Source organism: Triticum aestivum, chromosome 3A, assembly GCF_018294505.1.
Source record: "Triticum aestivum cultivar Chinese Spring chromosome 3A, IWGSC CS RefSeq v2.1, whole genome shotgun sequence".
Lineage (NCBI taxonomy): Eukaryota > Viridiplantae > Streptophyta > Magnoliopsida > Poales > Poaceae > Triticum > Triticum aestivum.
Window position 1 is genome coordinate 636,395,241 of NC_057800.1, and position 72,089 is coordinate 636,467,329.

The 72,089-nt window shown below is 47.4% G+C and overlaps 2 protein-coding genes, 2 non-coding genes and 1 pseudogene across 11 annotated transcripts in view; 3 read left to right on the top strand and 2 right to left on the bottom strand.

Moving 5' to 3' along the window:
- The window catches only part of LOC123062779 (uncharacterized), a 3,784-nt gene extending 1,832 nt beyond the window's left edge, over positions 1-1,952 (top strand). For 2 of the 3 annotated variants that reach the window (XR_006429870.1, XR_006429871.1), the window contains exons 3-4: positions 1-140; positions 1,553-1,952. The exon at positions 1-140 is cut by the window's left edge and continues 65 nt beyond it. Coding sequence is in view for 1 of the 3 variants with exons in the window: in XM_044486440.1 (XP_044342375.1) it covers positions 50-140; positions 1,553-1,592 (131 nt within the window). In the remaining 2 variants the exon portion in view is untranslated. The remainder of the gene's footprint in view (positions 141-1,552) is intronic. The other variant, XM_044486440.1, reaches the window with a different exon arrangement.
- A 2,846-nt stretch (positions 1,953-4,798) lies between these two features.
- On the bottom strand, positions 4,799-7,477 carry LOC123062780 (F-box protein At5g03100). 6 transcript variants are annotated; one of them, XM_044486443.1, is made up of 5 exons: positions 7,148-7,477; positions 6,917-7,037; positions 5,859-6,755; positions 5,648-5,770; positions 4,799-5,369 (listed from the first exon to the last, which is right to left on the bottom strand). In XM_044486443.1, exons 2-5 carry the CDS (start codon positions 6,986-6,988, stop codon positions 5,052-5,054), a joined length of 1,410 nt encoding a protein of 469 aa, XP_044342378.1. In that variant the 5' UTR covers positions 6,989-7,037; positions 7,148-7,477; the 3' UTR covers positions 4,799-5,051. The 6 variants fall into 6 exon arrangements, with proteins under 6 accessions (XP_044342378.1, XP_044342377.1, XP_044342381.1 ...); XM_044486442.1 differs by having other exon boundaries at positions 6,917-7,047; XM_044486446.1 differs by having other exon boundaries at positions 5,711-5,770; positions 6,917-7,052.
- Positions 7,478-33,749: 26,272 nt separating this feature from the next.
- Positions 33,750-33,831, bottom strand: TRNAS-GCU (transfer RNA serine (anticodon GCU)). Its single transcript has one exon. It is a non-coding gene; the product is annotated as a tRNA-Ser (tRNA).
- Positions 33,832-33,922: 91 nt separating this feature from the next.
- Positions 33,923-37,567, top strand: LOC123062781 (transcription initiation factor TFIID subunit 9-like; annotated as a pseudogene).
- A 269-nt stretch (positions 37,568-37,836) lies between these two features.
- On the top strand, positions 37,837-37,909 carry TRNAK-CUU (transfer RNA lysine (anticodon CUU)). The gene has a single exon. It is a non-coding gene; the product is annotated as a tRNA-Lys (tRNA).
- The last annotated feature ends 34,180 nt before the right edge of the window (positions 37,910-72,089 follow it).

The following is a 72,089-nucleotide window of genomic DNA, read 5'->3' on the forward strand; positions in this document are numbered from 1 at the left end:
GTTATACTTGAAGGCTACAAACCTTGCGTTTATCATTTCTTTGGTTCAGTGTTTCGCAGCAGATATCGTAAAGAAGAGGGATTACCTCCTGGGCTGACTCAGAGTGCGAACACTGATAGGCGCCGCACCTCTAAACTAAGGTAAATTGTACTAATTTCATGACCTTCACAGCTTTCAGCTCTCTGAGTCGTTCAACTTATCCCACTGATACCTTTGTGCAAAAATAAACAAACAGAATCAGTTACATATCAAGGAAGAAACAAATTAGTGCAAAAAGTACACTAGTACTCTGTCCGTTTGTTTAAGACATCATTAACACTTGTGTCATTGCAAGAGATGTGCAGCTGCTCTGTAGTATTTTCATTATTTCCTTAATAATTTGCATTTAAATTTAGCAGTTGCACTACCGTATTCACCCAAGCAAATGTAGTACTCCCTCCATTCCGTAACAGTGTGTGTGTGAGTTTTTTTTTCTTCCAGAATTTCATATTAGAATGTGTACTCCCTATTACATTTTCCCAATGCTAACACTTCACAGATGAGAACAGTTTCCTCCTCCTTTAATTACTGCTACCCTTTTTACCATATTAAATACTGCTACCCTTTTTACCATAGTAATTACTGCTCATCATACCAGTGCATGTGCACGCTTGCACGGATTACCCTTGTCTAGCGTGTAGCACATGCATGTTGGAGAGAAAACGGGATTTACTGGTCGCGGTTGTTTCAAGGAGCCTGGGTGTGGCGTGCAAGTGAATTACAAAGTTGATTGTGTAAGCAATTAGGGACTAAACTGGAAGGAATCCCCTGCGCTACCCCTCCTCAGCAAGTTTCTAAAATGCACTCTATTATATTATGAAAAGGAGGGAGCAACTCCAAACAGGTCTAGTAGGATCATGGGTTTGCAAACTGCTTCGTTCGACACACACTAGTACCCCTCCTTGGTATTATCAAGGACTAACCTTGGGACATACACTAGTACTCTGTACGTTTGTTCAATACATCATCAATCCAAGTGTCGCTGCAAGATATGTGCAACTGCTTTGGCAGGATCATGAGTTTGTAGCTGAAGCTCCTCATTCATGAGTTCCACTACTTCCAGTTGCCATAATGCATTAACTGCCCTAAGGATTGAAGTATAGTATACAGATTTAGCTTTGAGGCAATTGGATCGAGCATAGCTTCACTAGTTCACTAGATACTATATCTATTTCACAACAGTAAACCAAAATTAGAACATACTCCCAAAGTAGGAAGTGAGAGGTACCTGCCTTGCTGGAGCTTTGTCGCCTCACCGGAATGTTGCCCCTGTCCTGGCTTGCGTGAGAGGGAAAGGGGGTGGTGGCTGTATAGGGGAGGGAGGAGGCTGTTTGAAATTTGATTGAAATCTGTAAGATGGCTATTGATATGTCTTATACATCTTTTGCAGTTATCTGATGGAAGTCCAAGTTCAATTCATTTTACCATATTTGAGAATGAACTCAGATAGCCTTCCTCAGTTGCAGTTGCCACCTGTTACTGTTGTATTCTGATACTGTGTTTTGTGTTGTAGACTCACGTCGCGCAGGCACTTTCTATCAGAAGGATACTAGGAGAGCGAAGAAGTAAACCTCTGCAAATTACTGTTTACTGGAAAAGTCAGGAAGAAATGATTGGTCAACAAACTTGTATATAAGCTCTGAGGTTGCTGCATGTGCAGCCGGAGTCTCTTTTTTACTTGTTATCATTGCTTCATTTCGTTCATAGGGATCACAACTGAGAAGTTTGCACGATCTGCCCTTGTTCCTTCGGGGTGAGGGGTGAGGGGTGGCCATACACGGTCAAACTGCGGTGCGGCATGTTAAAACACGTGTGCCATGCTTGGAGTAGTCGCGGTTGCGCTTAGACTTGTTGAAACGAAGGGGTATTACTTGAACGGCCTGCAGGATTTATCCCTGGGTTTTTTTCTGAAACTATGACCCAATGGTGCCCTATTTTTGTCTTTGCTGCTTTTACTTCCTACTTACTAGCTTCCACAGCTTTTTCTTGCAACGTCACTCTTTATTTTAGCATTTATCACTGTCGCACATTAACTTAGCTTCGTGCGTGCAGTATGAAGTTCTTGACAGTTGATACTATTACAACGACAACAATAAAGCCTTCTTTAGTCCCAAACAAATTGTGGTAGGCTGAGTTTTGATTTGTGGATAGCTAATTTTCATGCACTCATGTCCATGATTAGTTATTTTGTGATATTCCAATCCTCCAGATTTCTTTTAACACACTCTAGTCTATCAGCATGTTATGTTTTAACCGCTCGCTTTGCGCTGGCGCTTTTGGAGATCTGTGTCGTATATGCCTAAACCTAGAGGTAGAGCTTAGTTAGGACCGAGAGGGGCCACGACCCTCCAATTATTTTCAGCTTCTTCGTATAATACTTGATATACTCATCATTGTATAGGCTAAATTTGACATGATAGGCTAAATTAGCCTCCTCAACTCTCTCTCAAAGACTCATTTAACCCCTGTTTAATTCTTACTGGAGCTCTGTCACAGCCCAAACCATTTCGGTCGATATTGAAAATCTTCTCTTCAATTGGTGCTACCCTAACTCTAGCATGTACATCTTTATTATAGACACGATCCTTTCTTGTGTGGTCACATATTCATCTCACCATGCACATCTCTGCTATAACTAACTGGTGGATATGTCGGTGTTTAGTTGGCCACAATCCAGCACCATACAACATCGCAAGTCGAATCATCATTCTATAAAACTTGTCTTTTACCTTTTGTGGCACTCTTGTCATAAAGAACGTCATAAGCTTGGCACCATTTCATCCATCCACATTTGATTCGATGGCTCACGTCTTCATCGATATCATCATCCTTCTGCAATATTGATCCCAAATATTGGAAGGTGTTCTTCTGAGGTACCACCTGCCGACCAAGACTAACCCCTCGTGCCTAGTAGTACCGACCACACCTCTATGTACTAAGTTTTGATTCTACTAAACCTAAAACCTTTTGATTGCAAAATATGTCTTCGCAAACTTTAAATTTTTTATTAACCCTTGTCCGAGTAATGTCAACTTGCACCACATCATCCACAAAGAGCATATACAATGAAATACCTCCTTGTATATTCTCTTCCAAGCAGTGCAACCCATTCTATTTGACTAAGCCCCGGGCTCGTCCAAGGAGGGAGTTTGCTTTACCCAACTCCCTTTTTTGATAACAAGGCAAAAACCTCCAACCCAACATTCATGAGTTTCGAATGAAGAATGAATAGTGCCTCCCCCTCCCTAGATCTTGGATTTGTGACCCTATCCATCACCAACGCAAAAAAGATAAGGGCTCAAAGTTGACCCTTAATGTAGTCCTATTTTAATGAGGAAGTTACTAGTGTCACCATCATTTGTTCAAGCACTTGCCTCGACATTATCGCTCATGTCCTTGATGAAGGTAACATTTCGTGATATCTTATCGTAGGCCTTCTTCAAGTCAATATCGCATGTCATTTTATTCCATGTATCTCTCCATAGGTTGTCATACCAAGAAAATGGTTTCCCTGGTCGGCCTCCCAAGCATGAAATCAAACAGATCTTTTTGTCATACTTGTAAATCTTCTTAAGCGGTGCTCAATCTCTTCCATAGCTTCATTGTATAGTTCATCAGCTTAATTACTCCCTCCGCCACATAATATAAGACAGTTTTTGACACTACACTAGTGTTAAAAAACGCCTTACATTATGGGACGGATGGAGTACATGTTAACTAGTGCAACATTGAACTCCCCCTTGTTCTTGAAGACCGGTACTAATATACTCCGACTCCATTCTTCGGGCATCTTATTTGTTTGAAAAATAAGGTTGAAAAGCTTAGTTACCATACTATCTCTATCTCTTCGAGGTCTCTCCATACATCAATGGAGATACAATTAGGGCCCATCGTCTTGCCTCATTTCATCATTTTTACAACCTCTCTGACCTTAGACTCTTGCATTCGTTACACAAAACATCTATTGGTATTATCATATGAGTCATTCAGCTCAATGGTTGACTTCTCATACATATCAAAAAAATGATAGACTTCTCATTCTCTTCATTGAACCGTTTGTCAAATTACTCTCGACATCTATGCTTAATCTCATCATCCTTTACTAGAAGTCAATCTGCTTCGTCCTTGATGCATTTGACTTGGTTGGCAAGTTTCAACAGTTGAGCGAACTGAGCGTAGCTCAGATGGTTAGGTTCTTTGTGGTGAAACCAGCCCATCAAGGTTCAAGTTCTACACTTGGCACCGGTCCTCACATTTTTCTGGATTTATTTCAGGCTTCACGGCGATGTTTGTTTAGTGAGAGAAGACGTTCCCATCGACTACAAAGACACACGAGGTCGCTTCGTGAAACACAAGATGTCCGCCTGCTCAGTATTTCGGATATGCTCATAGGGATAGGGTGTGCGTACGTACGTTTATAGGAGAGTGTGTGTGTGCCGTGTGCGTGTGTGAGCATCTGCGTTGCATTGTGTTTAAAAAAAAATCTTGACAGTTGATACGAAGTTAACAAAATAAATAAGTTGACACACTGTCCCATCGCAGGATTATATTTTTATTGCTGTGCAACGCAAGATACAGTACCTTTTAACTAAAAAGATGGTTTGGATGAACGTAGTTCGCTTGACAGTACCTTTTAACTAAAAAGATGGCTTGGATGAACGTAGTTTGGATGAAAGTATTTGTCAGCCAAAGGCTTCTCCTAATAAGTAGTAATAAGCAGAGTAAAGAAACGGAGGGAGTGTCTTGAACTAGCAGGCCCTTGCAGTAAACCAGTTTCATTCTCCCTAGTAGACAAGATTACACATGGCTGGCACAAATGCGACCAAGCTTTCCTCAACATAAGTAAATAAATATGATGTTTTTTCTTACACATTATTAGATCAACAAGCCTCCAGAGTATGTACATAAACAAACAAAGATGCCAGAAAGGCTGTGCTGGAACTCGCACTTGCCTATTTGTTGCGCTTCACTCCTTCAGGCCTTCAGCACCTGAAGCCAAACCCAAAGGTCCTTCAGAAAATCTCAATCTGCACGCCGGGGTAGTCTTTGGGCGAAAAGAAGTCCAAGGCACATTCCCTGCCTCTTCTTATATCAAGCTCAAACTCCGCCAAGTGTCCAAAGACACGATCATGTGCCGTCACCCTCGGTTCTACGGACATCCGCCTCAGAGCCACTGCGTTGTCAAGGATGCACAATACCACCTCAAGCTGACTTCTTAGACCGATAAACCCTGAAACCTCGAACTGCTCAAGATGACTATGGGCGCATGGCCGAAAATGCCAGTAGGCTTCAGGCTCATTGGAAAACCCTACCGAGACATGTGGAAGCATCTGAAAATGTAAGGGTTGCCAGAAGTTAGATAACAACACAAGCAGCATTGGAGACTGCAACTTAGAGTTATCCTCCATTTGAATCAAATTTAAAAATCCGAATTACAGTTCCATGTAGTCGAATCTAGTATAAGCTTACAGTGCAGTGTAAACTACGGCGGATCAAATGCAACAAGCACTAAGCAAACATCGTTTGTCTCAAAAGATAAACAGGAGACATGCATCAGAGCAAGAGGGGCGCTTGCATTTAACTCGAGCCTTTGCAGAAGAGGGGCCACCTCTAGAAGACTCACTAAACGAAGAATCCCATTTCTGATTCTCGAGTCCCCGAGAATACTTACAGTCACCTCCAGTTTTATCAGATGAGTGAACTTCATCAGGCAATTTGAAAATCCAACCACCTACAAGGTCAATAAAACGATATTTACATGGCATACTCTTTTTACATAGATAGAAATGAAACATGCATCATGCTGGTCGGCACAGTACCTCGGTGTTTATGCAAGTGTTCACAGATAGTGTCTCCACGTGAGACAGGGTTTTTGGAAGTTCAGTGAAGACATGTTCAAGAGTGTCATCATATCCCAAGAGCGTCACAGTAGCCTCTGTTGGCTTCATGGATTCACCGAGTGTAATGGGTATGGCCTGACCCGAATACTCAAATTTTGCTAGATTCGGAGCACTGAATTCCATAACCTGCAGCTGACATCCCCGGACAGATAAATTACGCAGCCGACATAGTGGTTTCTGCACTTTCAGATTAAGCACTGGGTAACAACGACCCAGGCGCAAACACTCCAATGAACTGCACTTGGACAACAGCAGCTCGAGATCTCCTTCCGACACGTGAACAGATTGGAGATCCAACACTCTAAGCTTCAAAGGGCCATAGAAATCACGGGGTAGCTTCAACGATGCAAAGACGAGCTCAAGTGACTCGATGTAAGATGCCCCTTGACTGCTAAACATATGAGACGGCAAGGTGTATGCATCCTCCCATTCATATGACCTCACGAAACCCTTGTAGAACACAGGGAACAAATTAACAGCAATCTCAGATGCCCTGGAATCGAGTGCGAACTTGAGCCATCGATCCAGATGTTCCGTGTGCCTCGCGTCAAGAGCGAACGTGATACCAAATCTTCTTAGCCCTGTACCGCTGTGGGATTCCAGGATGGCATCGACACGCCTGATGAACCTGCGTCTTCTTCTGCCCCTCCTGCTGCTGCTCCTGCTAATGGTGCCATACTCGCGGTTCAGGATCGTGGGACTGTCAAAGCATAGATTAGAATGGCATGTCCATAGTCGTCTCCAGTTTGTCGACACCAAACTGGCCCTCACAGCATCCTTCAGTGTCAGCCTTGATATTATGTCATGCATAATACCCTGGATCAGGACAGATAGAAAATTCAGTACCAGTTAGAAGAATCATAATACTACCCTGAACACACTGAATGTTTGAAAAGAAAAAACCTAGATGAGGACACTAAAAGATATTTTCAGATTAATTCAGAACTGAATGAACTTAATAATGTCCTTGGACCTACCTCCGGGAGACTATGGATCACAGGCTCGGATTTGCTTCTTTTAGCGGTACATTTGACCGGTGACAACATCATAGTCGATCTTGTTTTTGCAGGGCGTCTGCTAGACAATTTTCCGCATGACCTGCCGCAGACTAAACTGATAAACCATGTTCAGTAATAACCTAGTCATGCTGAGATTGACATTCACTACTGTAGTTGCATCCCAAAATTCCCAGTCGCCTGTAATCTTACCTGCTGCTGAGTGGTGCCGGCCGGGTGGCGGCGGAGCCCGGCGCGAGGCTGCGGAAGGAGTCGTAGCTTGGCGATTTGGTGAACCAAATCGACGCCTTCCCTGTATTCGGAGAGAGGGAGATTATATGCCCCCCACCCCCCGACCAGTTTGCATACGGACACGGCTCCGCTTCGTCTCCAGTGAGGCTACGAAGCGAACTAGCCGTCTCGCCGGCGGACTCGGTTTGGAAAAAATCGCAGCGCCGCCGCGCTCGGCAGAGGCTCCCCTTGCCGATTTTGCGCCGGGTGGGGATGGACCGCAAGCCAGCCCTGGTTTATGGCAGCAGAAGCCCTAGGCTATTGGAGGGTTGCCGAAAAAGGCTTTCATCCCGCTTTATAAATAAAAGCATCCACCAAGCACAAAGTATCAAGGTAACAACAGAACACAGCGCACACACAAACGCAACGTCACCGCAAGTCAGGAACCACACCAACAAGCACAGACACACACACAATACCCAAGTTCCGCTGTGGGCACAGCACATCACGCCTAACACAGAAGGACGAAGACACAATCCCAGAAGGTGGCGGCGGAGTCGACGACATGACGATCTAATCTGGTTCCGGAGGAGGTGGGGGAAGCGGCGGCGTCAATCGAAGGGCCATCGCACGGAGCTGGGTGATGATGGAGGTGATGGCGTCTCTCTCCCTGGGCCGGCTAAGCGGCCGCCAAAGCTGCAAGTAACCAGACCATTTGAACAAAGCATCAGTCGCACGACGAAGAGGAATACGCTGAATCAGAAGTTTATTCCTAACAGTCCACAGCGTCCAGGCCAGGACCCCAATGGTCAGCCACCTAATGTGGCGCAACGCGGGAGGGATCGCCTGGAGTTCGGCAAAGAGAGCGGGGAAATTGTTATGGTCCCAGTTTCCACCAACAATCTCGCGGAAACAGCTCCAGAGAAACTGCGCGGACATGCAGGTGAAGAAGATATGGTTCGAATCTTCTTCAGGTCCACAGAGCGGGCAGCGCCCGTCTCCAAGGCCATTGCGTTTCAGAACCTCAACACCAGAAGGGAGGCGGCCACGAATCCATTGCCACAAGAAGATCCTAATCTTCAGGGGGAGGCGAATCTCCCAAATGGAGGAAAGCGCCTCGTGACCAAGCGAAGGGACGATGGCGAGGTAGAGAGATTTGGTGGAGAATTGCCCAGATGGCTCTAACCGCCATCTGGCACGGTCGTCGTCCGTCGAGAGTTCAGGTTCGTGAAGAGCTATGCAGTCGAGCAGCTCTTGCCAGTCCTCGATCTCAGCCGGACTGAAAGGTCTCCGAAACGCAAGTTGCCCTAGGTCAGTAAGGGCGGTTGCCACGGAGATCTGTGGCGCGACCGCGATGGAGAAGAGGTTCGGGAAGCGGGCCGCAAGGGGCGAGTCGCCCGCCCATCTGTCAAACCAGAACAAGGTGGCAGTGCCGGAGCCAATCTCGATCGAGGTTCTGATCTGAAGGACAGGGAGGAGCTGGATGATGGACTGCCAGAACTGTGATCCCCCAGAACGCTGGCAGAAGGCGAGGGGCTGACCGTGGAGGTATTTTTGCTGAATAATGCGGAGCTACAATCCACCTTCTCCATTAGCGATCCGCCATAGCCACTTAGTCAGTAGGGCAATGTTCATGCGTTTGGAGGACATGATACCCAAATCGCCCTGGTCGCGGGGTTTGCAGATCTCCGACCACTTGACCATGTGGTACTTCTGCTTATCACCCTCGCCGGCCCAGTAGAAACGCCCCTGAACGGTGGCAATCTCGTGATGGAGGGTCTCGGGGAGGCTGTAGAAGCTCATGATGAATAACAGTAGGCTGGAGAGGGAGGAGTTAATGAGCACAGTTCGGGCTGCTTTCGAGAGCCATCTACCCTGCCAGGGTTCGATCCGGTGCTGAAGCTTCCCCACCGTGGCGCGCAGCTCGGCCACCGTAAGCCTGGAGTCGCTAATGGGGATCCCCAGGTAAGTCGTGGGGAAGCACCCGAGGTGGCAGTTAAGCCGATCCGCAATGCTCTGGCGCTCTTCCTGGGTGTAGCCCAAGACCATCACCTCACTCTTGTCGAAGTTGATCTTCAGGCCGTCCATTTGCTGGAAGCACAGCAGGAGGAACTTGAGGTTGGCGATATCACTCTCCGAGCCCTCCACCATGATAATGGTGTCATCCGCATATTGGAGGAGGGATACACCGTTCCCCCCAACCAGATGTGGAACTATTCCCTTAATGTGGCCAGCCGCCTTGGCCCTTTCAAGGATGGCCGCCAGGGCATCTACCACCATGTTAAATAGGAACGGAGAGAAGGGGTCACCCTGACGAACCCCACAAAATGTGGGGAAAAAAGGGCCGATCTCCCCATTAATGTTAACCGCGGTGCGCCCCGAGGACACCATCTGCATCACCCTAGTCACCCATGTTGGGGAACGTAGTAATTTCAAAAATTTCCTACGCACACGCAAGATCATGGTGATGCATAGCAACGAGAGGGGAGAGTGTTGTCCACGTACCCTTGTAGACCGAAAGCAGAAGCATTATGACAACGCGGTTGATGTAGTCGTACGTCTCCGCGACCCGACCGATCAAGCACCGAAACTACGGCACCTCCGAGTTCTAGCACACGTTCAGCTCGATGACGATCCCCGGACTCCGATCCAGCAAAGTGTCGGGGAAGAGTTCCGTCAGCACGACGGCGTGGTGACGATCTTGATGTTCTACCGTCGCAGGGCTTCGCCTAAGCACCGCTACAATATTATCGAGGATTATGGTGGAGGGAGGCACCGCACACGGCTAAGAGAACGATCACGAAGATCAACTTGTGTGTCTAGGGGTGTCCCCTGCCCTCGTATATAAAGGAGCCAAGGGGGGGGGTGCGGCCGGCCCTAGGAGGAGGCGCACAGGAGGAGTCCTACTCCTACCGGGAGTAGGACTCCCCTCCCTTTTCCCTAGTTGGATTAGGACTTGGGGAAGGAGGAGAGGGAAGAAAGGAAAGGGGGGCAACGCCCCCTCCTTGTCCAATTCGGACTTGGCGGGAGGGGTGCGCGGCAGCCCCTAGGCCTCCTCTCCTCTTCCTCCACTAGGCCCATTAACGCCCATTAGGTTATCGGGGGGTTCCGGTAACCTCCCGGTACTCCGGTAAAATGCCGATTTCACCCGGAACACTTCCGATGTCCAAACATAGGCTTCCAATATATCAATCTTTATGTCTCAACCATTTCGAGACTCCTCGTCATGTCCGTGATCACATCCGGGACTCCGAACTAACTTCGGTACATCAAAACTCATAAACTCATAATATAACTGTCATCGAAACCTTAAGCGTGCAGACCCTACGGGTTCGAGAACAATGTAGACATGACCGAGACACGTCTCCAGTCAATAACCAATAGCGAAACCTGGATGCTCATATTGGCTCCCACATATTCTACGAAGATCTTTATCGGTCAAACCGCATAACAACATACGTTGTTCCCTTTATCATCGGTATGTTACTTGCCCGAGATTCGATCGTCGGTATCTCAATACCTAGTTCAATCTCGTTACCGGCAAGTCTCTTTACTCGTTTCGTAATACATCATCTCGCAACTAACTCATTAGTTGCAATGCTTGCAAGGCTTATGTGATGTGCATTACCGAGAGGGCCCAGAGATACCTCTCCGACAATCGGAGTGACAAATCCTAATCTCGAAATACGCCAACCCAACATGTACCTTTGGAGACACCTGTAGAGCTCCTTTGTAATCACCCAGTTACGTTGTGATGTTTGGTAGCACACAAAGTGTTCCTCCGGCAAACGGGAGTTGCATAATCTCATAGTCATAGGAACATGTATAAGTCATGAAGAAGGCAATAGCAACATACTAAACGATCGGGTGCTAAGCTAATGGAATGGGTCATGTCAATCACATCATTCTCCTAATGATGTGATCCTGTTAATCAAATAACAACTCTTTGTCCATGGTTAGGAAACATAACCATCTTTGATTAACGAGCTAGTCAAGTAGAGGCATACTAGTGACACTTTATTTGTCTATGTATTCACACATGTATTATGTTCCCGGTTAATATAATTCTAGCATAAATAATAAACATTTATCATGAAATAAGGAAATAAATAATAACTTTATTATTGCCTCTAGGGCATATTTCCTTCAACCCACCGGTCGTCGAAGCCCTTATGGAGAAGACATTCCCAAAGGAAGGTCCAACTGACCGTGTCGTAGGCCTTGTGGAAATCCAGTTTCAGGAAGACTGCCTTGAGGTGTTTGGAGTGCACCTCATGGAGCGCTTCATGGAACACCAAGACTCCATCAAGGATATAACGGCCCTGAATAAAGGCTGACTGGTCCGGGTGGGTGATCCGGTCGACGATAGGAGCCGCCCTAATGGCGTACCCCTTGGCAAGGATGCGGAAGATGACATTAATCACCGTAATCGGCCGAAATTGATGAATGTCGGACGCCCCAGCCACCTTGGGGATGAGCGTGATTACCCCGTAGTTCAGCCGGTTGAGGTCAATGGACCCAACAAAGAACTCGTCAAACAGGGCCATCACCTCCTGTTTGATCACCTCCCAAAAGGTCTGGAAGAACTTGACTGCGAATCCATCCGGCCCAGGGGCCGAAGATGGGTTCATGCCCTTTATTGCCTCCCATACTTCAGCCTCGGAGAACGGGGCCGTGAGGGCCACGTTGTCCATAGGCGTAACGCAGCAGTGGGCAGGCCAAATGTCTTGCGCTAAGGCAAGACCTCCCCGAGGGGACGCAGAGAATAGTTCTCTGTAAAAGCCGTCTACATGGGTCCGGATCTCGTCCGGCCGCTGAAGGAGGGTCGCTCCATCCCACAGAAGGGGGATGGAGTTACGGCGTCTACGACCATTAGCGATGGCCTGGAAGTAGGCCGTATTGGCGTCCCCCTTGAGGACCCAATTCTGCGTACCTCGTAATCGCCAGTATGCCTCCTCATCGGTGTAGATGACTGTGAGCTGATCTTCCAGATCGTATCTAAGCATCCGTTCGTCTGCCGACAGGCCGGCAGCGTCAGCCCTCAGGTCCAGGGCCTGAATGCCCTCAAGGAGGGTTTTCTTCCTCTCACGGATATCCCTACCCACATTGGCGCCCCATCCTTTCATAAATTCTCGTGACCGTTTGGCACAGAAATGCCATGAATCAACGGCGGACAGGGCACGGTGGGGGGCATCCCGCGCCTCCCGCCATCTGGCAGCCACCGCGGCAGTAAATCCAGGCTGGCGTAGCCAGAAGGTTTCGAAGCGGAAGCGGGGCGGTAGGGGAGGGCGATCATTCTGAAGGAAATATGCCCTAGAGGCAATAATAAAGTTATTATTTATTTCCTTATATCATGATAAAAGTTTATTATTAATGCTAGAATTGTATTAACCGGAAACATAATACATGTGTGTGAATACATAGACAAACAGAGTGTCACTAGTATGCCTCTACTTGACTAGCTCGTTAATCAAAGATGGTTATGTTTCCTAACCATGGACAAAGAGTTGTCATTCGATTAACGGGATCACATCATTAGTTGAATGATCTGATTGACATGATCCATTCCATTAGCTTAGCACCCGATCGTTTAGTATGTTGCTATTGCTTTCTTCATGACTTATACATGTTCCTATGACTATGAGATTATGCAACTCCCGTTTGCCGGAGGAACACTTTGTGTGCTACCAAACGTCACAACGTAAATGGGTGATTATAAAGGTGCTCTATAGGTGTCTCCAAAGGTACATGTTGGGTTGGCGTATTTCGAGATTAGGATTTGTCACTCCGATTGTCGGAGAGGTATCTCTGGGCCCTCTCGGTAATGCACATCACATAAGCCTTGCAAGCATTGCAACGATGAGTTAGTTGCAGGATGATGTATTACAGAACGAGTAAAAATACTTGTCGGTAACAAGATTGAACTAGGTATTGAGATACCGACGATCGAATCTCAGGCAAGTAACATACCGATGACAAAGGGAACAACGTATGTTGTTATGCGGTCTGACCGATAAAGATCTTCGTAGAATATGTAGGAGCCAATATGAGCATCCAGGTTCCGCTATTGGTTATTGACCGGAGACGTGTCTCGGTCATGTCTACATTGTTCTCGAACCCGTAGGGTCCGCACGCTTAAGGTTTCGATGACAATTATATTATGAGTTTATGAGTTTTGATGTACCGAAGTTAGTTCGGAGTCCCGGATGTGATCACGGACATGACGAGGAGTCTTGAAATGGTCGAGACATAAAGATTGATATATTGGACGGCTATATTCGGACACCGGAAGTGTTCTGGGTGATTTCGGAGAAAACCGGAGAGCCGGAGGGTTACCGGAACCCCCCGGGAGGAGTAATGGGCCATATGGGCCTTAGTGGAGAGAGAGAGAGGGGCAGCCAAAGGTGGGCCGCGCGCCTCCTCCCCCCTGGTCCGAATTGGACAAGGAGAGGGGGGCGGCGCCGCCCTTTCCTTCTCCCTCCCCACTTCTTTCCCCCTCCTAGTAGGAGTCCTACTCCTACTAGGAGGAGGACTCCTCCTTGGCGCGCCATAGAGGCCGGCCGGACTCCTCCCCTTGATCCTTTATATACGGGGGCAGGGGGCACCCCAAGACACACAAGTTGATCCACGTGATCATATTCTTAGCCGTGTGCGGTGCCCCCTTCCACCATAATCCTCGATAATATTGTAGCGGTGCTTAGGCGAAGCCCTGCGACGGTAGTACATCAAGATCGTCACCACGCCGTCGTGCTGACGGAACTCTTCCCCGACACTTTGCTGGATCGGAGTCCGGAGATCGTCATCGAACTGAACGTGTGCTAGAACTCGGAGGTGCCATAGTTTCGGTGCTTGATCGGTCGGGCCGTGGAGACGTACGACTACATCAACCAAGTTAACGCTTCCGTTGTCGATCTACAAGGGTACGTAGATCACACTCTCCCCCTCTCCTTGCTATGCATCACCATGATCTTGCGTGTGCGTAGGAAATTTTTTGAAATTACTATGTTCCCCAACAGTGGCATCCGAGCCTAGGTTTTATATGTTGATGTTATATGCACGAGTAGAACACAAGTGAGTTGTGGGCGATATAAGTCATACTGCTTACCAGCATGTCATACTTTGGTTCGGCGGTATTGTTGGACGAAGCGGCCCGGACCGACATTACGCATACGCTTACGCGAGACCGGTTCTCCCGACGTGCTTTGCACATAGGTGGCTTGCGGGTGACAGTTTCTCCAACTTTAGTTGAACCGAGTGTGGCTACACCCGGTCTTTGCGATGGTTAAAACAGCACCAACTTAACAAACTATCGTTGTGGTTTTGATGCGTAGGTAAGATTGGTTCTTGCTTAAGCCCGTAGCAGCCACGTAAAACTTGCAACAACAAAGTAGAGGACGTCTAACTTGTTTTTGCAGGGCATGTTGTGATGTGATATGGTCAAGACATGATGCTAAATTTTATTGTATGAGATGATCGTGTTTTGTAACCGAGTTCTCGGCAACTGGCAGGAGCCATATGGTTGTCGCTTTATTGTATGCAATGCAATCGCGCTGTAATGCTTTACTTTATCACTAAGCGGTAGCGATAGTCGTGGAAGCATAAGATTGGCGAGACGACAACGATGCTACGATGGAGATCAAGGTGTCGCGCTGGTGACGATGGTGATCACGACGGTGCTTCGAAGATGGAGATCACAAGCACAAGATGATGATGGCCATATCATATCACTTATATTGATTGCATGTGATGTTTATCTTTTATGCATCTTATCTTGCTTTGATTGACGGTAGCATTATAAGATGATCTCTCACTAATTATCAAGAAGTGTTCTCCCTGAGTATGCACCGTTGCGAAAGTTCTTCGTGCTGAGACACCACGTGATGATCGGGTGTGATAGGCTCTACGTTCAAATACAACGGGTGCAAAACAGTTGCACACGCGGAATACTCAGGTTATACTTGACGAGCCAAGCATATACAGATATGGCCTCGGAACACGGAGACCGAAAGGTCGAGCGTGAATCATATAGTAGATATGATCAACATAGTGATGTTCACCAATGAAACTACTCCATCTCACATGATGATCGGACATGGTTTAGTTGATTTGGATCACGTAATCACTTAGAGGATTAGAGGGATGTCTATCTAAGTGGGAGTTCTTTAAGTAAATTAATTGAACCTAAATTTATCATGAAACTTAGTACCTGATAGTATCTTGCTTGTTTATGCTTGATTGTAGATAGATGGCTCGTGTTGTTGTTTCGTTGAATTTTAATGCGTTCCTTGAGAAAGTAAAGTTGAAAGATGATGGTAGCAATTACACGGACTGGGTCCGTAACTTGAGGATTATCATCATTGCTGCACAGAAGAATTACGTCCTGGAAGCACCGCTGGGTACCAGGCCTGCTGCTGGAGCAACACCAGATGTTATGAACGTCTGGCAGAGCAAAGCTGATGACTACTCGATAGTTCAGTGTGCCATGCTTTATGGCTTAGAATCGGGACTTCAACGACGTTTTGAATGTCATGGAGCATATGAGATGTTCCAGGAGTTGAAGTTAATATTTCAAGCAAATGCCCGGATTGAGAGATATGAAGTCTCCAATAAGTTCTATAGCTGCAAGATGGAGGAGAACAGTTCTGTCAGTGAGCATATACTCAAAATGTCTAGGTATAATAATCACTTGATTCAATTGGGAGTTAATCTTCCAGATGATTGCGTCATTGACAGAATTCTCCAATCACTGCCACCAAGCTACAAGAGCTTCGTGATGAACTATAATATGCAAGGGATGAATAAGACTATTGTTGGGGAACGTAGCAGAAATTCAAAATTTTCCTACGTGTCACCAAGATCTATCTATGGAGAAACCAGCAACGAGGGGAAGGAGAGTGCATCTACATACCCTTGTAGATCGCTATGCGGAAGCGTTCAAGAGAACGGGGTTGAAGGAGTCGTACTCATCTGATCCAAATCACCGGAGATCCTAGTGCCAAACGGACGGCACCTCCGCGTTCAACACACGTACAGCCCGGTGACGTCTCCCATGCCTTGATCCAGCAAGGAGAGAGGGAGAGGTTGAGGAAGACTCCATCCAGCAGCAGCACAACGGCGTGGTGGTGGTGGAGGAGCGTGGTACTCCAGCAGGGCTTCGCCAAGCACCGCAAGATATGAGGAGAAAGAGAGGTAGGGCTGCACCAACAGGGAGAGGAACTCATGTGTATTGGGCAGCCCAAACCTCAACTATATATAGGGGAGGGGAGGGGCTGCACCCCCACCTAGGGTTCCCTCCCTAGGGGTGGCGGCAGCCCCCTAGATCCCATCTAGGGGCGGCCAAGGGGAGGGGAGAGGGGAAGGCGCACCAGGGTGGGCCTTAGGGCCCATCTTCCCTAGGGTTTGCCCCCTTCCCCTCTTCCTTGCGCCTTGGGCCTTGGTGGGGGGGCGCACCAGCCCACCTGGGGCTGGTCCCCTCCCACACTTGGCCCATGCAGCCCTCCGGGGCATGTGGCCCCACTTGGTGGACCCCCGGGACCCTCCCGGTGGTCCCGGTACGTTACCGATAAAACCCGAAACTTTTCTGGTGACCAAAGCAGGACTTCCCATATATAAATCTTTACCTCCGGACCATTCCGGAACTCCTGTGACGTCCAGTATCTCATCCGGGACTCCGAACAACATTCGGTAACCACGTATATCTATTCCCTATAACCCTAGCGTCATTGAACCTTAAGTGTGTAGACCCTACGGGTTCGGGAACCATGCAGACATGACCGAGACGTTCTCCGGTCAATAACCAACAGCGGGATCTGGATACCCATGTTGACTCCCACATGCTCCACGATGATCTCATCGGATGAACAACGATGTCAAGGACTTAATCAATCCCGTATACAATTCCCTTTGTCAATCGGTACAATACTTGCCCGAGATTCGATCGTCGGTATCCCGATACCTTGTTCAATCTCGTTACCGGCAAGTCTCTTTACTCGTTCCGTAACACATCATCCCGTGATCAACTCCTTGATCACATTGTGCATATTATGATGATGTCCTACCGAGTGGGCCCAGAGATACCTCTCCGTCACACGGAGTGACAAATCCCAGTCTCAATTCATGCCAACCCAACAGACACTTTCAGAGATACCTGTAGTGTACCTTTATAGCCACCCAGTTACGTTGTGACGTTTGGCACACCCAAAGTATTCCTACGGTATCCGGGAGTTGCACAATCTCATGGTCTAAGGAAATGATACTTGACATTAGAAAAGCTTTAGCATACGAACTACACGATCTTTATGCTAGGCTTAGGATTGGGTCTTGTCCATCACATCATTCTCCTAATGATGTGATCCTGTTATCAACGACATCCAATGTCCACGGTCAGGAAACCGTAACCATCTATTGATCAACGAGCTAGTCAACTAGAGGCTTACTAGGGACATGGTGTTGTCTATGTATCCACACATGTATCTGAGTTTCCTATCAATACAATTCTAGCATGGATAATAAACGATTATCATGAACAAGGAAATATAATAATAACTAATTTATTATTTCCTCTAGGGCATATTTCCAACAGTCTCCCACTTGCACTAGAGTCAATAATCTAGTTCACATCGTCATGTGATTAACACTCACAGGTCACATCGCCATGTGACCAACATCCAAAGAGTTTACTAGTGTCACTAACCTAGTTCACATCATCATGTGATTAAGACTCAATGAGTTCTAGGTTTGATCATGTTTTGCTTGTGAGAGAGGTTTTAGTCAACGGGTCTGCAACATTTAGATCCGTATGTACTTCACAAATCTCTAGGTCATATTATAAATGCTGGTTCCACGCTCCACTTGGAGCTATTCTAAATGGTTGCTCCACTATACGTATCCGTTTTGCTACTCAGAGTCATTCGGATAGGTGTTAAAGCTTGCATCGATGTAACCCTTTACGCCGAACTCTTTATCACCTCCATAATCGAGAAACATGTCCTTATTACTCCAAGGACAATTTTTTGACCGCTATCTAGTGATCCACTCCTGGATCACCTTTGTACCCTCTTGCCAGACATGTGGCAAGGCACACATCAGGTGCGGTACTTAGCATGGCATACCGTATAGAGCCTATGACAAAAGCATAGGGGACGACCTTTGTCCTTCCTCTTTCTTCTGCCGTGGTCGAGCTTTAAGTCTTAACTTCATACCTTACAACTCAGGCAAGAACTCCTTCTTTGGCTGATCCATCTTGAACACCTTCAAGATCATGTCAAGGTATGTGCTCATTTGAAAGTACCATTAAGCGTTTTGATCTATCCTTATAGATCTTGATGCTCAATGTTCAAGTAGCTTAATCCAGGCTTTCCATTGAAAAACACTTTCCAAATAACCCTATATGCTTTCCAGAAATTCTACGTCATTTCTGATTAACAACATGTCAACAACATATATTCATCAGAAATTTTATAGTGCTCCCACTCACTTCTTTGGAAATACAAGTTTCTCATAAACTTTGTATAGACCCAAAATCTTTGATCATCTCATCAAAGCATACATTCCAACTCCGAGATGCTTACTCCAGTCCTTAGAAGGATTGCTGGAGCTTTGCATACTTATTAGCATCTTTCAGGATTGACAGAACCTTCCGGTTGTATCACATACAACCTTTCCTCAAGAAAATCGTTGAGAAAACAATGTTTTTTGACATCCTATCTGCAAGATTTCATAAACAATGCAATAATCGCTAATATAATTCCAACAGGCTCTTAGCATCGCTACAAGTGAGAAAGTCTCATCGTAGTCAACTCCTTGAACTTGTCGGAAAACATCTTAACAACGAGTCGAGCTTTCTTGATGGTGATACTTACCATCATTGTCCGTCTTCCTTTTAAAATCCATCTGTACTCAACAGCCTTACGACCATCGAGCTGTTCTGCCAAAGTCTACACTTTGTTTTCGTACATGGATCCTCTCTCGGATTTTATGGCCTTGAGCCATTTATCAGAATCCGGGCCCACCATCGCTTCTCCATAGCTCGTAGGTTCATTGTTGTCTAGCAACATGACTTCCAAGACAGGATTATGTACCACTCTGAAGTAGTACGCATCCTTGTCATCCCACGAGGTTTGGTAGTGACTTGATCTGAAGTTTCATGATCACTATCATAAGCTTCCACTTCAATTGGTGTAGGTGCCACAGGAACAACTCCCTGTGCCCTGCCACACACTAGTTGAAGAGACGGTTCAATAACCTCATCAAGTCTCCACCATCCTCCCACTCAATTCTTTCGAGAGAAACTTTTCCTCGAGAAAGGACCCGATTCTAGAAACAATCCCTTATTGCTTTCGGATCTGAGACAGGAGGTATACCCAACTGTTTTGGGTGTCCTATGAAGATGTATTTATCCGCTTTGGGTTCGAGCTTATCAGCCTGAAACTTTTTCACATAAGCGTCGCAGCCCCAAACTTTTAAGAAATGACAGCTTAGGTTTCTCTAAACCATAGTTCATACGGTGTCATCTCATCGGAATTACGTGGTGCCCTTTTTAAAGTGAATGTGGTTGTCTCTAATGCCTAACCCATAAACTATCGTGGTAATTCGATAAGAGACATCATGGTATGCATCATATCCAATAGGGTGCAGTTATGATGTACGGACACACCATCACACCATGGTGTTCCTGGCTGTATTGGTTGTGAAACAATTTCCACAATGTCTTAATTCTGTGCCAAACTCGTAATTCAGATATTCATCTCTACGATCATATCATAGACATTTTATCCTCTTGTCACGACGATCTTTCAACTTCACCCTGAAATTACTTGAACCTTTCAATAATTCAGACTCGTGATTCATCAAGTAAATATACTCAATATCTACTCAAATCATCTATGAAGTAAGAACATAACGATATCCACTACACGCCTCAGCACTCATTGGACTGCACACATCAAAATGTATTACTTCCAACAAGTTGGTTTCTAGTTCCATTTTACTGAAAACGAGGCTTTCAGTCATCTTGCCCATGTGGTATGATTTGCATGTTCTCAAGTGATTCAAAATCAAGTGAGTCCAAACGGTCCATTTGCATGGAGTTTCTTCATGCATATACACCAATAGACATGGTTCGCATGTCTCAAACTTTTCAAAACAAGTGAGCCCAAAGATCCATCAACATGGAGCTTCTTCATGCGTTTTATACCGATATGACTTACGTGGCAGTGCCACAAGTAGGTGGTACTATCATTACTATCTTATATCTTTTGGAATGAACATGTGTATCACTATGATCGAGATTCAATAAACCATTCATTTTAGGTGCAAGACCATTGAAGGTATTATTCAAATAAACAGAGTAACTATTATTCTCTTTAAATGAATAACCGCATTGTGATAGACATAACCCAATCATGTCTATGCTCAACGCAAGCACCAAATAACAATTATTTAGGTTTAACACCAATCTCGATGGTAGAGGGAGCGTGCGATGCTTGACCATATCAACATTGGAAACACTTCCAACACATATCGTCAGCTCACCTTTAGCCAGTCTCCGTTTATTCCGTAGCTTTTATTTCGAGTTACTAACACTTAGCAACCGAACCAGTATCTAATACCCTGGTGCTGCTAGGAGTACTAGTAAAGTACACATTAACACAATGTATATCCAATATACTTCTATCGACCTTGCCAGCCTTCTCATCTACCAAGTATCTAGGGTAATTCTGCTCCAGTGGCTGTTCCCCTTATTACAGAAGCACTTAGTCTCGGGTTTGGGTTCAACCTTGGGTTTCTTCACTAGAGCAGCAGCTGATTTGCCGTTTCATGAAGTATCCCTTCTTGCCCTTGCCCTTCTTGAAACTAGTGGTTTCACCAACCATCAACAATTGATGCTCCTTCTTGATTTCTACTTTTGTGGTGTCAAACATCACGAATATCTCAAGGATCATCATATATGTCCCTGATATATTATAGTTCATCACGAAGCTCTAGCAGCTTGGTGGTAATGACTTCGGAGAACTACCACTATTTCATTTGGAAGATCAACTCCCACTTGATTCAAGCGATTGTTGTACTCAGACAATCTGAGCACAAGCTCAACAATTGAGCTTTTCTCCCTTAGTTTGCAGGCTAAGAAAATCGTCGGAGGTCTTATACCTCTTGACGTGGGCACGAGCCTGAAATCCCAATTTCAGCCCTCGAAACATCTCATATGTTTCGCGACGTTTTAACACGTCTTCGGTGCCTCAACTCTAAACCGTTTAACTGAACTATCACGTAGTTATCAAAATGTGTATGTCAGATGTTCGCAACATCCACAGACGACGTTCGAGGTTCAGCACACTGAGCGGTGCATTAAGGACATAAGCCTTTTACTATTTGCATAATTGCTACTATCAACTTTCAACTAATTTTTCTCTAGGAACATATCTAAACAGTAGAACTGAAGCGCGAGCTATGACATAATTTGCGAAGACCTTTTGACTATGTTCAGGATAATTAAGTTCATCTTATGAACTCCCACTCAGATAGACATTCCTCTAGTCATCTAAGTGATTACATGATCCGAGTCAACTAGGCCGTGTCCGATCATCACGTGAGACGGACTAGTCAACATCGGTGAACATCTTCATGTTGATCGTATCTTCTATACGACTCATGTTCGACCTTTCGGTCTCTTGTGTTCTGAGGCCATGTCTGTACATGCTAGGCTCGTCAAGTCAACCTAAGTGTTTTGCGTGTGTAAATCTGTCTTACACCCGTTGTATGTGAATGTTAGAATCTAACACCCGATCATCACGTGGTGCTTCGAAACAACGAACTATCGCAATGGTGCACAGTTAGGGGGAACACTTTCTTGGAATTATTACTAGGGATCATCTTATTTACTACCGTCGTTCTAAGTAAACAAGATGCAAAAACATGATAAACATCACATGCAATCAAATAGTGACATGATATGGCCAATATCATATTGCTCCTTTTGATCTCCATCTTCGGGGCTCCATGATCATTATCGTCACTGGCATGACACCATGATCTCCATCATCATGATCTCCATCATCGTGTCTTCATGAAGTTGTCTCGCCAACTATTACTTCTACTACTACAGCTAACGGTTAGCAATAAAGTAAAGTAATTACATGACGTTTATGTTGACACGCAGGTCATAAATAAATAAAGACAACTCCTATGGCTCCTGCCGGTTGTCATACTCATCGACATGCAAGTCGTGATTCCTATTACAAGAACATGATCAATCTCATACATCACATATCATTCATCACATTCTTCTTGGCCATATCACATCACATAGCATACCCTGCAAAAACAAGTTAGACGTCCTCTAATTGTTGTTTGCATGTTTTACGTGGCTGCTATGGGTTTCTAGCAAGAACGTTTCTTACCTACGCAAAAACCACAACGTGATATGCCAATTGCTATTTACCCTTCATAAGGACCCTTTTCATTGAATCCGATCCGACTAAAGTGGGAGATACAGACACCCGCTAGCCACCTTATGCAACTAGTGCATGTCAGTCGGTGGAACCAGTCTCACGTAAGAGTACGTGTAAGGTCGGTTCGGGCCGCTTCATCCCACAATGCCGCCGAATCAAGATTGGACTAGTAACGGTAAGCATATTGAACAAAATCAACGCCCACAACTACTTTGTGTTCTACTCGTGCATAGAAACTACGCATAGACCTGGCTCATGATGCCACTGTTGGGGAACGTAGCAGAAATTCAAAATTTTCCTACGTGTCACCAAGATCTATCTATGGAGAAACCAGCAACGAGGGGAAGGAGAGTGCATCTACATAACCTTGTAGATCGCTATGCGGAAGCGTTCAAGAGAACGGGGTTGAAGGAGTCGTACTCGTCATGATCCAAATCACCGGAGATCCTAGTGCCGAACGGACGGCACCTCCGCGTTCAACACACGTATAGCCCGGTGACGTCTCCCATGCCTTGATCCAGCAAGGAGAGAGGGAGAGGTTGAGGAAGACTCCATCCAGCAGCAGCACAATGGCCTGGTGGTGGTGGAGGAGCGTGGTACTCCAGCAGGGCTTCGCCAAGCACCGCAAAGATATGAGGAGAAAGAGAGGTAGGGCTGCACCAACAGGGAGAGGAACTCATGTGTATTGGGCAGCCCAAACCTCAAATATATATAGGGGGAGGGGAGGGGCTGCGCCCCCACCTAGGGTTCCCTCCCTAGGGGTGGCGGCAGCCCCCTAGATCCCATCTAGGGGCGGCCAAGGGGAGGGGAGAGGGGAAGGCGCACCAGGGTGGGCCTTAGGGCCCATCTTCCCTAGGGTTTGCCCCCTTCCCCTCTTCCTTGCACCTTGGGCCTTGGTGGGGGGGCGCACCAGCCCACCTGGGGATGGTCCCCTCCCACACTTGGCCCATGCAGCCCTTCGGGGCATGTGGCCCCACTTGGTGGACCCCCGGGACCCTCCCGGTGGTCCTGGTACGTTACCGATAAAACCCGAAACTTTTCCGGTGACCAAAACAGGACTTCCCATATATAAATCTTTACCTTCCGGAACTCCTCGTGACGTCCGGGATCTCATCCGGGACTCCGAACAATATTCGGTAACCATGTATATCTATTCCCTATAACCCTAGCGTCATCGAACCTTAAGTGTGTAGACCCTACGGGTTCGGGAACCATGCAGACATGACCGAGACGTTCTCCGGTCAATAACCAACAGCGGGATCTGGATACCCATGTTGGCTCCCACATGCTCCACGATGATCTCATCGGATGAACCACGATGTCAAGGACTTAATCAATCCCGTATACAATTCCCTTTGTCAATCGGTACAATACTTGCCCGAGATTCGATCGTCGGTATCCCGATACCTTGTTCAATCTCGTTACCGGAAAGTCTCTTTACTCGTTCCATAACACATCATCCCGTGATCAACTCCTTGATCACATTGGGCACATTATGATGATGTCCTACCGAGTGGGCCCAGAGATACCTCTCCGTCACACGGAGTGACAAATCCCAGTCTCGATTCGTGCCAACCCAACAGACACTTTCGGAGATACCTGTAGTGTACCTTTATAGCCACCCAGTTACGTTGTGACGTTTGGCACACCCAAAGTATTCCTACGGTATCCGGGAGTTGCACAATCTCATGGTCTAAGGAAATGATACTTGACATTAGAAAAGCTTTAGCATACGAACTACACGATCTTTGTGCTAGGCTTAGGATTGGGTCTTGTCCATCACATCATTCTCCTAATGATGTGATCTCGTTATCAACGACATCCAATGTCCATGGTTAGGAAACCGTAACCATCTATTGATCAACGATCTAGTCAACTAGAGGCTTACTAGGGACATGGTGTTGTCTATGTATCCACACATATATCTGAGTTTCCTATCAATACAATTTTAGCATGGATAATAAACGATTATCATGAACAAGGAAATATAACAATAACTAATTTATTATTGCCTCTAGGGCATATTTCCAACAACTATTCCCGAGCTCTTCGCAATGCTGAAAGCTGCGGAGGTAGAAATCAAGAAGGAGCATCAAGTGTTGATGGTCAACAAGACCACTAGTTTCAATAAAAAGGGCAAAGGGAAGAAGAAGGGGAACTTCAAAAAGAATAGCAAGCAAGTTGCTACTCAAGAGAAGAAACCCAAACCTAGACCTAAGCCTGAAACTGAGTGCTTCTACTGCAAGCAGACTGGTCACTGGAAGCGGAACTGCCCCAAGTATTTGGTGGATAAGAAGGATGGCAAGGTGAACAAAGGGACTACGGATTAAGCGAAGATTGGCTAAGGACGAGGTGACGATGCGTGTGGGAAACGGTTCCAAAGTCAATGTGATCGCGGTCGGCACGCTACCTCTACATCTACCTTCGGGATTAATATTAGACCTAAATAATTGTTATTTGGTGCCAGCGTTAAGCATGAACATTATATCTGGATCTTGTTTGATGCGAGACGGTTATTCATTTAAATAAGAGAATAATGGTTGTTCTATTTATATGAGTAATATCTTTTATGGTCATGCACCCTTGAAGAGTGGTCTATTCTTATTGAATCTCGATAGTAGTAACACACATATTCATAATGTTGAAGCCAAAAGATGCAGAGTTGATGATGATAGTGCAACTTATTTGTGGCACTGCCATTTAGGTCATATCGGTGTAAAGCGCATGAAGAAACTCCATACTGATGGACTTTTGGAACCACTTGATTATGAATCACTTGGTACTTGCGAACCGTGCCTCATGGGCAAGATGACTAAAACGCCATTCTCCGGTACTATGGAGAGAGCAACGGATTTGTTGGAAATCATACATACAGATGTATGTGGTCCGATGAATATTGAGGCTCGTGGCGGATATCGTTATTTTCTCACCTTCACAGATGACTTAAGCAGATATGGGTATATCTACTTAATGAAACATAAGTCTGAAACATTTGAAAAGTTCAAAGAATTTCAGAGTGAAGTTGAAAATCATCGTAACAAGAAAATAAAGTTTCTACGATCTGATCGTGGAGGAGAATATTTGAGTTACGAGTTTGGTGTACATTTGAAACAATGCGGAATAGTTTCGCAACTCACGCCACCCGGAACACCACAGCGTAATGGTGTGTCCGAACGTCGTAATCGTACTTTACTAGATATGGTGCGATCTATGATGTCTCTTACTGATTTACCGCTATCGTTTTGGGGTTATGCTTTGGAGACGGCCGCATTCACGTTAAATAGGGCACCATCAAAATCCGTTGAGACAACACCTTATGAACTATGGTTTGGCAAGAAACCAAAGTTGTCGTTTCTGAAAGTTTGGGGCTGCGATGCTTATGTGAAAAAGCTTCAACCTGATAAGCTCGAACCCAAATCGGAGAAATGTGTCTTCATAGGATATCCAAAGGAGACTATTGGATACACCTTCTATCACAGATCCGAAGGCAAGACTTTTGTTGCTAAGTTCGGAAACTTTCTAGAGAAGGAGTTTCTCTCAAAAGAAGTGAGTGGGAGGAAAGTAGAACTTGACGAGGTAACTGTACCTACTCCCTTATTGGAAAGTAGTGCATCACAGAAAACTGTTTCTGTGACACCTACACCAATTAGTGAGGAAGCTAATGATAATGATCATGAAACTTCAGGACAAGATACTACTGAACCTCGTAGATCAACCAAAGTGAGATCCGCGCCAGAGTGGTACGGTAATCCTGTTCTGGAAGTCATGCTACTAGATCATGATGAACCTACGAACTATGAAGAAGCGATGGTGAGCCCAGATTCTGCAAAATGGCTTGAAGCCATGAAATCTGAGATGGGATCCATGTATGAGAACAAAGTATGGACTTTGGTTGACTTGCCCGATGATCGGCAAGCAATTGAGAATAAATGGATCTTCAAGAAGAAGACTGACGCTGACGGTAATATTACTGTCTACAAAGCTCGACTTGTCGCAAAAGGTTTTCGGCAAGTTCAAGGGATTGACTATGATGAGACCTTCTCACCCGTAGCGATGCTTAAGTCTATCCGAATCATGTTAGCAATTGCCGCATTTTATGATTATGAAATTTGGCAGATGGATGTCAAAACTGCATTCCTGAATGGATTTCTGGAAGAAGAGTTGTATATGATGCAACCAGAAGGTTTTGTCGATCCAAAGGGAGCTAACAAAGTGTGCAAGCTCCAGCGATCCATTTATGGACTGGTGTAAGCCTCTCGGAGTTGGAATAAACGCTTTGATAGTGTGATCAAAGCATTTGGTTTTATATAGACTTTTGGAGAAGCCTGTATTTACAAGAAAATGAGTGGGATCTCTGTAGCATTTCTGATATTATATGTGGATGACATATTACTAATTGGAAATGATATAGAATTTCTGGATAGCATAAAGGGATACTTGAATAAGAGTTTTTCAATGAAAGACCTTGGTGAAGCTGCTTACATATTAGGCATTAAGATCTATAGAGATAGATCAAGACGCTTAATTGGACTTTCACAAAGCACATACCTTGACAAAGTTTTGAAGAAGTTCAAAATGGATCAAGCAAAGAAAGGGTTCTTGCCTGTGCTACAAGGTGTGAAATTGAGTAAGACTCAATGCCCGACCACTGTAGAAGATAGAGAGAAAATGAAAGATGTTCCCTATGCTTCAGCCATAGGCTCTATCATGTATGCAATGTTGTGTACCAGACCTGATGTGTGCCTTGCTATAAGTCTAGCAGGGAGGTACAAAAGTAATCCAGGAGTGGATCACTGGACAGCGGTCAAGAACATCCTGAAGTACCTTAAAAGGACTAAGGATATGTTTCTCGTATATGGAGGTGACAAAGAGCTCATCGTAAACGGTTACGTTGATGCAAGCTTTGACACTGATCCGGACGATTCTAAATCACAAACCGGATACGTGTTTACATTAAATGGTGGAGCTATCAGTTGGTGCAGTTCTAAACAAAGCGTCGTGGCGGGATCTACATGTGAAGCGGAGTACATAGCTGCTTCGGAAGCAGCAAATGATGGAGTCTGGATGAAGGAGTTCATATCCGATCTAGGTGTCATACCTAGTGCATCGGGTCCAATGAAAATCTTTTGTGACAATACTGGTGCAATTGCCTTGGCGAAGGAATCCAGATTTCACAAAAGAACCAAGCACATTAAAAGACGCTTCAATTCCATCCGGGATCTAGTCCAGGTGGGAGACATAGAGATTTGCAAGATACATACGGATCTGAATGTAGCAGACCCGTTGACTAAGCCTCTTCCACGGGCAAAACATGATCAGCACCAAGGCTCCATGGGTGTTAGAATCATTACAGTATAATCTAGATTATTGACTCTAGTGCAAATGGGAGACTGAAGGAAATATGCCCTAGAGGCAATAATAAAGTTATTATTTATTTCCTTATATTATGATAAAAGTTTATTATTCATGCTAGAATTGTATTAACCGGAAACATAATACATGTGTGAATACATAGACAAACAGAGTGTCACTAGTATGCCTCTACTTGACTAGCTCGTTAATCAAAGATGGTTATGTTTCCTAACCATGGACAAAGAGTTGTCATTTGATTAACGGGATCACATCTTTAGTTGAATGATCTGATTGACATGACCCATTCCATTAGCTTAGCACCCGATCGTTTAGTATGTTGCTATTGCTTTCTTCATGACTTATACATGTTCCTATGACTATGAGATTATGCAACTCCCGTTTGCCGGAGGAACACTTTGTGTGCTACCAAACGTCACAACGTAAATGGGTGATTATAACGGTGCTCTACAGGTGTCTCCAAAGGTACATGTTGGGTTGGCGTATTTCGAGATTAGGATTTGTCACTCCGATTGTCGGAGAGGTATCTCTGGGCCCTCTCGGTAATGCACATCACATAAGCCTTGCAAGCATTGCAACGAATGAGTTAGTTGCGAGATGATGTATTACGGAACGAGTAAAAAGACTTGCCGGTAACGAGATTGAACTAGGTATTGAGATACCGACGATCGAATCTCGGGCAAGTAACATACCAATGACAAAGGGAACAACGTATGTTGTTATGCGGTCTGACCGATAAAGATCTTCGTAGAATATGTAGGAGCCAATATGAGCATCTAGGTTCCGCTATTTGTTATTGACCGGAGACGTGTCTCGGTCATGTCTACATTGTTCTCGAACCCGTAGGGTCCGCACGCTTAAGGTTTCAATGACAGTTATATTATGAGTTTATGAGTTTTGATGTACCGAAGTTAGTTCGGAGTCCCGGATGTGATCACGGACATGACGAGGAGTCTCAAAATGGTCGATACATAAAGATTGATATATTGGACGGCTATATTCGGACACCGAAAGTGTTCCGGGTGATTTCGGAGAAAATCGGAGAGCCGGAGGGTTACCGGAACCCCCCGGGAAGAGTAATGGGCCATATGGGCCTTAGTGGAGAGAGAGAGGGGCAGCCAAAGGTGGGCCGCGCGCCTCCTCCCCCCTGGTCCGAATTGGACTAGGAGAGGGGGCGGCGCCCCCCTTTCCTTCTCCCTCCCCACTTCTTTCCCCCTCCTAGTAGGAGTCCTACTCCTACTAGGAGGAGGACTCCTCCTTGGCGCGCCATAGGGGCCGGCCGGCCTCCTCCCCTTGATCCTTTATATACGGGGGCAGGGGGCACCCCAAGACACACAAGTTGATCCACGTGATCATATTCTTAGCCGTGTGCGGTGCCCCCTTCCACCATAATCCTCGATAATATTGTAGCGGTGCTTAGGCGAAGCCCTGCGACGGTAGTACATCAAGATCGTCACCACGCCGTCGTGCTGACGGAACTCTTCCCCGACACTTTGCTGGATCGGAGTTCGGGGATCGTCATCGAGCTTAACGTGTGCTAGAACTCGGAGGTGCCGTAGTTTCGGTGCTTGATCGGTCGGGCCGTGGAGACGTACGACTACATCAACCAAGTTAACGCTTCCGTTGTCGATCTACAAGGGTACGTAGATCACACTCTCCCCCTCTCGTTGCTATGCATCACCATGATCTTGCGTGTGCGTAGGAATTTTTTTGAAATTACTACGTTCCCCAACACATTCTCCAAAGAGAGAAGAAGGGGGACGTGGTCTGAGCCAATCCGCGTAATCGCCTGAAGCGACGCTAGGGGGCAACGAATGTCCCACTCAGGGGAGACGAAGACCCGATCGAGGACCGAGCGAGTCGGATCAACCCGGCGGTTAGTCCAAGTGAATCTCGCCCTGACTCGATCGAGCTCGCGCAACCCCATGTCAGCAATGTAGTCATTGAACATTTGCATGCGAGGGAAATTCACTAAATTATTGCTCTTGTCTTCTTCCGTCCTGATGAGGTTGAAATCACCGCCCACTACCACTGGTAGCTGGGCGGAGGCTACCTTCCTACGGAGCTCCACGAGGAAGGCCTCAGATCGACGGTGATCGGCAGGGCCATAAACCGTGATGATTTCCCATTTGAAATTGAGAGCCCGCTCAAACACCTCCATGCTAAGGAAGAACTCTCCTCGGTCCATGCTTCCTACCTCGAAGGTGGCATCCTTCACGCCTAGGAGGATGCCACCTGAGTGGCCCGTACTCCCACTAGAAGGGAGCCAATGCCAAGCAAACAAGTTGGAGCTTAGATGCTCAAGTTCCGACAAGGAGAATTCAGTCCGCATCGTTTCTTGGATTGCCACGATGTCGATTCGCTCGGTTCGCATGTAGTCGATGAGTTGGCGGCGCTGACCAGCTTGGCCGAAACCGCGGATGTTCCAGAAGATGGTCCGCATCACGCATCCATCGGGGGGCTGCTTGACCCCAAGACACGTGAGGCGCTCTGGGCGCGGAGGGCTGCAGTACGCGCGCGGGTGCGGCCCTGGATCTCACCCGGGGCGACCGCTGCGAGAGGGCCGACGCTCGGAACAGCCCCGGTAGGGGTGGCCAAGGAGGAGGAGAGACGTGCGCGGGCCTCAGCCAGATGGCCATCAAGGAGTTCCCGCGCACGTATTGCCTCGATCTGAACTAGAGGGGGGGAAACCTCCCCCCTGAACACTATGGCCGAGTCCGCTGCCACCTTAGCGAGGCGGCCAAGCGGAATCGACTCCAACGCAGAGAAGGAACAGGTAGCAGAGGTGGTCGGAATGGATGGGGTACCTAACTCGAGGTTCCGGGAAGCGGCCCGGAGAGCAGCACGCTCAGGGATGGGAAGAGCCGGGCTGCCCGCCGGTCTGGCCGCCTCAATCCGAGCGCTGCGTCGCGAGGAGGTCACCGGGGTCGAGGTCGACCGGCCCCTCCTAGAGTACGCCGCAGACCGAGGCGGGAGTGGAGGGGCGGCCACCGGGGTGACCACCACCGTCGACACCCCACCCAGGGCGATGCACGAGGAGGTCGAGGGGCGGGTCGGCGAAGAGGCGGGCGCGGCCGGGATCAGAGCCATCGGCGCCGGGGTCCCCAGGTCCGCCCGACCCGGGGTGGCGCGGGGAGAGGAATGGGTGGGATCCCCTTTCGGAACCGTCCCAACCTCCACGGGAGGAGCAGGAGCATCCGGCGAAGGTGGGGTAGCAGGTGAGGAGACGATCTCGGTGGATAGCTCACTGGAGATGTAGGGAAGAATACCAGCAGGGGAGCGGGGGGACGAAGCCGGGAACACGACAAGGCTCGCGTCGGAAGCATCACTTCCGTCCGCAGGGGGTGGGTGGTCCTCCCCGTGGCCGCGGCCGGCGCCCGAGCAGCCCCTGGGCGCTGTAGGGGAGGAAGGAGGATTGCGGGTTCATAACCCCTAAACACAAGTTTCTCATAACCGCCAAAAAATAGCCACTCTCTCCGTTTCTAAATACAAACCATTTTAGAGATTCCAATTTACATACGAATATATGTAGATATATTTTAAAGTGTAGATTTACTCATTATGCTCCATATGTAGTCCATATTGAAACCTCTCAAAGGTCTTATATTTAGAAACAAATGAAGTTCTTGGTGAATGAAAATAATAGTTACTATTGAAGTCTTAATTCTTATAAAATTATAAGTTTGTATCAGATTTGATTTACATATACTCCCTCCGTTTTTGAAATAATGCACTTCCAACTTTGTTCAAGGGTTAAGCTATCTTAAAGTTTGACCGGGTTTGTGCAAAAATATATCAATGCTTGTGAATTCAAATAGGTATATGACGAAAATATATTTTATCAGGAATCTAATGCTACTAATTTGATGGCATAAATGTTGATATATTATTGTATAAATACGGTCAAACATAAAAAATTTGACTTTCCAACAAAGTTGGAAGTACACTTTCTCAATGATGGAAGGAGTACGTCGTAGGTTGACTATCACCATGTGGCAATATTTTGCACAAAACCACCTTGAAAACATAGCCTCTCTTCTAATTTTATAGACGCTTTTTTCATTTCCATGCCAGCTACAAACACTCCGTGGGAGGCGAGCTGATGCATTGCAAGCTTCTTGAGCCAGCACAAAGTATCACCAAGCTAGGCGGAGCAACCACATCAGTTATGACATACCGTGGTGCATCACCGGTCGTGTTCATAGCATGGAGCATTGTTTGGCTTAGAGGAACTCTAGTACATACCGTAAAAGAATAAAAATAACTATCGTTGTAGTGTTTCGGCGCAAAAAACAAACAAACATTCAGGTCAGATACTGTAAAACCGGGCGTACTGTAATTTTATTTTGCAGTAAATTGCACACCAGCCTCCCAAACCGCATATGTAGAATATCATTCTTCTGTTTTTGCGTATACAGAAAACCAGCCCGAGCTTGGTGGGAGGGAATTTTCCCTTGTTGTTGTTCCCACCCCTACACGCCGAGCTCATGCCAGCCCGTCCAACCACCCCTGCTCGGCATGAGTCAATTTTGAAGTTAAGAAAAACTTGAGTATAAAGATATAAGCCAGGGAATTAAAATTTAAAATATATTGCCTTGGAGTATGGGCTTGTAATATTGTAATGTTTTACCCCGCAAAAAATATTGTAATTCTTACAAAGGAAACATAATCTATGATGTTTCAGCCTACCACTAAAATAATTGTTAAAATTCTAACAAGAAAGACATGTTGATACCGGCAAGTAGCTACAACAAAACATAAGAACACACCATCATGCGTCAATTTTAGAGTATAAAAACTTGAGTATCTTACCTACTAATAAAGTATGAAGTGCTTTTGCCCATTCACCGTCAGCAATTTTTATAGAGACCCTCTCTGTTTTCAGTGAATTAACCCGCCATCCATATTTAAGTGAGAAAACGAACCGTCTTTACTGCCCCCTCACTTTTCTGGTAAATAACCCGCACTCCACCATTAAGTGACAGAAAATGAATCATTTTTTTGTTTTAGCGGAAAATCACTGACATTTATATAATTAACCTCCCGTCCATTTATAACAAATAATAGTTTTTTGAAGTACCTGCATTTTTTAAACTCTAACTCCAATTTTAACATGTTATACATGAAATTTGATTAGAAAAATATGTAGAATATGATGTTATTTTACCTGTTAAATGTTTTAAATGCTATTTAGGATGCAACCTTAGTTAATAGCACACGATCCATATTTCTTTCGTACCGACACCGATCCGGATTGCAATGAACATCTCATTAAAGCCAAAATGAAGACGAAGGAAACCGTCAATAACCTCGGCAAGACCTATTGGGGTCTTAGTTGTGGTTACTGGGCTAGGGCCGTGCGGTATTTTCTTCTTCTATTGCGACGCACAGACTCTTTTGCTAGTAGAGAAATAAGCCAAAGAATGAAAAATAAAAAATGTTGACGCCTTGGAGTAAAAAAAATCATTCATGAAAAGAAGAAATAAGACAGTGAGAAAATAGAGTAGATAGAATAGAAAGAAAAATGGAGTAGAATGAAATAAGACAGAGAAAAAAGAGTAAGGGAAAAATGGAGTAGAATGAAATAAGGCAGAGAAAAAAGAGTAAAAAAAACTTGAGTATAGAGAAATGTGTCAGAGATTTTTTTTAAACGATGCCTTGGAGTTAAAGAAAAACCTTTTCACGGAAAATAAATAAATAAGACAGAAAAAATGGAGCAGAATGAAATAAGGCACAAAGAAATAGAAGAAACTTAAAAACATCGACGCCTGAGAGATTCGAACTCTCGCGGGGAAACCCCATGTACTTAGCAGGCACACGCCTTAACCACTCGGCCAAAGCGTCTTTGTTGACAGCAATGCAACTCTCCCGTTTTGTATAATATCGAACCCTCTGATTCGTTCCCCGAAACCCCCGACCAGACAAGACACAGAGCATGGATAGCGGCGGCGTGCGGCTATCGGTTCCGTCCGCGGCGGCGTGCTGCGGGAGGAGCCTCCGGCCCGGACGAGCCTCGCGACGCGCGCGTGGTGCGGGAGCTCCTCCGGTCGATGGGGCTCGGCGAGGGCGAGTACGAGCCGCGCGTCGTGCACCAGTTCCTGGACCTGGCCTACCGCTACGTCGGCGACGTGCTCGGCGACGCCCAGGTCTACGCCGACCACGCAGCCAAGCCCCAGCTCGACGCCGACGACGTCCGCCTCGCCATCCAGGCCAAGGTCAACTTCTCCTTCTCCCAGCCGCCGCCCCGCGAGGTACGAGTACCACCAATCTCACCAAAAAACTCTAGTATATTATCCTTGTTAGATTCTGAAATTTACTAGGTTTCGTAGCTTCATTATACGACCTGGTGCACGACGCTCAACGGCTCTGGTGCTACCTTCTTCAATTGGTGAATGACGAAACAATTTCCTATGAACCTATCGGATTCAGAGGGAGTAATGTTGTGGACTCCAGTTGGGGAAACAGTGAGCATAATAGAGGATGTGCAGATGTGTCGCGGAAGAAATAATCTCCATACAAGAAATAATGTGCTCTGTTGAGATTTCAGTTAATTGCTGCTTCTTGGCTGAGAGATATTTATTAGGAAAATTAAATTTGAAATAAGGGTGGATTTATTAATAGAATGCATTGTTGGATAAGAACACAACAATCAAAGCTTCAGACATGGTGGTTAGAAGCCACCATCCGCAACGAAGAGATTCGGTTTCGAATCCTTCAGCTAACTAAATGTCATTTTATCCACTTGTAGCGGTCCGAGGGACCAACATATCAGTCGGTGTTATACTGAAATTATAAGGAAAGCATAGGAGGGAATGTGAGATTTAAACGCAGATTCATTTCCAAATTCTCAACTTCTCAAGTAGTAGTACTTCAGCACCCTACCATGAGGACCAAGATGACTCCTTTATCCTGTAGGAGGTTGGAACCGACCGAACTTTTGCCAGTTTGGTGGGTAATCAGGGAGTGCTGACAGTTACATCCCTGGTTGCTGCTAGTAGCAGAGGATGGAAGGAGAGGCCAGTTGCAGAAAAGATTGACATTCAATTTAGTCCATGTGTTATTAGGAATCCTCACCTGAACCCATGCCTTATTTGGAAAGTTGATGAATGCTTATCTGCTGAAGGGTCCAAAATCTTAGGAATCATGTGCCACTAGTAGTTCCATATTTTATTTCATTTGGAAATGGAGGCATGCCCCCGGCCTCTGCATCATGATGATGCATGCGGCCCTCTTATTAACAATCCAAAGAGTACTCGCAAACGGAGCAAAACAAAGTAAAAATAAGGAAAAATACATGCGGACAATGACAACCGATACGGTGATAAGAAGGATAAGCTCCCTAGACTCCTATCCTGTTATGCGAGCGTCATCCGAACCGGTTGAATATAACCCGAGCTACCATCTCCGATTGGTTGCACCCAGTAACCAAAGGCTCCCTGGAGTCCATAGGAGTGAGTAAGGACCACGTACGGATCCAAGCTGTAGCTCTGAAGATAACCTGCAAAAAAGTTAAAGTGTGTTGTCTGTTAAAAATCATATCATTCCTGCAGTTCCATATAGCCCATAATAGCGCACATATTCCAATCCGAATACGAGCCGCAGTAATCTGTTCAACCCCAGCTAACCACGTCCCAAACAGAGACGCAATATCTACTGGAGGATTAATATTAAAAGCTATATGAATCGTTCTCCAAAGTAACTTGGCAAGTGGGCATTCAAGAAATAAATGTTGTATTGTTTCATCTTGATCACAAAAACAACACCGCGAATTGCCTACCCATCGCCTCTTAATTAAGTTGTCCTTTGTGAGTATCACTTGCTTGTGGACAAACCACATGAAGATTTTAATACGCAAAGGAACCATATGCATAATGAAACCTTTGAGAAGAGAAGCAAGCAAGAAATAAATACCCTCTTCTGTTAGTGCAGATATGCTGCTTTGTACCGTAGCAGCCTTCTGTTGCAACTGGAAACAAGAATGCTCGGTTTCCTTATTAGTTGGTTTTACTCTTTAGATATATTATGTGTATTCTCGATAACTTCCGTTAGATTTGGACACACTTCATGGATGGGTCAAGTCAAATAATCACATAGAAGGGAGAGCATCTGTTAGAGCCTCAGATTTGGACACTCTTCATGGATGCGTCAAGTCAAATAATCACATAGAAGGGAGAGCATCTGTTAGAGGGCTGATGAGGTATTGACTAGGAGGCACTGTAGCTGTAGCCATCACAGATCAAAAAGGTAACGGGGTAATGGCGAATAGAGATTAGGGGGAGACTTCTTTACTGATAACTTGCATCAGTCACTGCAGCTACGGGACCTTTATATAGGTGACTCAAGACCAGTGTCTTGGATGGATGCAGACTTAAAATGCCGCAGAATGTGACTGCTGCAGGTTCTGTTGAAACGATTCCTAACTTAAGGAACAAAAGATTATTAGAACTCTTAGCCTATTCCAACTCAGGTGTGTCTGCTGTGGCCTGTGGGTTTCCTCCTCCGATTTGAAATTCCCCACATACCACTCCGTAACGACGGTTATCTACCAATTCATTGGTACACTGGTGCCCCCCCACTCCCACCTCTCCAAATATCCAGGAACAGGCTAAGCGTAGTAGAAAACAATGTTTTGGAATGCATGGCTGGACTTATATAGAAACACGAAATGGACAGGGTATGATTCTCAATGTGTATGAGGCTGGCATCTGAAGATATACCTAAAATGTTGATGAATCATATTATTAGGTAGTACAAAGATATTAGAGATTGAGGGTCACTCACAAGTGTAGTCACTTGTGGGTTAGCCGGTAAGTGCAACTAAACAGGATCTTGCGTAGATAAAGGCTATGAACAATTCTTGCGGTTATGCTTTGAAGTCAAGTGCTTGTTTTATGTTTTATCAGATCCCTGAAAACTCTAGCTGACACAAAGTACTCTGTATGCATAGGTGGTTGACAAGTCATTTTGCTGATGTCACAGGTTCTACTTGAGTTGGCACGCAGCCGGAACAAGATCCCGCTGCCCAAGTCTGTCGCTCCACCTGGCTCGATTCCTCTGCCACCTGAGCAGGACACTTTGTTGAGTGAAAACTACCAGCTCCTACCCGCACTGAAGCCACCAACTCAGACTGAAGAAGCAGAAGATGGCAACGAGGGAGCCGAAGCAATCCCTGCCGATCGTAGTCCAAACTATTCGCAGGATCAGAGGGGCAGCAAGCAACATCAGCCTCGTTGCCAGAACCAGAGCCAGAGCCAGAGGGTTTCTTTCCAACTCAACGCGGTGGTTGCCGCGGCTGCAAAGCGTCCTCTAGTGACAATTGATCAGTTGAACATGGGCTAACTAACTGATGCTTGTGTAGCTTGCTGGACCGCCCTTTGTGGCTAGCACCCTCCTATTTCACCATGAAAAAATGCTGATTGTTGAGGAAAGGGAGCAGCCTTGCAAGTAGTGTAAGTAGTAGCCGTGTACCTCTGGTTAATTAAATTCTGTCGATTATTGTCAACTTATTGATTTTGTATATCTTGTCAAACTTGAGAGCTGTCCTGTCGTTGTTTCTGAATGCTAAATCAGTGTTTCTATTGCGACTGTGTTCCCATCATGATTTTGGTGGCATGTGGCACATTTGGTTGGTTAAAATGAGGACCTAACAATACGTGCACACCCCTACTAAGTGTACAATATAGAAATAATTTTTTTTAATTCATATATAGAGATAAATCTGTACTTCACTATTTTTGTCATTTTATATCAGTGTTTGCTTCTTTTTTGCTAGGGGGAGTAGGATGTAGTGACACCTTCTATGCGTCTTACATGGAAGAGTTACTTAGAAGTCAAAACAAAATCAAGACAGCCCGTCTAGCTCAGTCGGTAGAGCGCAAGGCTCTTAACCTTGTGGTCGTGGGTTCGAGCCCCACGGTGGGCGACCTCTTTTGTTTTTTTCCCACTCCGCAGGAATCGATTTTCATGTGCCATGAATCAGCTTGTAAATTGTACGCAGAAACTTGCCTTTGCTCAGGTTGCGTTAGAATAGTTTCCTTTTTCCAAAATTGTTTCGGACCTGACCCAAGCCACACAGCAGTCCGAACTTGGGATCTACTCCTTTGCAAGGCTAGCATTAACCCTTTCTCTGGTTGCCAAAATTTCAGATTCAAACACATCATTGCATGGGTTTTCCTTTCCGATTCCCTCGTACCCTTTGCTTCTGCCCTCGTGCGAACTATCATCTAGGGTTTCCTTGTCTCTCGCCGGCGCCGCCGGTCCGCTTCGCCTCCTAGACACGGTGGATCCCAGCCCTTGCCGGCGGGAGGGCTCTGTTTTAGATGCTTTTCTGAGTTTTGTTAACGTTTTTGCCCTGCTCAAGAAAATGAGGTGGTGGCGGCTTCTTGCAGATGGAATACGATCCTCCCCACCTAGCCCCGTCCCGATGATGTTTCAAGCATCGTCAGAAGGCATGTGAAGGTTTGTCTCGGATGGATCTCGTGAGATCCGGTCGGCGTTTGTCTTTGGTCGTTCTTACATAAATCAACTACTTCGGGGATACCAGATCCCAACCAGACTAGTGTTATACCTTGACTCTTGCAAATTTTGCTAAGCAATCGCTGACCCGATTCTGATCACGAGGAACATCTGATATTGTCGTAATACGAAGAGACCTTAGATGCTTGATTTCTTCAATCAAAGAAGTAAAAAACGACATATCCATGCATTCACCACTGACCAACTTCACTGCCAGTAGGGAATCCATCTCAATATGAACTAGGGAATTTCCCCGCGCGTTGCTGCGGGAATATAAAAATTAATTACAAATGACTTATATATGAAGGAAAAGATCTAAATTAAAAGATAATTATCTATTCTACTACATATGTCCAGTGACAAAAATAAACATATTGGTATGGTTTGCATGGGCTGAAAATATTGTAGTGTATTATGAGGTGGGATGCTTGCATGTTGAGAGAATTAGTGATAATGAAATAATGTTTGCATGGGTTGAAAAATATTGTTAGTGGATGCTAACGTGACACACTTGGTGAGGTGGATGGGTTTCATGTTGAGAGAAATAGACGTAGTGAGGATCAACTATTTAAGTATTATAGATTATAGATTGGCAGATCAGTACGTTGGATAGCAACTGAGAGACTCTCCATACATGCGCAAAGTTCTACTTCCAATGCATCACGGCATGAGAACAGCTCCCTGCAAGATAAATAAATTATGTTGCCCGCATGCATGGTCCCTGAGAAGTGCTCCTATCATCTGTGTTTCAAAGTGACCTTTTGATCATTATGAAGTAAGTACCAACACCTAGATAACGGAACACTGGAAAGTGGAAACGTATTATTATGAAGTCAAATTTGGAGTAGATAGAAATAAGCCACAGAGAAAACAAATATTACTCGCAAAAAGAAAGGAAACAATATTGGTAGAAAAAGTGACTTTTTGATTATTATGATAGTGATCTAAATGCTCTTATATCCAGATCCAGCACCTAGGTAACAAAACACTGAAAAGTGGAAACTTATTTATCTCTACTCTCATAAAACACCGAGTTGGTGATGATGGTGTGCCTGCCATCTTACAATATAAACCGTCCGATCTATATCTGACGAATAAAAAGCAAACTATGGCAATTTTGTAAAAAGATACCTGCACCCCTCTCCATATTTGCAGATAAGGCCTTCCCTCATTCATCTTCGTCTCCCACAAGATAAACAGCTCGTATAAATGCATCTTTATGTTCTATGCAACGCATGGGCATCTTGCTAGTTATGAAGCTAAATTTGGAGTAGATGGTTTTCTTTCTTCCCGTGGAAGAAAGAGGACCTTTTGACTAGGGTTTCTCGTGCCTCCATCCGGTACCACCGTCAGTCTACCTTGTCTCCTGTGGTCTTAGAGCCATGGAGGTGTTGGGGAAAGCAGTAATTTCAAAAAAATTCCTACGCACACGCAAGATCCATCTAGGTGGTGCATAGCAACGAGAGGGGAGAGTATTGTCCATGTACCCTCATAGACCGAAAGCGGAAGCATTATGACAACGCGGTTGATGTAGTCGTACGTCTTCATGATCCGACCGATCCTAGCACTGAAGGTACGACACCTCCGCGATCTGCACACGTTCAGCTCGGTGACGTCCCACGAACTCTAGATCCAGCTGAGGTTGAGGGAGAGTTTTGTCAACACGACGGCGTGATGACGGTGATGATGAAGTTACCGATGCAAGGCTTCACCTAAGCTCTACAACGATATGGACGAGGTGGAAATCCGTGGAGGGGGGCACCGCACACAGCTAAACAATCAACTTGTTTTTCTATGGGTGCCCCCTCCCCCGTATATAAAGGAGTGGAGGAGGGAGAGGGCCGTCCCTCTCACGGCGCGCCCAAGGGGGGGAGTCCTACTCCCGGTGGGAGTAGGATTCCACTTTCCCTAGTTGGAGTAGGAGATGAAGGAAGGGGGAGAGAGAGGGAAGGAAAGGGGGGACGGCCCCCCACCCAATTCGGATTGGGCTTGGGGGTGCACCCTCCACCTTGGCCGCCTCCTCCTCTCTCCCACTATGGCCCAATAAGGCCCATACACTCCCCGAGGGGTTTCGGTAACCCCCGATACTTCGGTAAATGCCCGAACTCACCCGGAACCTTTCCGATGTCCAAACATAGCCTTCCAATATATCGATCTTTATGTCTCGACCATTTTGAGACTCCTCGTCATGTCCGTGATCATATCCGGGACTCCGAACTACCTTCGGTACATCAAAACACATAAACTCATAATACCGACCATCACCGAACGTTAAGTGTGCGGACCCTACGGGTTTGAGAACTATGTAGACATGACCGAGACTCATTTCTGTTTAATAACCAATAGCGGAACTTGGATGCTCATATTGGTTCCTACATATTCTACGAAGATCTTTATCGGTCAAACCGCATAACAACATACGTTGTTCCCTTTGTCATCGGTATGTCACTTGCCCAAGATTCGATCGTCGGTATCTCAATACCTAGTTCAATCTCGTTACCGGCAAGTCTCTTTACTCGTTCCGTAATGCATCATTCCGCAACTAATTACTCGTTCCGTAGTGCATTACCGAGAGGGCCCAGAGATACCTCTCTGACAATCGGAGTGACAAATCCTAATCTCGATCTATGCCAACTCAACAAACACCATCGGAGACACCTGTAGAGCATCTTTATAGTCACCCAGTTACGTTGTGACATTTGATAGCACACTAAGTGTTCCTCCGGTATTCGGGAGTTGCATAATCTCATAGTCATAGGAACATGTATAAGTTAAGAAGAAAGCAACAACAACAAACTAAACGATCATCGTGCTAAGCTAACGGATGGGTCAAGTCAAACACATCATTATCTAATGATGTGATCCCCTTGAAAGCACAAGTGCTCCCTAGGTGATTTTGGTAATTAATGACAACATATCTCTTGTTGGACTAACACTTTTACCTAGTATGTTTCAGATGAGTTCAACAATGAAGTGGCATGGACTAGAGGATGTGGAACCCCTTCAAAATGCTAAGGACAAAGGATTGGCCCAAGCTCCAAGCTCAAGACTCTACATTTTATATTTTAGTGATCCAAGATCACATTGAGTCTATAGGAAAGCCAATACTATTAAGAAGGGATGAGGTGTTGCTTAATGGCTTGCTTGCTCAAAGTGCTTAGTAATATGCTCCAAAGCCCTCAACCACTTTCTCACTTCCAAATATGTCCTAAACCAAAAGTCAAACTCGGTGTCGGAGTAAATGACCACGGGTAGCCTAGCCGGCTTCCCCTGGTACTTCAGAAAAATTATAGGCCGATCAAGCCTCCAAGAGTCCAAGACATGGGGCCGCCTTCCCCCAGCCGGCTATCTCTCAAGCCGGCTGCGCAAAGGCGGCCCAGCCCTGAAATCCTTGAGAAACAAGACCACGAGAAGGCCGACTTCCCGAAGCCGGCCATGGAAAGGCCGACTCCTAGGAGCCGGATCCTCAGCAGATGGCTAAGATCTTGCCCTCAGAGTCTGCACCCACATAACGGCGACAAGACGGGGCATGGCTACAGTAAAGCCTGCCACCACTGAATCCCGACGCACGCATGGCCACAGTGCACCGTACGGGGCGTCCATCACCCGTCCGGCGCGGCACTGTTGCCACGATGATCGTGACGTCACCCACGGCGAGCGGTCAGTACGACCCGTGGGTGGCGGGCCCCCTCAGTCAGGGAGATCCCAAAGGCGGCCGGGCTTCCCACAGTCGGCCAAGGGTATGGCCGGCTTCCGATAGCCGGCCAGCTCTCTCCTTCCAAGGAGGTGCTTCGTTAAGGAGACAAGAGAAGGTAAGGCTACAGTGATGAGCCGCCTCGCGGCGGCACTGTAGCCATTCTTACCATGACAAAGCCATCGTCACCAGAGGCAAGGCAATAGTAACCAGCCTTCGACAAGACTCCCGAGCGGTGGGGCCAACCTGTCGACCAGAAGGCCGGCAGCCGGCGGGGCCTACCAGGCAGCGGGCCCATCAGTCGGCGGAGAAGCCGGCCAGCATAGACGCAGACGACTGGGGCCCGCGCCCAGCCGGATTACCGTTGTACCCCTGGGGGTAGGCCTATATAAACCCCCTGGGGCACCCATGCAAGGGGGCTCTCTCTCTTTTCGATAGTTTTAGACACCACAAGGAGAAGAGGAGTGGGCTGGCCTTGCCCTCCTTCATCTTTTCACCGAACAGCTTAAGGAGCATTCTGTAGCTACCCATCAAGCTAGTGATCATGCGGAGACCCCGCAGAGCAGCATTAGGGGTGTTATCTCCATGGAGAGCCCTGAAGCTGGGTAAGATTCGCCGGCATGCATGTCTTCGCCTTATCCCATTTCCAGGCACCGGTGATGTTTTATTGGCTCCCACAATGATAAGCCATCCATTGGCATATGTCGCACCAACCACCCGACATTTGGCGCCCACCGTGGGGCCAGGTGCACCATCGTCCGGAGACCTGTTCTGGACGGGAACCCTCTTCCTTCCCAATGTGCATAGCCAGCCCGGCTCGCCTGATGGCGCTTGCCTCGACGCGCTGCAAGACGTCACCGACGCCTGCGCGGCAAGCTGCCTCGCCGATCTTCTTGGCGAGGCTTGCATCTCCGACGAGCCCGCATCCGACGCGGGCACAGACTGCCCCGAGAGCCACCTCGTCAGCTTCCTCGACCAACTCCACGTCTCCGGCGAGCTTGCCGCGGACTTGGAGTCGGTTGGCTCCACCAACCCGATGCTTGTCGACTCCGACACGGCATCCCTTGACACCTTCCCCACCAATGTGGTGGTCATCAACGACCCTCTTCCTCGAGCCGACAGCAGTGGCAGTGCCATCATCGAGGTACTGGTCATCAGCCACGGTGCCCCCTCAGGCGAAAATGCCCACGACGCTCTACAGACGGCGCTGCACGACTTGTCCGCCCCCATCCCGGCTGACGCGGATGCCAAGACATTGGAGGTGCGCCGCCTCGCCCTCGTTGCGGAGGGCCAGAAACTCGCCACCATGAGACGCCTTACTGAGGCTCACCAAAGCGAGGTCGACCGTGCCGCCTTCGGCACGCCGCCTCCCGACGGGCCGAGCCACGTCGACATCATCAAGAAACATGGCGCGGCTATCGCCGACATGCTGGGAGCAGACCGCCCTGTCTATGCCACGCCTCTCGAGAACTTGCGCGCCGCCCAGGCGGCCGAAGACGAGTTGAATGGGCTGGGGCCTGATGAGCTCCCCTACATGACCAGACGCATCCAGCAACTTATCGACGCGGCCACGGAGCGGCACGAAGCCGACGTCCGCGCCGAGAGTCCTCCACCGCGTTGAGAGCACGACGCGACATCCCGAACACCGACCACGGGCAACGCCCGTGCAAGAAAATAAAAAGAGCCGGCTGCCAGCCGCAGCCGGACCCGAATCTCCATCGAGCGTGACGCAGAGGGACGCCCTCAAGCCGTGGAGTGGCGGGGCAACCCCCCTCCTCCTCCGCCTCGTGGGGAGAGATACCCTACCCCGCCGCCTGTCACGCATCCGACTCTCAGCGGCCGGCTGGGTCGACACGAAGGAGTCGGCGAGAATGATGCCCGCCACCGGATCGACCGCCTAGCGCGATCCCTGGCCCTGGAAGAAGAGGATGATGTGGGCCCGTCTTGCTTCGGCCCCCGCATCCGCGACGAGCCCTTCCCCAAAGGGTTCTCGCTCCCAAGAGACACGCCCAAGTACAATGGCTCCGTGAAGCCGAAAGATTGGTTGATCGACTACTCCACCGCGGTTAGCATCGCAAACGGCAATAGGCGTGTTGCCGTAAAATATGTGCCCCTCATGCTCCAAGGCACGACGCGCACCTGGCTCAACAACCTCAAGCCTTATAGTGTCAACAGCTGGCTAGACTTCACTCAAGCCTTCATACGCAACTTCACAAGCACCTACAAGCGGGCTCCCAAGTCCCGACATCTCTCCTTGTGTGTCCAAGGGCCCAACGAATCGACTCGCGACTACCTCACGCGTTGGGCCGAGCTCCGCAATTCCCGGGAGGGAGTACACGAGGTTCAAGCTATAGAGTACTTCACCGCCGGGTGCCGAGAAGGCACCCTCCTCAAGCACCGACTCCTCTGCGACGAGCCGACTACGCTTGACGAGCTGCTAGTCATAGCCGACAAATACGCCACGACCAATTCCTCAATGAAGACCGAGCTCCGAGTAGACGCCTCCGGGAAGGTGCTCGCTCCAAGTCCTAAGACGCTGGCTGGAGAGTCCGGCCGACGCCTGTACCAGAACAACCACAAGCGCAAGGCTCCCCCGCCACCTTCCACCAGTCGGCAGGTGGCCATAGTCGAAGACGAACAACTCGAGGGGCGGCCCGCACCCAAGAAGCAGAAGGGCGGCAGGCCGGCTTGGCAGCCGGCTTTCTCCTACAAGCAAGCACTTGATGCCCCCTGCAAGTTTCACAGCGGCGCAAAGCCTTCAAACCACACGACCAAAAAATGCCATTGGCTCACACGGATCTCCAAGGGCGAGGGGATGGCGCCACCTCCGCCTGCTGGTCAGCCGCCTCCGGTTCCTCCGCAGCCGACCGCTCGACCAGCGGTCGGGGCAGTTCAAGACCAGTACCCCGACGAGCATGCCGCCTATGTTGTCTTTACAAGCCAGCCGGAAGATCGGCGTAGCCGACGCCGACAAAACCAAGAAGTCAACACAGTCACCTCCAACAACCCAGAGTTCATGCACTGATCAGAAAGGCCTATTAGCTGGAGTCGGACAGATCACCCAGAGGTGATGCCGCCTCCCGGCTCTTACGCATTGGTTCTGGACGCCACCCTCGCTATAGAAAGGCGAGCCGCCTGTTTCTCCCGTGTGCTGATAGATGGAGGGAGCAGCATCAATATCCTATACCGTGACACCATGGAGAAGCTGAGCATCAAGACAAAGCAGCTCATGCCCAGTCGGACTGTGTTCCATGGCATCGTACCCGGCTTGTCCTGCTCCCCAATCGGCCAGATCAAGATAGATGTCCTCTTTGGGGACAAGGATCATTTCCGCTGAGAGGCGGTGTGGTTTGAAGTGGTGGATCTAGAGAGCCCTTACCACGCATTGCTTGGCCGACCTGCCCTGGCCAAGTTCATGGTTGTACCCCATTATGCCTACCTCAAGATGAATATACCGAGTTCCAAGGGCATCATCACCATAGCCGAAGACTACAAGAAATCCTCCGAGTGTGCGTCTGCCAGCAGCCGGCTGGCCGAGTCCCTTGTAATTTCTAAAGAGAAGAAGATACTGGACCGAGTCGTGGCCATGGCCGGCAAGCAGCCGGCCTGGTCCCCCGACCCGAAGGAATGTGCTGCCCAAGGTTCTTTTCAGCCGTCCAAAGAAACAAAGAGGGTACCTCTGGACTCAGATCACCCAGAAAGGTTTGCCACCATCGGGGCAAACCTGGACAGCAAATAGGAAGGCGAGCTCGCCGATTTCCTCCGTGAGAATCGGGACATTTTCGCATGGTCCCCCAAGGACATGCCGGGTGTACCAAAGGAATTCGCCGAGCACAAGCTATATGTCCGAGAAGGTGAGAAACCAGTCAAACAGCCTCTCCGCCGACTATCGGAGGAGAAGAGAAGGATTGTAGGAGAAGAGATAGCCCGGCTTCTGGCAGCCGGCTTCATTATGGAAGTTTTCTTCCCAGAGTGGCTCGCCAACCCGGTCCTCGTGCTGAAGAAAAATAACAAGTGGCGCATGTGTATAGACTACACTAGCCTCAACAAGGCTTGCCCCAAAGATCCCTTTGCCTTGCCAAGGATTGATCAAGTAATAGACTCCATAGCCGGATGCGAGCTGTTGAGCTTCTTGGATGCTTACTCAGGCTACCACCAGATAAAGTTGGATCCAGCTGACCGCCTGAAAACCGCCTTCATCACACCATTCGGAGGTTTCTGCTACCTGACTATGACATTCGGCTTGAGAAATGCCGGTGCCACTTTTCAGCGTTGCATGCAGAAATGCCTCCTCAAGCAGCTCGGCAGAAATGCCCACGTCTATGTAGACGATATTGTAGTGAAGATGGAGAAGCGCGGCACCTTGCTGGAAGACCTCAGAGAAACATTTGAAAACTTGTGCCGATTCCAAATCAAGCTCAACCCCGAGAAATGCGTGTTCGGAGTACCAGCCGGCCAGCTCCTAGGCTTCCTAGTCTCCGAACGCGGCATTGAGTGCAACCCAATGAAGATCAAGGCCATAGAGATAATGGAGATTCCCACCAAGCTGCGGGATGTCTAGAAGTTCACCGGGTGCTTGGCTTCCCTGAACCGCTTCATCAGCCGGCTCAGAGAGAAAGCCCTCCCCCTCTACCGACTCATGAAGAAGTCCACTCATTTCGAGTGGAACGACCAGGCGGACCAAGCCTTCCACGAGCTAAAGAAGATGCTGACCACGCCGCCTGTCTTGGCGGCACTGGCTGAAAAGGAGTCCATGCTCCTTTACATTGCCGCTACTAGCCGGGTGGTCAGCACTTTCATCGTAGTCCAGCGCCCAGAAGAAGATCGGGCTTAGCCGGTTCAGAGGCCGGTGTATTATTTAAGCGAAGTCTTATCCACCTCGAAGCAGAACTACCCACACTACCAGAAGATGTGCTACGGTGTGTACTTCGCTGCCAAGAAGCTCAAGCCCTATTTTCAAGAGCACCCCATCACGGTCGTGTGTCCTGCCCCGCTCGCCGAGATCATAGGCAGCCGGGATGCATTCGGCCGAGTGGCCAAATGGGCCATTGAGCTGGCCCCCTATGCGATCTTCTACCAGCCCCGCACCGCTATTAAGTCCTAGGCACTGGCCGACTTCCTTGTCGATTGGGCCGAAACCCAATACCTGCCACCGTCTCCCGACTCCACTCACTGGCGGATGCACTTCGATGGGTCCAAGATGCACACCGGCTTGGGAGCCGGCATCGTCCTCACCTCTCCCAAGGGCGACAAGCTCAAGTATACATTGCAAATTCATTTTGCTGCCTCCAACAATGTGGTCGAGTAGAGGCGCTCATACACGGGCTCCAGCTAGCCAAAGAGCTCGTCATCCGCTGAATCCTATGCTATGGCGACTCGGATTTGGTGGTCCAACAGTCATCCAGTGACTGGGACGCCAAAGATGCAAACATGGCGAGCTATCGTTTCCTCGTCCAGCAAATCAGTGGATATTTTGAAGGATGTGAGTTCCTTCATATACCACGTGCCGACAACATGCAAGCAGATGCCCTGGCATGAGTAGGATCCACTCGGCAAACCATACCAGCCAGCGTTTCTCTCCACCGCCTCCTCAAGCCGTCTATCAAGCCGTCTCCAGAATCTGATTCCATCTTCATGCCGCCTGACCCCAACGCAGTAGGATCCGACTTGGGAAACCAAGCAGGTGGCGCAGGGACTCCAACAGGCGGCCCGGGGACTGCCATAGTCGCACCCAGACCGGGGAATTCGGAACTCGGCCCGGGGGCTACTGCAGCTGGCCCGGGGACTACATCAACACAACAGGCGATGACCGACTCCGACTCCAACTCTTCACCACCCAGCCCACCTGCCCCTATCACAGTGGTAGTCCTGACAATAGAAGAAGTCACAGCTCCATCATGGGCCCAGCCCATCCTCAACTTCTTAGTAAACAGAGAGCTGCCAACTGATGAGATCTCGGCAAGACAAGTTCAACACCGAGCCGGAGCCTACACAATCGTCAGCCGAGAGCTTGTTAGGCGCAGCGTCACTGGAGTCTTCCAGCGCTGCGTCGAACCAGAGAAGGGCATAGCAATCCTCAGGGACATCCACCAAGGTGAATGCGTCCACCACGCAGCCTCAAGATCACTTGTCGCCAAAGATTTTCGCCATGGATTTTTCTGGCCGACTACTTTGGAAGACGCCAAGGAACTAGTCAAACACTGCAAAGGGTGCCAAGTTTTCAGCTCCAAGCAACACCTGCCGGCTTCTGCACTCAAGACCATCCCCCTCACCTGGCCCTTCGCCGTCTGGGGGCTGGACATGGTGGGCCCATTCAAGACGGCACGCGGCGGCATGACACATCTGCTCGTCGCTGTGGACAAATTTACCAAGTGGATTGAGGCAAAGCCGATCAAGAAGCTGAATGGGCCGACTACCGTCACCTTCATCGCAGATATTACAACCTGGTATGGCGTACCGCATAGCATCATCACCGACAACGACACAAATTTTGCAAAGGGAGCACTAGCACGATTCTGCGCAACACACGGCATCCGGCTGGACCTAGCATCCGTTGCCCACCTGCAGTCAAACGGCCAGGTCGAGTGAGCAAACGGCCTCATCCTCTCCGGCATCAAGCCCCGACTGGTCGTGCCACTGGAGCGTTTGGCCGGCTGTTGGCTCGACGAGCTGTCGGCCGTCCTCTGGAGTTTGTGCACTACCCCAAACAAGTCGACCGGCTTCACCCCTTTCTTCCTTGTATATGGTGCCGAGGCTGTCATCCCAACTGACATCGAGTTCGACTCGCCTTGGGTCACCATGTACACGGAGGCGGAAGCCAAGGAAGCACGGGAAGACGGTGTTGACCTGCTGGAAGAAGGACGGCTGTTAGCTCTCAGTCGGTCTGCCATCTATCAGCAGGGTCTGCGCCGGTACCACAGCCGGAAGGTCAAGCCAAGATCTTTCCAAGAGGGCGATCTTGTGCTCCGGCTGATCCAGCGAACAGCCGGCCAGCACAAGCTCTCGGCCCCTTGGGAGGGCCCCTTCATCATCAGCAGAGCTTTAGGCAACGACTCCTACTACCTAATCGACGCGCAGGAGCCGAAGGCACGCAAGAGAGATGATCCCAGCAAAGAGTCGGAACGACCGTTGAACGCCAATCTCCTCCGAAGATTTTACAGTTAAAAAGCAGTACATAGCACGCCACCTTTTGTACTAGGTACGAGACAAGGGGTGCCCCGAGGAGCACTCGGGGACTACCCTCTTTTATCTATGAATGACGAGTATCACGCATACGATTATGTTACTACACTCGCTTTTTTTTTCGTCCGGCACCGGGTTCGACCAGTCGGCCCGGGGACTCGCCGCCTCAAGTTATATCTAAAGTCCCACTTGCAGTCAGACAAGTAGCGTGCCGGCACCCAAGCCCCTCCTTGCCAAAATTCGCAGCTCGAAGAATCGACTGTCCGACTGGCAAGAGCCAAGGGCAGGAAAGGATGCCCACGCGAAAAATGGCTAAGGACCAACGAACTTATATAACGCGAGCCGACCTCCCACCCCGCCAGCCGGCTACCAGAGCAGTCAGTTGGCCGGCTTCTCGTTCACCTTGCTGCAATCTGAGAAAGCTCGAGTACTTGCCTTCCCAAAATGACCAAGTCCTTCTCCGGCCACAGACTGCAGAGCAGCTGTCCGGCTGGGAAGGCGGCGGCCAAGGGAAGGAGGCAAAGGAAAAAGCCAAAGGATAAAAAGCAAATATAAACGGAAGCCAAACACATGCATAATATTTACACAAAAGACCTTCGAAAGGCCAGCATTCAACATAGTCTGAATACACCCCCAGTGGGTGGAACTGCGCAAATTTAAAGATTGTTCAAAAGAGTAACAAGCAGGAAAGCAAGGATGGCGGATCAAGCGAGGGGAACAACGGGCGAGTTGGGCAGGTTGGCGGAGTCGGCGGTGCCGGCTGGAGGAGTGACCGGCTGGCGAGTCTCGGCATCGTTGCTAGAGGCATGATCGGGCTGAGGCGGGCTGGTCGCTTCACCATCCGGCGCAGTGTCTTCATCATCCTCTCCCTCCTCCCCTTCGCCCTCATCACTGGAGGCAATCTCCTCCGCTAAGTCTTCACCTTCGGCCGGGTTCAGCCTGAACCACTCCTCCGGCTGAGCGACGCCGGCGTCATCCACCTCAGGAGCAAAGGCGCTGGTGTTGGTATACACGGCAATCGCCGAGGCGCACTGGATGATAGCCGGCCGCACCGCCTCCAGCTCCTCGTCAGCCTCCTGCCGCGAGGTGCTCAGCTGGTCTAAGTTCAGCCCTGGATACCAGGCTCGAACGAACTCCAGTGCCTGCCCTGCACCAGACCGGGCCGCTGACGCCTTCCAAGCCTCTAAGCTGCCGACTGCAACCTCCAGCCAGTCGGCAGTCCAGCTTGGGGTGCACGGAATCACCTCGCCAGGCCAGAGGGTGGCCAGCACTTGCGCCCCGGCGCGCTGAAGACGACGGAGCATGCGGTGGGCCGGCTGCAGGCAGGTTTGAAGCCCCAGAAGTTGCTCCTCAAGTGACGGGCTGGCACCCGACGCGATCTCGGCCCCCGCCTGCCGTCGTGCATTGCGGTAGGCCTCGATGGCTTTGGTGGCGGCGGCTGAGTAGCCGGGAAAGTAATCTGCACAAAGAGGAAGGCAGTGGAACAAAGTCAAAAAATGAATCAGATAGTAGGAGGCAGGCAAGGAAGCAAAGAAGAAGACGGCCTACCGTCAATCAAGTCTTCCACCCGGCTATAGCCTTGGCTCAACGCCTGCCTCGTCTCGGCCCAGTTTGCCGCCTCGGTCTCATACTCGGCTTTGAGGGCGGCCTCACTGTCCTGCGCCGCCTTCAGGGCCGCCTTGTGGCTCTCCTCCTGGTCGGACAACCTCTTGGCCAGGTGGTCACGCTCTTGAGCCAAGGCGGCGCACTCGGCCTCCTTGGCACGAAGGGCGGTCTGGGCTCCGCTCAGCTGGCTCCTCAAGTCAGCATTTGCCCCTACAGATATGAAGAAAGAAGTTGTCAGGAAAAGATCCGACCCGACTACTCAGTAGTCGGCCCGAATCTCGGGGACTACACCTAGTGGGTGCGCTGACGCGCCCCCACTTAAAAGAAAAATGAAGCACTTACTCCGGCTCTCGGTCAAATCAGTGGCTTTCTGATTCATCTCCTGGGCCTGGGAGTTGAAGGCGGCCGCGCGGAGGTTGTGGTACTCCTGCAGATAAGACAAGGGACGCGAGTAAGAACAAGATGGTGATCAAGCTTTCCAATAAGTTCCAAGCCGCCTGCTCAGCAGCCGGCTCGGAACTCGGGGACTACACCCAGTGGGTGCGCTGACGCGCCCCCATGGAAGAAATTAAAAGCAATCGACAAGGAGCAGGAGGACTCACCCGAATAACCGACCGCGTCGTGAGAAACTCCTAGGTGTACTGCTTCAGCGCGGTGGCTTGGGCCTGAAGCCGGTTACGGATGTCCTGTGCCGCCACATTCAGCACGGCCGTCCCACCGCCCGGCGTCCACCCGGACGAGCTGTCACTGGCCGCTTCTAAGTCCTGGGCCGATGAGCCGGCGTCCAGGGTTTTCTGCGCGTCCGGCGCTGAAGTCACAAGATCCCCTCCCACGGTCGGCTCGCCTCCAGCCGGCTGCGTGGGTGGCACTTCAGGATGGCTTCCTCGGTCCGCTCCAGTCAGCGGCGATGGCGCCACTTCCCTCTCCATCTCCGGCTGGCCGCGGCCGGCCTCCTCCGGCGGGGGCATAGGGGTGTTTGGAGCCGCGGCGTGGAGGGGAATGATGAACTATGGAGGCTGGTTCTGATGGGCCTCCGCCTCCCTCTCCGAGTCCGCGGCCTCCGCCTGGGCCTTGGCGGCTGCGACGGCTTGCGCCTCCGCCGACTTCTGCTTTGCCTCTCGAGCTGCCCTCCACTCCTCTGCCTCCCGCTCCTCCCGCGCTTCCCACGTGTTCCGCTCCGTCGCCTCTAGGAGGTCGGCGTGGGGATCCAACCGGCGGGAGCTTGAAGACCCTCCCATGGCTCCGACCATGGAGGCAGCAGGGGCCCGTTCAAGAGAAAGTGGGGCCCTGTTTTTTAAAAAGAAAAAAGTCGAGAAAAAAGCTTAGAAAGATGTCAACCGAAGAAGAAAAAGAAAGGCGTAAGAGCGATAACACCTACGCTGAAACCGACTGCGGCTGCTTCAACACCTTGCGGAAGCGGGCCGCCTTCGCGGCCGCCTCATTCCGCTTGGTCGCCGCCGTGGTACTCTTGGGCTTCTTGGGCCGACTGCTGAAGTGGGTCGACGCGGCCCGGCGCTTCTGCGCGCCGCCATGGGGAGCCGGCGCGGCTGATGGGCCCGCGCTTTGGTGATCGGGCGCCGGCTGACGGCGCGGAACGACTTCGGCCTCAGCATCATCTGGCCAATCCTCGAAGGCGGCCCCGAGCCCAGAGCCGCCTGCCTCGCCGCCTTCCCCTGCGACATCTTCTTCCATGGCGGCCGCCCCCAGATCCGAGTCGTCCATATCATCCATCGTGCGGTCGGGGAGGAACTGGCGTTCCACCCCTACAGCCCCGGCTGCCGGCGGAAGCATGGGGTTCTGCCAGAAACAAGCCGACTGGTCAGGAGTCGGCCATCACGAACCCGACTACATGGGGAGAAGAAAAGAAGAGAAACTTACCACCGGCGGGGGATTAGCGTGAGAGTACGGCACCTTGCCATATTGCCACTCCTCGGTGAGCTTGCAGTTGGAAATGTAGTTCACCATGTAAGACACCTCGGCGTGAGGCATCTCCTTGGTGCTTAGCCGGCACGGGTCGAAGCGGCCGCTCATCTGGCAGATCATATGTGGTTGGCCCTGGAGCGGGAGCACCCGACGCTCCACGAAGACGGCCACCAAGTCGGCCCCGGTCAGACCTTCCGACTGGATCATCACCCGGAGCCGTGCAACAGAGACGGCCCCACCCTGAGACAGCGACCTGGCCCGAAAGGACCATGAGGGCTGCCTCCCAGCCGGCGGGCCGGCTACGTAGGCCGGCAGATTGACGAAGTCGCCGTGCGGAGCGATGTTCTTCACGTAGAAGTAGGACTTCTGCCAAAGCTTCACCGACTGGATCAGCGGGATGGACGGAAACGGGTTGTTGTCGCTCGTCCTCTGCATGGCGATGAAGGCGCCGCATGGGGTGGGCACGCCCGCAACGACAGTACCGAGCTTGCACTGAAAGAATTCTCCCCACAGTTCGAGGGTGGGGAGGACACCGAGAAAACCCTCACACAAAGCAACGAAGGCTGACAGCAGCATCACCGCGTTCGGAGTAAGGTGATGCGGCTGGAGATGATAAAATTCAAGGAACAAGCGGAGGAACCCGCTCGCCGGTAGGCCGAATCCGCGCAGGCACTGTGAGCGGAAGATTACCCGCTCGTCCTCCTCCGGCGCTGGTGAGATCTCCCTCTCCGGCACAAGGCGAACACGCACGAGATCCGCGCCCGGCAGCCGCCGCGTTCGACGGAGGAAGTCGACGTGGTTGTCGTGGACGTTGGAGCCGTCCCAGGAGCTCGACAACGCCATGGGGACGGCGTGGCGACGAGAAAGGTGCGGCAAAAGGAGAGCGCATGACCCAACTGCGACGAAGCAACGGCAAGCCAAGAAGATTGGCGGGAAGGCCGAGCGGCGGCAGATAGCTGTCGCGGCGGAGAGGAGGAAGAAGAAGGAGGGGGCAGAGCGAGGGAGAGCGCGCGAGCGTTTGGTGCTCCCCTCCTCTCCCCCTACTTATAGCCTCGTGCGGCGAAGCCAAGGAGGCAGGACGTGGGGAGATGTGGGATTAACTGCACCCACTCCCCCACTCCCCGCGATTATTGTGCCATCACGGCATGAGGAAACCGCCGCTGGGGCGCGCGCGGTTCGCCCGGGCCGCAGAAGATCCGCGCATGGGCCGAGGCCCTGTAGTGGCGGGCCCCAGACTGCGGCGAAGTCCCGTCGCGCGCGTGGGCTGGCAGGCCCCTCCAGCCGAAGGATGCCACGTGGCGCGCAGGCGATGAACGGTCAGCTCGTAGCCGGACTCACGCGCCGACTGACACCCGCCTTCAAGCTTCAAGATCTCTAGGAGACGGCGCTCCTAGTCGAAACCGGCTCCTAGTTCCCGGCTCCTCAAGATAGGAAGCTAACCGAGCTCCTTGTCTTTTTTTCTGCCTCGGAGCTCAACCAGCTTCGGGGGCTACTGTCGGAGTAAATGACCACGGGTAGCCTAGCCGGCTTCCCCTGGTACTTTAGAAAAATTATAGGTCGATCAAGCCTCCAAGCATCCAAGACATGGGGCCGCGTTCCCCCAGCCGGCTACCTCTCAAGCCGGGCTACGCAAAGGCGGCCCAGCCCTGAAATCCTTGAGAAACAAGACCATGAGAAGGCCGACTTCCCAAAGTCGGCCATGGAAAGGCCGACTCCCAGGAGCCGGCTCCTCAGCAGACGGCTAAGATCTTGCCCTCAGAGTCTGCACCCACATAACGACGACAAGACGGGGCGTGGCTATAGTAAAACCTGCCACCCCCGAATCCCGGCGCACGCATGGCCACAATGCACCGTACGGGGCGACCATCACCCGTCCGGTGCGGCACTGTTGCCACGATGATCGTGACGTCACCCATGGCGAGCGGTCAGTACGACCCGTGGGTGGCGGGCCCCCTCGGTCAGGGAGATCCCAAAGGCGGCCGGGCTTCCCACAGTCGGCCAAGGGTATGGCCGGCTTCTGATAGCCGACCAACTCTCTCCTTCCAAGGAGGTGCTTCGTTAAGGAGACAAGAGAAGGTAAGGCTATAGTGATGAGCCGCCTCGTGGCGGCACTGTAGCCATGCTTACCACGACAAAGCCATCGTCACCAGAGGCAAGGCAACAGTAACTAGCCTCCGACAAGACTCCCGAGCGGTGGGGCCAACCTGTCGACCAGAAGGCCGGCAGCCGGCGGGGCCTACCAGGCGGCGGGCCCATCGGTCGGCGAAGAAGTCGGCCAGCATAGACGCAGACGGCTGGGGCCCGCGCCCAGCCAGATTACCGTTGTACCCCTGGGGGGTAGGCCTATATAAACCCCCTGGGGCACCCATGCAAGGGGGCTCTCTCTCTTTTCGATAGTTTTAGACACCACAAGGAGAAGAGGAGCGGGCTGGCCTTGCCCTCCTTCATCTTTTGACCGAACAGCTCAAGGAGCATTCTGTAGCTACCCATCGAGCTAGTGATCATGCGGAGACCCCGCAGAGCAGCATTAGGGGTGTTATCTCCACGGAGAGCCCTGAAGCTGGGTAAGATTCGCTGGCGTGCATGTCTTCGCCTTATCCCGTTTCCAGGCACCGGCGATGTTTTATTGGCTCCCACAATGATAAGCCATCCATTGGCATATGTCGCACCAACCACCCGACACTCGGCCCCACCGATTCTTTCTATCCGGAGCCACCGAGTTCAGTTGACATAGCCACTGCCAGAAACCCTAATCAGTTCGGTCTCACCGATGGGATCTCGGTCTCACCGAGATGGGCTTGCAAACTCTCTGTTACCTATTGCAATATTTTTGGTCTCACCGAGATATGCAATCGGCCCCACCGAGTTTGCTTGGCCAACTCCCTGTTTCGCTTATCACCCAAATCGGTCCTACCGAGTTTGAGTAATCGGTCAAACCGAGTTTTGGATTTACCCTAACCCTAGCACATCGGTCCCACCTAGTTGATCCAGTCGGTCCCACCGAAAGCCCTAACGGTCACTTGGTTTGCTAAATCGGTCCGACCGAGTTTCTCCATTCGGTCTCACCGAGATTGGTAAATTATGTTAACGGTTAGTTTTTGTGTGGAGGCTATATATACCCCTCCACCCACTCTTCATTTGTGGAGAGAGCCATCAGAACATACCTACACTTCCAACCTATATTTTCTGAGAGAGAACCACCTACACTTGCGTTGAGACCAAAATATTCCATTCCTACCATATGAATCTTGATCTCTAGCCTTCCCCAAGTTGCTTTCCACTCAAATCATCTTTCCACCAAATCCATATCCTGTGAGAGAGAGTTGAGTGTTGGGGAGACTATCATTTGAAGCACAAGAGCAAGGAGTTCATCATCAACACACCATTTGTTACTTCTTGGAGAGTGGTGTCTCCTAGATTGGCTAGGTGTCACTTGGGAGCCTCCGACAAAGATTGTGGAGTTGAACCTAGGAGTTTGTAAGGGCAAGGAGACCGCCTACTTCATGAAGATCTACCGCTAGTGAGGCAAGTCCTTCATGGGCGATGGCCATGATGGGATAGACAAGGTTGCTTCTTCATGGACCCTTCGTGGGTGGAGCCCTCCATGGACTCGCGCAACCGTTACCCTCTGTGGGTTGAAGTCTCCATCAACGTGGATGTACGATAGCACCACCTATCGGAACCACGACAAAAACATCCATGTCTCCAATTGCGTTTGAATTCTCCAAACCCTTCGCTTACATTCTTGCAAGTTGCATGCTTTACTTTCCGCTACTCATATACTCTTTGCATGCTTGCTTGATATGTATTGTGTTTGTTAAACTAGTGCCTAAACTCCACTTCAACTTAAAGAAATTAAAAACTGCAACTTTTGGCACTTAGTGTCTAATCACCCCCCTCTAGGCACCTCTTCTCGATCCTTTCAATTGGCATCAGAGCTTTGGTCTCCATCGCCTTGGTTTAAACACCATTGGAGGAAGATGTATGAGTCTAGTTTGGGGAGTCTTAGACGTAGAGTGCCTATTCTTGATGGAGAATATTTTCATGAGTGGAAAAATGAAATGCTTGAGATTTTCAATGAATATCACTTGAACAAGTATATTTCTAGCCCTTGTGCACCTCATGTTGATCCCATCCATCCTACCCTTGATGAATCAATTGACATGATTCGCAACCTTAGAACTGTTAATCTCATCACTAGAGGCTTGCCTAGAAACTTGATTGGATGTCTGCCTACTCTTAAGTGTGCCTACACCATATGGAAATTTCTTGAGGAACACTTTCCAAATTATTCCTTGAAAGATCTAGATGAAATTCTCCATAAGTCTATTGCCTTGATTAGGATGAGTTCCAATGATCCCAAATTTGGTGACTGCTTATTTGAGCTTACTAATCTTACGAGTGCCAAAGGAGATGTTGGAATCATTAGCAATATCATTTCTAGAGCTATTAGAATTCATAAGGATAACTATAGAAATGATCATTTATCTAATGAATTGCCCTCTCTAGGAATTTATCAATCACAAGATGATGTTGAACATGAATACTCGAATGAGGATGATGATGATAGTGACTATGATCTCGATGATGCGATGAGACACTTTGGTCTTATGGCAAATCTTCGCGGCTACATGGCTGGAGGAAAGGAATGGGTCCTTGATAGTGGATGTACTGATCATATGACCGGAGATAAAGACATGTTTCATGAGCTTGCTGAAAATGACAGCCCTCGAAAGTATGTCACTTTTGGTGATAATTCAAAGGGTAAGGTGGTTGACCTTGGTAAGGTGTCCATCTCACATGATAGCTCCATACAAAATGTCATGCTCGTTGAATCTCTTGGCTACAACTTACTTTCAGTATCTAGACTTGCTGATTTCAGTTTCAATGTCCTATTTACTGAAGTAGACTGCCAAGTGTTTCGTAGAGATAATCATAAAATGGTCTTTACGGGTATATGTAGAGGATATCTTTACATTGTTGATTTCACTAAAAAGGCTCAACCTAGAACTTGCTTAATTGCTAAATCTTCTAAAGGCTAGTTGTGGCATAGAAGGCTAGGTCATGTGGGCATGTGAAACCTTGACAAACTCATTAAAGGAAATCATATCCTTGGCGTTAACGATATCATATTTTACAAGGATAGACTTTGTAGTGCTTGTCAAGCAGGGAAACAAGTTGGAGGAAGTCATCGCGCTAAGAACATCATGACCACAAGAAGACCACTCGAGCTACTTCACATGGATCTCTTTGGTCCAAATGCCTACAAGAGTCTCGGTGGTAGCTCATTTGGTCGGGTCATAGTTGATGATTTTTCAAGATTTACGTGGGTGTTATTTCTTGATGACAAATCATAGGTCCAAAAGATCTTCAAAAACTTTGCTAGGAAGGCCCAAAATAAATTTGACGTGAAGATCAAGAAGGTTCGAAGCGACAACGGAAGGGATTTCAAGAACGCAAATGTGGACACCTTTCTTGACGAAGAAGGGATCGCACATGAGTTCTCGGCTACGTACACACCTCAACAAAATGGAGTTGTTGAGAGGAAGAACCGGACTCTTATCGAGATGGCAAGAATGATGCTTGATGAGTACAAGACACCAAAACACTTTTGGGCGGAAGCGGTAGAGACAGCTTGTCATGCAACAAATCGCTTGTATCTTCACAAGCTACTCGGCAAGACGGCATATGAGCTCCTCACCGGTAACAAACCCCAAGTTGGATACTTTCGAGTATTCGGCTCAAAGTGCTACATTCTTGATAAGCATCGTCGTTCTAAATTTGCTCCTAAGTCTCATGAAGGTTTCCTACTTTGTTATGGCTCAAACTCTCACACATACCGTGTCTACAACAATTTCACCCGAAAGGTTGAAGAAATGGTAGATGTGAAGTTTGATGAATCTAACGGCTCGCAAGTAGAGCAATGGCCAATTGATGTAGGAGACAAAGATCCCTCGGAAGCAATCCAAGACTTGTCTATTGGCAAGATTCATCCAATGGAGGTGAAGGAGAGTACCTCATCCGTCCAAGTGGAAGCTTCTACCTCACGACAAGGTGAACCAAGAGTTGATACGGAAGCATCCACGAGTGGGACACACCAAGAAGAAGAAAACAAGGAAGTGCACGAAGACGAACATCAACAACCTCCTTCTCCACCACGACAAGAGAACGACAACGCCAACAATGAAGAAGGCCAAGAAGAAGAACAAGATGAAGAAGATGTTCAACAAAGACCCAAGCAAAAGCTTTCACGAGTTCGAGCAAGAATTGCTAAAGATCATTCCGTGGAGCAAATCTACAATGATATCCAAACCGGGAGAATCACTCGCTCAAAAACTCGTTTATCTAACTTTTGTGAACACTATTCATTCATCTCTCGCATTGAACCTATGAAGGTTGAAGAAGCATTGGAAGATCCGGATTGGATAAACGCTATGCATGAAGAGCTACACAACTTTGAGAGAAATCAAGTGTGGACATTGGTTGAAAAGCCCGACAACAACCACAGCATCATCGGCACCAAATGGGTGTTTCGCAACAAGCAAGATGAAGATGGACAAGTGGTTCGCAACAAAGCGTGTCTCATCGCCCAAGGCTACACACAAGTCGAAGGTATGGACTATGGTGGGACATATGCTCCCGTTGCTAGACTTGAGTCCATTCGCATCTTACTTTCCTATGCTAATCACCATAATATCACCTTGTACCAAATGGACATTAAAAGTGCTTTTCTAAATGGTGAAATTGAAGAGGAAGTTTATGTTAAGCAACCTCCTGGCTTTGTCAACCCTAAGAAACCTAATCATGTTTACAAACTTCACAAAGCCCTTTATGGTCTTAAACAAGCTCCTAGAGCATGGTATAAATGCTTGACCAAGTTCCTTATTGAAAAAGGCTTTGAAATTAGAAAAATATATTCTACTCTTTTTACTAAAAGGGTTAATGGAGAACTATTTGTATGCAAAATTTATGTTGATGATATTATATTTGGATCAACTAACCCTCATTTTAGTGAAAAGTTTGGGAAGCTAATGTCGGAGAAGTTTGAGATGTCCATGATGAGTGAAATTAAATTCTTTCTTGGTTTGCAAATCAAGCAAGCTAAGGAAGGCACCTTTGTCTCTCAAACGAAGTACACCAAGGACTTATTCAAGAAGTTCAATATGCAAGAATGCAAAGGTATGACTACACCCATGCCTACTAGTGGACATCTTGATTTGACCAAAGATGGTGAACCGGTTGATCAAAAAGTTTATCGCTCTATGATTGGTTCATTATTATATCTATGTGCTTCACGTCCCAATATCATGTTAAGTGTGTGCATGTGTGCACGATATCAAGCTGCTCCTAAGGAATGTCATCTTAAGGCCGTGAAAAGGATAGTGAGATACTTAATACATACACCAAATTTTGGCATTTGGTATCCAAAGAGAGCTTCCTTTGATCTTGTTGGCTACTCCGACTCGGACTATGCCGGTGGCAAGGTTGATAGGAAGTCCACTTCGGGTACTTGTAAATTCCTTGGTAGATCTGTTGTGTCTTGGTCTTCCAAGAAACAAAACTCAGTATCCTTATCCACCGCTGAAGCGGAATACATTGCTGTGGGTTCATGTTGTGCTCAATTACTCTGGATGACCCAGACTCTTAAAGATTATGGGATATATGTGAAACATGTTCCATTGCTTTGTGACAATGAAAGTGCTATCAAGATTGCTCACAATCTCGTGCAACACTCTCGAACTAAGCATATTGAAGTTCGTCATCATTTCATTCGAGATCATGTTGCTAAGGGTGACATAAACCTTAAGCATGTTCGCACCAATAAGAAATTAGCAGATATATTCACCAAACCACTTGATGAGAAAGTGTTTTGCAGGTTAAGAGATGTATTGAACATCATTGATGCTTCAAACTTGGAGTAGGAACTCCATTGGATACATGCAAGACTTGAGCTTGCGACTAATCTCTTGATATTTCTCTTATGATGATTATTTTATGTCTTGAGAATTTGCGTCTTGCATGTTATCTAACCCTTGCAGGTACTTGAATGAATCTAATTCTATGAGATTGCAATTCACTCACATCTTGAGCAATCTCTACATCATCAAGTCTCTATACAATGGTGATTGATGACAAGGAAGCACGAAACCTTTCAAACATATCCTTTGACAAATTCTATGTTGCGTTTCATGATTGTCATGTTGGATACACAAGTGCTCTTCCTTGAGAAAACTAACCCATGTAGGTAGATGAACTCAAAATCCAAAGGGTGCTCCCAACTCTTGATGGGCTACATCAACCTTGAGCAACCACACAAGTTCAACTACATGATCAAGATCAACACCGCCACCCAAGGTATGTTATTCCATCTTAGAGTAGCTTTACTCCAAGTCATGAGTCAAAGCAACTCGACAAGATGTGAATACATCAAGATACTTAAACGAAAAATGGTAACCCCATTTTGAGCTTAAACGATGAGTATGACCTATGATCAAGTGATCTCACTTGACTCCTAAGTCAATGTACTCTAACATAGGTGACTTTGTCACCGCCCAACTCTAGATGAAGTTCTCTTGTGTTCTTTTCTGTGTTCTTGCACTTGTCTCATGCATATTTGTTTCCCCTTTCAAACTTCATCTAGACCTTTTAGTTTCTTTTCTTTGTTCTTTGTTCTGCATTTTTCTGCATCCAATTCATTGCAAATCTTTGTGAGATCTTATTTGTCTAGTGAGCTGAGGTGACAAGTGTTTTTCTGTGATGAACTTGGTTCCACCGGTTTCATGTTTCCGGTCTAACCGAAGATTTTCGGAGCAACCGAAGCATACAACTCGGTGACACCGATTGCACTACAGGAAAAACATTTTGCCATTTATTCTTGCTTTATTCTTGATCCGGTTCCACTCAATGAATCTTGTCCTCTGCAAGCATCACATTTACCTTAATGCTTTGTACTGTGATTCAAGGACCGAACCCATTCACAACAAATTCCAGAAGACCCTTCTTGGAAATTGATGTTAAAGGGGGAGAGAGAGATCACATCAAATCTTAATCATATCTCTAGGGGGAGAGATCTCTAGGGGAGGGAATACTCCAGGAAAGAGTAATCTTCAAGGATCCCAGATGCTTGATGTTCAAGAGGAGAGATGCCACATGTCTTCTTGGGGGAAAGACATGTTCATATGTGCTTATTTCATTTGTTTCTTTGAGCTCTGTTTTTCTGTTCCCTATCTTCTCCCAATATCCCATGCTAGATTCAGGGGGAGCAAGACATCCAAGGGAAAGAAAATTCTTAAATTCATTGCATATCCTTCTCTTTGGGGACATGTCAATACCTATCGTGGTACTCTGTACTCACTCTACATGTCATCCCAGTCTTGGTACTCTTGTGGTTTCTTTTGTTTGCTCTAGCTAGTAGGTGCATCTGTGTTATCTAACCTTGTTTACGCAGGTTCATCACATCCTAGCCAACTCAAGACCACAAGATAAGTATATGCATCATGGTCATGTGTATGAGCAATTCTTGCTGATGTACATACTGTTTGCAAGAAGGACTCATGGGCATGAAGGTACATTTCTCATGTTTCCATCACTTGCTCTGATGCATATAGCCAAGATACATGTAACACATTGCTACTCTGTCATGGTTATGCTCTCACATGCTTCTATATACCATATTCACATGATTGCATACATGTAGGGGGAGCCTATGCTTGTTACATGTCTTTCCAAAGCTTTACTTGCTATTCTCTATATCTTTATCTAAAGCTTTGATGTATGTTGCCATCAATTACCAAAAAGGGGGAGACTGAAAGCACAAGTGCTCCCTAGGTGATTTTGGTAATTAATGACAACATATCTCTTGTTGGACTAACACTTTTACCTAGTATGTTTCAGATGAGTTCAACAATGAAGTGGCATGGACTAGAGGATGTGGAACCCCTTCAAAATGCTAAGGACAAAGGATTGGCCCAAGCTCCAAGCTCAAGACTCTACATTTTATATTTTAGTGATCCAAGATCACATTGAGTCTATAGGAAAGCCAATACTATTAAGAAGTGATGAGGTGTTGCTTAATGGCTTGCTTGTTCAAAGTGCTTAGTAATATGCTCCAAAGCCCTCAACCACTTTCTCACTTCCAAATATGTCCTAAACCAAAAGTCAAACTCGGCCCCACCTATTCTTTCTATCCGGAGCCACCGAGTTCAGTTGACATAGCCACTGCCAGAAACCCTAATCAGTTCGGTCTCACCGATGGGATCTAGGTCTCACCGAGATGGGCTTGCAAACTCTCTATTACCTATTGCAATATTTTCGGTCTCACCGAGATATGCAATCGTCTCCATCGAGTTTGCTTGGCCAACTCTCTGTTTCGCTTATAACCCAAATCAGTCCTACCGAGTTTGAGTAATCGGTCAAACCGAGTTTTGGATTTACCCTAACCCTAGCACATCGGTCCCACCAAGTTGATCCAGTCGGTCCCACCGAAAACCCTAACGGTCACTAGGTTTGCTAAATTGGTCCAACCGAGTTTCTCCATTCGGTCTCACCGAGATTGGTAAATTATGTGAACGGTTAGTTTTTGTGTGGAGGCTATATATACCCCTCCACCCACTCTTCATTTGTGGAGAGAGCCATCAGAACATACCTACACTTCCAACCTATATTTTCTGAGAGAGAACCACCTACACTTGTGTTGAGACCAAGATATTCCATTCCTACCATATGAATCTTGATCTCTAGCCTTCCCCAAGTCGCTTTCCACTCAAATCATCTTTCCACCAAATCCATATCCTGTGAGAGAGAGTTGAGTGTTGGGGAGACTATCATTTGAAGCACAAGGGCAAGGAGTTCATCATCAACACACCATTTGTTACTTCTTGGAGAGTGGTGTCTCCTAGATTGGCTAGGTGTCACTTGGGAGCCTCCGAAAGATTGTGGAGTTGAACCAAGGAGTTTGTAAGGGAAAGGAGATCGCCTACTTCGTGAAGATCTACCGCTAGTGAGGCAAGTCCTTCGTGGGCGATGGCCATGATGGGATAGATAAGGTTGCTTCTTCGTGGACCCTTCGTGGGTGGAGCCCTCCGTGGACTCGTGCAACCGTTACCCTCCGTGGGTTGAAGTCTCCATCAACGTGGATGTACGATAGCACCACCTATCGGAACCACGACAAAAACATCCGTGTCTCCAATTGCGTTTGAATTCTCCAAACCCTTCCCTTTACATTCTTGCAAGTTGCATGCTTTACTTTCTGCTGCTCATATACTCTTTGCATGCTTGCTTGATATGTATTGTGTTTGTTAAACTAGTGCCTAAACTCCACTTCAACTTAAAGAAATTAAAAACTGCAACTTTTGGCACTTAGTGTCTAATTACCCCCCTCTAGACACCTCTTCTCGATCCTTTCACCCCTTCATCAAATGACAACTCTTATCCATGGCTAGGAAACTTAACCATCTTTGATTAACGAGCTAGTCAAGTAGAGGCATACTAGTGACACTCTGTTTCTCTATATATTCACACATGTACTAAGTTTCCGGTTAATACAATTCTAGCATGAATAATAAACATTTATCATGATATAAGGAAATATAAATAACAACTTTATTATTGCCTCTAGGGCATATTTCCTTGAGTCTCCCACTTACACTAGAGTCAATAATACAGATTACACAGTAATGATTCTAACACCCATGGAGTCTTGGTGCTGATCATGTTTTGCTCGTGAGAGAGGCTTAGTCAACGGGTCTGCAACATTCAGATCTGTATGTATCTTGCAAATCTCTATGTCTCCCTCCTTGACTTGGTCGCGGATGGAATTGAAGCGGCTGTTGATGTGCTTGGTTCTCTTGTGAAATCTGGATTCCTCTTCCAAGGCAATTGCACCAGTATTGTCACAAAAGATTTTCATTGGACCCGATGCACTAGGTATGACACCTAGATCGGATATGAACTCCTTCATCCAGACTCCTTCATTTGTTGCTTCCGAAGCAGCTATGTACTCTGCTTCACATGTAGATCCCGCCACGATGCTTTGCCTGGAACTGCACCAACTAACAGCTCCACCATTCAATAAAAATACCTATCCGGTTTGTAACTTAGAGTCATCCGGATTAGTGTCAAAGCTTGCATCGATGTAACCATTTATGATGAGCTCTTTGTCACCTCCATAAACGAGAAACATATCCTTAGTCCTTTTCAGGTATTTCAAGATATCTTGACCGTTGTCCAGTGATCCACTCCTGGATTACTTTGGTACCTCCCTGCTAAACTAATAGTAAGGAACACATCAGGTCTGGTACACAACATTGCATACATGATAGAACCTATGCCTGAAGCATAGGGAATGACTTTCATTTTCTCTCTATCTTGTGCAGTGGTCGGGCATTGAGTCTGACTCAACTTCACACCTTGTAACACAGGCAAGAATCCTTTCTTTGCTTGATCCATTTCGAACTTCTTCAAAACTTTATCAAGGTATGTGCTTTGTGAAAGTCCAATTAAGTGTCTTGATCTATCTCTATAGATCTTGATGCCCAACATATAAGCAGCTTCACCGAGGTCTTTTATTGAAAAATTCTTCTTCAAGTATCCTTTTATGCTATTCATAAATCCAGTATCATTTTCGATCAACAATATGTCATCTACATATAATATCAAAAATGCTACAGAGCTCCCACCCACTTTCTTGTAAATGCAAGCTTCTCCAAAATTCTGTATAAAACCATATGCTTTGATCACACTATCAAAGCGTATATTCCAAATCCGAGAGGCTTGCACCAGTCCATAAATGGATCGCTGGAGCTTGCACACTTTGTTAGCACCTTTTGGATCGACAAAAACTTCTGGTTGCATCATATACAACTCTTCTTTAAGATATCCATTAAGGAATGCAGTTTTGACATCCATTTGCCAAATTTCATAATCATAAAATGCGGCAATTGCTAACATGATTCGGTCGGACTTAAGCATCTCTACTGGTGAGAAGGTCTCGTCGTAGTCAACTCCTTGAACTTGTCGGAAACCCTTTGCAACAAGTCGAGCTTTGTAGACAGTAACATTACTGTCAGCGTCAGTCTTCTTCTTGAAGATCTATTTATTCTCTATGGCTTGCCGATCAACGGGCAAGTCAACCAAAGTCCACACTTTGTTCTCATACATGGATCCCATCTCAGATTTCATGGCCTTAAGCCATTTTGCGGAATCTAGGCTCATCATCGCTTCCTCATAGTTCGTAGGTTCATCATGGTCAAGTAACATGACCTCCAGAACAGGATTACCGTACCACTCTGGTGCGGATCTTACTCTGGTTGACCTATGAGGTTCGGTAGTAACTTGATCAGAAGTTTCATGATCATCATCATTAGCTTCCTCACTTATTGGTGTAGGAATCACTGGAACTGATTTCTGTGATGAACTACTTTCCAATAAGGGAGTAGGTACAGTTACCTCATCAAGTTCTACTTTCCTCCCACTCACTTCTTTCGAGAGAAACTCCTTCTCTAGAAAGGATCCATTCTTAGCAATGAATATCTTGCCTTCGGATCTATGATAGAAGGTGTACCCAACAGTCTCCTTTGGGTATCCTATGAAGACACATTTCTCCGATTTGGGTTCGAGCTTATCAGGTTGAAGCTTTTTCACATAAGCATCGCAGCCCCAAACTTTAAGAAACGACAACTTGGGTTTCTTGCCAAACCACAGTTCATAAGGTGCCGTCTCAACAGATTTCGATGGTGCCCTATTTAATGTGAATGCAGTCGTCTCTAAAGCATAACCCCAAAACGATAGCGGTAAATCAGTAAGAGACATCATAGATCGCACCATATCTAATAAAGTGCGGTTACGACGTTTGGACACACCATTATGCTATGGTGTTCTAGGTGACGTGAGCTCCGAAACTATTCTGCATTGTTTCAAATGAAGATCAAACTCATAACTCAAATATTCACCTCCACGATCAGATCGTAGAAACTTAATTTTCTTGTTACGATGATTTTCCACTTCACTCTGAAATTCTTTGAACTTTTCAAATGTTTCACACTTATGTTTCATTAAGTATATATACCCATATCTGCTCAAATCATTTGTGAAGGTTAGAAAATAACGATACCCTCCACGAGCATCAACACTCATTGGACCGCATACATCAGTATGTATAATTTCCAGTAAGTATGTTGCTCGTTCCATTTTTATGGAGAACGGAGTCTTAGTCATCTTGCCCATGAGGCATGGTTCACAAGCATCAAGTGATTCATAATCAAGTGATTCGAAAAGTCCATCAGCATGGAGTTTCTTCATGCGCTTTACACCAATATGACCTAAACAACAGTGCCACAAATAAGTTGCACTATAATTATTAAACTTATATCTTTTGGCTTCAATACTATGAATATGTGTATCACTACTATCGAGATTTAGTAAAAAATAGACCACTCATCAAGGGTGCATGACCATATATTACTCATATAAATAGAACAACCATTATTCTCCGATTTAAATGAATAACCGCCTCGCATCAAACAAGATCCAGATATAATGTTCATTCTTAACGCTGGCACCAAATAACAATTATTCAGGTCTAATACTGATCCTGAAGGTAGATGTAGAGGTAGCGTGCCGATGGCGATCACATCGACTTTGGAACCATTTCCCACGCGCATCGTCACCTCGTCCTTAGCCAATCTTCACTTAATCCGTAGCCCCTGTTTCGAGTTGCAAATATTAGCAACATAACTAGTGTCAAATACCCAAGCGCTACTGCGAGCATTAGTAAGGTACACATCAATAACATGTATATCAAATATACCTTTCACTTTGCCATCCTTCTTATCCGCCAAATACTTGGGGTAGTTCCGCTTCCAGTGACTAGTCCCTTTGCAGTAGAAGCACTCAGTCTCAGGCTTAGGTCCAGACTTGGGCTTCTTCACTTGAGCAGCAACTTGCTTACTGTTATTCTTGAAGTTCCCCTTCTTCCCTTTGCCCTTTTTCTTGAAACAAGTGGTCTTGTTGACCATCAACACTTGATGCTCTTTTTTGATTTCTACCTCCGCAGCCTTTAGCATTGCAAAGAGCTCGGGAATTGTTTTATCCATCCCTTGCATATTATAGTACATCACGAAACTCTTGTAGCTTGGTGGTAGTGTTGGGGAACGCAATACTTTCAAAAAAATCCTATGCACATGCAAGATCATGGTGATGCATAGCAACGAGAGGGGAGAGTGTTGTCTACGTACCCTCGTAGACCATAAGCGGAAGCGTTATCACAATGCGGTTGATGTAGTCGTACGTCTTCACGATCGGCCGATCCTAGTACCGAAAGTACGACACCTCCGTGATCTGCACACGTTCAGCTCAGTGACATCCCATGAACTCACGATCCAGCAGAGTGTCGAGGGTGAGCTTCGTCAGCACGACAGCGTGATGACGGTGATGATGATGCTACCGGAATAGGGCTTCGCCTAAGCACCGCTACGATATGACCGAGGTGGATTATGGTGGAGGGGCTGATACATCTCCAACGTATATACTTTTCCAAACACGTTTGCCCTTGTTTTGGACTCTAACTTGCATGATTTGAATGAAACTAACCGGGACTGACGCTGTTTTTAGCAGAATTCCCATGGTGTTATTTTTGTGCAGAAATAAAAGTTCTCGGAATGACCTGAAAATTAACGGAGAATATTTTTGGAATATATAAAAATACTGGCAAAAGAATCAAGGCCAGGGGGGCACACCCTGTCCACGAGGGTGGGGGGGGCGCCTACCCCCTAGGCGCGCCCCCTGCCTTGTGGGCCCCCTGGTGCTCCACCGACCTTAACTCCAATACAGAGCAAAAAATTAGAGAGAAGGATTCATCGTGTTTTACAATACGGAGCCATCGCCAAGCCCTAATCTCTATCGGGAGGGCTGATCTGGAGTCCGTTCGGGGCTCCGGAGTGGGGAATCCGTCGCCATCGTCATCATCAACCTTTATCCATCACCAATTTCATGATGCTCATCGCCGTGCGTGAGTAATTCCATCGTAGGCTTGCTGGACGGTGATGGGTTAGATGAGATTTATCATGTAATCGAGTTAGTTTTGTTAGGGTTTGATCCCTAGTATCCATTATGTTCTGAGATTGATGTTGTTATGACTTTGCTATGCTTAATGCTTGTCACTAGGGCCCGAGTGCCATGATTTCAGATCTGAACCTATTATGTTTTCATGAATATATGTGAGTTCTTGATCCTATCTTGCAAGTCTATAGTCACCTATTATGTGTTATGATCCATTAACCCTGAAGTGACAATAATCGGGATACTTACCGGTGATGACCATAGTTTGAGGAGTTCATGTATTCACTAAGTGTTAATGCTTTGGTCCGGTACTCTATTAAAAGGAGGCCTTAATATCCCTTACTTTCCAATAGGATCCCGCTGCCACGGGAGGGTAGGACAAAAGATGTCATGCAAGTTCTTTTCCATAAGCACGTATGACTATATTCAGAATACATGCCTACATTACATTAATGAACTAGAGCTAGTTCTGTGTCACCCTAGGTTATGATTGTTACATGATGAACCGCATCCGGCATAATTCTCCATCACCGATCCATTGCCTACGAGCTTTCCATATATTGTTCTTCGCTTATTTACTTTTCCATATACTGTTGCATGAGGAATCACATCCGACATAATTATCCATCACTGATCCATTGCCTACGAGCTTTTCACATATTGATCTTCGCTTATTTACTTTTCCATTGCTACTGTTACAATCACTACAAAACCAATACTATTACTTTTTCTACCGTTACCGCTACTATCATATTACTTTGCTGCTAAATACTTTGCTGCAGATATTAAGTCTTTCAGGTGCGATTGAATTGACAACTCAAGTGTTAATACTTCAGAATATTCTTTGGCTCCCCTTGTGTCGAATCAATAAATTTGGATTGAATACTCTACCCTCAAAAACTGTTGCGATCCCCTATACTTGTGGGTTATCAAGACTATTTTCTGGCGCCGTTGCCGGGGAGCATAACTTTATTCTTTGAGTCACTTTGGATTTATATCTGTTGATCACTATGAAGAACTTGAAAGATGAAAGAACCAATATTTTTCCTTCAACTACGAGGGGAGGTAAGGAACTGCTATCTAGCTCTGCACTTGATTCACCTTCTGTTTTGAGTAAACTTGCGACACCTACTCCTGCTATTCATTCTGATATGTCCCATGTTATTGATGATGCCACTTCTGCTTTGCATGATACTTATGATGAAACTACTTCTATGCTTGATAATATTGTGCCATTAGGGAATTTCTTGATGAACAACTTGCTAGGGCTAGAGAGAATGAAATTATTGAAACTGATAATATTGATGAAAGTGATGATGAAGATTCTTCCCCTAGATATCAATTGCCTGTTGTGCATGAGGGTTATGTTATGAATGAAGAAACTACTAGAGACTTTTTAGCTTGCAATGATAGATATGATCTTAAGAAATTATTAGCTAAGCTTAAAGAAAAATCTTTGAATGCTAGAACGAAATATGACCCTGTTTTTGCTACTTCACCTATTTGTATTTCCAATAAGGATTATGATTTCTCTGTCGACCCTGAGTTAATTACTTTGGTTGAATCTGATCCTTTCCATGGTTATGAAACTGAAACTGTTGTGGCACATCTTACTAAATTGAATGATATAGCCACCCTATTCACTAATGAGGAAAAAAATTCGTTACTACTTTATCCTTAAGTTATTTCCGTTCTCATTAAAGGGTGATGCTAAAATATGGTTTAATTCTCTTGATCCTGGTTGTGTGCGTAGTCCTGATAACCCACAAGTATAGGGGATCGCAACAATTTTTGAGGGTAGAGTATTCAACCTAAATTTATTGATTCGACACAAGGGGAGCCAAAGAATATTCCCAAGTATTAGCAGCTGAGTTGTCAATTCAACCACACCTGAAAACTTAGTATCTGCAGCAAAGTGTTTAGTGGCAAATTAATATGATAGTAGTGGCAACAGTAGCAAAAGGTAACGATAGAAAAAGTAATGTTTTGGTATTTTGTAGTGATGATAGCAATAGCAACGGAAAAGTAAATAAGCGAAGAACAATATATGGAAAGCTCGTAGGCAATGGATCGGTGATGGAGAATTATGCTGGATGCATTTCATCATGTAACAATCATAACCTAGGGTGACACAGAACTAGCTCTAGTTCATCAATGTAATGTAGGCATGTATTCTGAATATAGTCATACGCGCTTATGGAAAAGAACTTGCATGACATCTTTTGTCCTACCCTCCCGTGGCAGCGGGGTCCTAATGGAAACTAAGGGATATTAAGGCCTCCTTTTAATAGAGTACTGGAACAAAGCATTAGCACATAGTGAATACATGAACTCCTCAAACTATGGTCGTCACCGGTAAATATCCTGATTATTGTCACTTTGGGGTTAACGGATCATAACACGTAATAGGTGATTATAGACTTGCAAGATAGGATCAAGAACTCTCATATATTGATGAAAACATAATAGGTTTAGATCTGAAATCATGGCACCCGGGCCCTAGTGACAAGCATTAAGCATAGCAAAGTCATAGCAACATCAATCTCAGAACATAGTGGATACTAGGGATCAAACCCTAACAAAACTAACTTGATTACATGATAGATCTCATCCAACCCATCACCGTCCAGCAAGCCTACGATGGAATTACTCACGCACGGCGGTGAGCATCATGAAATTGGTGATGGAGGATGGTTGATGATGACGATGGCGACGGGATTCCCCTCTCCGGAGCCCCGATCGGACTCCAGACCAGCCCTCCCGAGAGGTTTTAGGGCTTGGCGGCGGCTCCGTATCGTAAAACACGATGAATTCTTCTCTCTGATTTTTTTCTCCCCGAAACCAAATATATAGAGTTGGAGTTGAGGTCGGAGGAGCTCCAGGGGGCCCACGAGGTAGGTGGCACGCCCTAGGGGGGCAGGCACGCCCCCACCCTCGTGGACAGGTGGTGGGCCCCCTGGCCTACATCTTTTGCAAGGATTTTTTATTATTTCTGAAAAGTTGTTCCGTGAAGTTTCAGGTCATTCCGAGAACTTTTGTTTCTACACATAAATAGCACCATGGTAATTTTGCTAAAAATAGCGTCAGTCCGGGTTAGTTCCGTTCAAATCATGCAAGTTAGAGTCCA

What these genes read in the sequence shown, in the direction of transcription:
- LOC123062780 (XM_044486443.1), bottom strand. Translation starts at nt 6,988, where the DNA reads ATGATGTTGTCACCGGTCAAATGTACCGCTAAAAGAAGCAAATCCGAG. An exon ending in ACACTTGCATAAACACCGAG is followed by an intron (nt 5,771 to 5,858) that starts GTACTGTGCCGA and finishes TTGACCTTGTAG; the next exon opens with GTGGTTGGATTTTCAAATTG. An exon ending in GTTTAGTGAGTCTTCTAGAG is followed by an intron (nt 5,370 to 5,647) that starts GTGGCCCCTCTT and finishes TTACATTTTCAG; the next exon opens with ATGCTTCCACATGTCTCGGT.